We start from the raw sequence: 72,089 nt of genomic DNA on the forward strand, positions 1-72,089 counted from the left end.
TATAGCCTAGCTAATTTTTGTTCCTTCTTAGGCTCCCTGTCTGGCTCCTGACCTATTTAGATTGTTTATATGCTGTTTAATATGACCTGTAGCCTATTTGAAATGATCAGCGCTTCTTACATTCACCTTTTCATGTTTAATAAAATACTTTTCATTCAAATCATATGGTTTGGTTTCAGTTCTTCAAAACCAAATGGTAGGTCCAGGTAGTCACAAAAATAGATGGGTGTTGGTTAAATTGTGATTTCAATTATTGGAGCGAATTTGGAGCAACAGTTTTTTTTCCTGTGACTGTGGAGCGTTTTTTAGTGGAGCGCTTAGTCTGAACATTTGCCCAAGCACTGCTTGAGCGGGATTTCCAACCACTCAACTCTGCTCACATACTTCGCTATAAACACAGTCCAGTTCAAAGTGAATGGCACATATCCATATATGGCAATTGCTATTTGCATATAGGCCTACTGCAGCTCTGATTGGTTATGATGCACCGGTCTGTGTAGAGTACAGGCCTGAGTCCTGCCTGTCAATGCAAAAGAATCCTTCTCCAATGCACTCTGCCTACAAGAAAATCTCTCATACAGTTAGTTTTACATACTAAGCCTTGCATAGTTCATTTTGTTACGGTATGTTATATTGAAAGTGGCTAATATTGCGTTGATTCAAGCATAATTCCCACAGTAGAGCGAAACGCTGATAGTGTTAACTAAAGGGGAAACTCTAGAAAGTTGAGTGAAATTCTCGTGCTTCTCTGCACGGTCTGATATTTATTATGTGTGGCAGTCCGCAGCTTAGAGGAAACATTGCACGTCACTAATCATGGAGCTCAACCAATCAGCTGTCTCACTGTTGAAGTCTCCATGCCGACAGACAAACAAAAACAGCTCGGACATTATAACTGACTGTTTGGAGATCCTTGCTGCAAGTCAATCTCCGGGATTTCTAATTGGAGCCTCAGCCATTCTGAGGGTTAGGGAACTGAACTGCTGGCAAATCAGAAGGGAATGTATTATGGCTACAGCTGGGACAGGATCATGATGTAGAAAGGCCAAGAGTGGTTTCAGATATATTAAATGTCTTCAAAATTACTCAACAACTGGTGATTCATCTCGCTGCGCTGTTAATGTGTTTTGTAAAACAATAGTGTCTAATCAGTCCTCACATCAATAGCCCCATAAAACACTAAACAGCCAGTTACCATGGAGATAAGAGTCGAGCAGAAATAGCCCTACGCTAGCTGTGTCTAAATCTGTCTAAATCTGTCTAAACAAGCCTTCTCAGTTTGGGGTGAGGGACTGTGTGTGACTGTGTGTGTTCTGAGGGGGGTGGGGTACAGGCATGTGTTCAGGTCAGGAGGGTGGAGGATGGTGGAGGATGGGGGTTTGATTGAGTTGAAGTTTAACCAGAGGCCTGGTTAATGCTCCCCCTCAATGGGTCACTTAATCTCTAAAGATCAGCGTTTATATGGCAGGCATTCAGTGTAAAAAATAAAAAAAGATTTTAGTTTATAGCATGTGGTAAAAATAAACGGAGACATCTTTGAAGTAAACATGGGTCTTCTTAAAAAGGTTTGGCATTTGAGTGGCTGCTCTGAACCAGTGAAGGGTTCTGGTGGAATGCATACCAAGGATGGAGAACACTCATAACAGACTGAGCATTTAAGGGGCCTGATAACAGCTTGACACTGAAGATGGCGGTGCCCAAATAGAGAGATTGCTAAGAGCCTGTTGAGAGGTTTTCATGCATGTGAGGAGCACTGGAGCACAGAAGAAAGCAAGGCTCTGGGGAAGCTAGAGGTGGTGGGGGTGGGGGAGCTTAGACAAGAATCAGCCCCTGATTTAAACTGCAGTTAAAACAATCCAAATGTAGCTCTCCTGCTGTAGCGCTCTTTCTCAAAGGCAGGATAGAGGAGAAATAGAGGTTCGCTATTGTATTAGAGGATCAGCCTGCATGGGCCCTGCTTTAATAGATATCAGGATATATACCACAAAATTGTACCTGGCCCACAGATACAGCTGTGACTGACAAGCAGAGCCAGAACAACTCACAGACCCAGAGGGGGGTCCAGGTTTCCACAACTTGTTTTAATGAGCAGTTATGTAAAGCTGGCACAGCCTTTCTCTGCAGTGTGCACAAAACAAACCACCATCAGGAGTCTCCCTCCGCAGCAGGAAATCAAACATTTGTGGATGAGAGAATTTTGGACACTGGGCTGTAGGGAGAGACACATTTTTCCCTGAAACTATACTTCCAGGCTTTAACTTGAACCTTGCTCCTAGCAACCATTCTGCTTCAATAAACACAGAGGAAAACCCTGTCCCAAGAGTGATATTTAGCCTAGCAGCAAGACTGGCCTATTGAGAAGAAGCAGTGAACTAAAGCAGAATATGTTGTTTGTGAAAAACAAAGGTCTGGACTGCATATAGCCTAGGTGTCCATTTTCAAATACCTTGTTTAAAAGTACCTGTCCGGTCACAGTGCTGTAAACAACCTCATAACTTCATTATCACTTTCTTCACAGGAATGACATTTTGCTACATAATTTCCCAAGAACAGCTGCTCTCTACCAGGATGTGTATAATCACTGTTTCTAACAGAAGAAAGGGGCCCTCTGCTCTATCCACCATAACTATGACAGTAACACCATCACACCACACTGCAGCACAACAACCAGATATTCAGGAACCAATTAAAAACGACTAAATGTGCACAACGGGCCAACCCGGAGTGTGAGTGGTGAGGGTTTAGAGACAGGGCTTAGTGCACTATTGTCTGTAAACAAACCCAGTCTGATAACACAATGGCACTCCTCCCTGTCAGTCCCAGGCAGCTCCATAGGCGACACTCTGGCAGAGACACAGAGAGCTGCAACACACAGGCAGGCAGGCAGGCAGGCAGGCAGGCAGGCAGACAGACATGGAGGCAGGGGGCAGGATTGACAATCCCAAATCCCCATCCACCTCTCTACACTGACTGTCATCAGTCTGAGGTAAAAACAAAACATTGGTATCAGAATAAAAGCCTTATAGTAACTGATACAGGTGTCAGCCAGACATAACATGGTGCCCAAACAGAGTCCTGTCTACCTGTCTGTCTGTCTGTCTCGGTCTGTCTGCTTTCTTAATGTGGCTTAATGAGATGTGGGAAAGAGGCTAAAGAAAGAGAGATGTACAAAACCTCACCCTATTCTTACGCAATGTTCTATTACAGGTCCTGACTGAGACCATAATACCTGTAGGCTGGGGTAGAGGGCAGTCTTACAGCTTTAAAGAGAGGAGAGGATGTTTTATCACCTGCTGCTGGTTCGTCTTATCACACCAGCCTATCAGGCCCTGAAAATACCTATTGTACAAACCTGCCACTGGATTTACACTGGATTTTCATTACTAGTTAACAAAGGCTTAAACATCTATTTATAATCCACATCAGTAGTTAACTCCAATGTTGTTCACAGGATGTACAAAGGTCATTTGGATGAATGATTTGACTTCCCAGAAGGACATCACTAAACACTCCAAACTCCTGATATGAGATTATGATGTACAGTGGACCATGAAATAGTGCTCATTAAACGTCATTATCAACACATAGCCACTTCCTGTGAGGAGAGTCATCTGAAATCTCTTACCAAGCCCATGCCCACGCCCAAATGCTAAATATGGCCTCTGTTCTAAGAGACATACCAAAAAGACACAGAAATAAATAAAATATTTATACGGATTAAGTAACAAAGTGGGTGTACTGAACTCATAAAAGACCAAATGAAAAAGACAACAGAAAACTGCTCTCACTGACCTAACCTTTAAGAAAAGTAGAAACATGAGTGTTGTTACTGATAACACAACATAAATGGTCATGCCTACGGCTACAAATGGGATGCTGTTAACTAATAGCAACAATCCATTTCGACATTACTTTATTTTCTCTCAAACATATCATGACCCATGATTGCTATGATTACATTAGGACTAATTAGTAGCATATTAGCTACAGAGATCTACCACAGTGCATGACACAGGCAGATAGAGGCTGAGCAGATGGAAGTGAAGGCTACAGCAGTGTAGTGGATCTGCATAGGCCAGACCCAGCTAGCACACTGCTGCTCTGCTCACAGGAAGCTGTCTAGACGTAGGCACATCATCATTAAAAGTGCAGATGTGGGATCAACTCATACAAGGGATGACAAGTTGGAAAGGAGGATGAAGAGCCTTTCCTCTCGGGTGTTACTAAAGGTCACCAAAGTTCATGGCAAGGTTCTGCTTTGACGGTATCTTTGCACTTTAAAACTCTGGCCACTGGCAGGTCTGAGCGAGTGATTTTCATGACTTGTTTTCCATCCATTTACACAGAACCTCAACGGAAATACTGTATTTGAAATACACATATCGAATGCAGACTTTACTTCCCCATTCCCCATTAAACAAGCAAACAAAAAAAGGAAGCGAGGCAATGTTTGAAGCAGGCACTGACTCCAGAGGAGCCTGTGTGAGTGTTTGGCCGACCAGGCCAAACACTCTATTTACAGATGGGATAAATATGGCGATGGTGGTGAGTGGGAGATAAAAGCTGTGATGTCACAGGGGAGAGTGGGAGAGCAGGCCAGCCACAGGCAGGTGTGTCAACAGCACTGGAGTGTTTGGGACATGTGCTGTTGGTTGCTGATGGTTGCCTTCTCTGGAGCAGACTTGGCTTGGCTTGATTAACACCTGCTCCCTTCTGAACAGTTGAGGGCACTTCTGTAAACCCAGCTGTAGTTAGAACGCTAGAAATGAAAGATTGATACGGCGGATCTGGACAGAGTTATTCATGTTTATTATGATGATACTGCAGTAATCGAGCAGATCCTGGAAGAGCACAGTTTAATTCAATGCAGTAAAATATTCGAGATAGGCCTAGAGCTTCAATCTGTTTGCAATCAATGTCCTCCCCTAGAACACATTGTACAGTACAAGAGAGACAGTATGACTAAACAAAAAAAAAGACTAATTTGGTTAGCTAAATCCATACTTGACTCAGTGCTATGAATAGATCTGTTGCCATCATGTTTACAACATATTCTAACACAGCTTCTATCTGAAGTACTGTCCTTCTATTGTCCTGTCCTTTGATGGAGGAAATGAGCTCTGCAATTGAGGGTGCGACAACAGTTCTGTGTGCAACCTTTCATGAGGGGTAGTTAGCACTAAGACAGGCATGCTTCGTATCACACCGAGACAATTGGGCACTGAAAAACCACTTCTGAAGTCGGAGCTGCTTAAAACCGGAAAAGCAGGAATGATTGGAATTGTGACCATGCTTACAAATCTGCAAAACCACAGGTATATAAGGGGAGTGAAGAGAAAACAAATCACTGGGCAGGGAAGACAGCATAGCACACTGAGCTCTGCGCTCACACATTATTTCCCAGCGTCTGAAATAATTCACCCAGTCCATCTGTGAAACAGCCCAACAGCTACAGGAGCAGAGAACATTTTATAAAGATTGAAAAACTGAAATACAACTAACTATTCCCAGAGGTGTTGATGATTCAGAAGTGTGGTATGGTCTCGCTCTGTGTCACTGGTCCCCTCTCTACCAGGGTACCCAGCTGGTGTGTCATGGGTGTTTAGTCAGAAGGGCCTGTGGGGCCCACTATTATGTTCATAGACGGTCTTTAATGTTGCCATACCACATTGAAAAGGGAGGAAACTCAGGCAGTGAATGCATTCTCCAATCCTCCATTACATGCAAAGACCTCCCATGGATTTGAGTTGGAGGTCTAACCTCAATGTATATGTCCTCTAGACATCCTGAGGACCCCAGCCAGGCAGAGATGTTGGCTTGGCAGCATATCTACTATTCTACTGTGCAGAAAATTATACTGTGCAGAATGTGGCTGACAAGATGCCAGTATGCCATTCCCTTTAACACCTCCATCCTTAAAGTCACACTTTAATGAGAAAAATGTCATATTTTGATCAGTGAGTGATGAAATAGGCGAGAAAACAGACATATTGCTCAAACTGAAACTCAGACAGGATAATTACCTATACCCCAATGTTACCACAATGAAATAACTTTCAGGTCAATCTGTGCAGGCCCTGTGGTATGTGAAGAACCACTCTCATAAGGAGATGAAACTCAAACCCAGGCAGTAAGTGGCAGATGGACCCACTTGAGTTTCATTAAACAGAGTATTCCACTGTAAGGAATGTTAGCCACCACTTTCTCCTGTTTGACAGTTCTATTTCCAGAGCTGCAAAACACATGTAGACCTTTCCTGCAGTCAAATGACTAGTGGCCTCATGGGTGGAATGTTATTAATATCTTGCATAATTTCATAATTAATAACATTATTATTTTTTAAACAGCCAAAAATCTGGTGTTTCTATGTCAAATGGTTTTGTTATATTTCAGTCTTCTGTGATGTATATAAAGTGTAATATTGGGATGCAAACTCAAAATGGAATACATTTCAACTCTATATCTGACATGGTACATGTGTCTTCTTTTTTGTAAGCCCATAACCATGAGGTGTATACTCTGGTTTCAAAATCGATTTGTTTAAGACAACCAAGAAACACTCTGTGTGACCCTGATTTAGCCCACTGCGGTAAAAGGTTATATGCATGTGCCAGTTTTTCACAAGAGTGGCTGCTTTGCTTTGAGCTTCATACATAAGACACACTATTTACAGAATGCAGTACTATTTTCAAAGTGCAGTGTCAGTCTTTATGAACCACTATGACTAAGTCCTATACGAAAACAGGCATGATAGCATACAGACAATTGGCCAAACCCTTAGGACAAGACCTTAGCGTAAATGAGCCAGATATAAAACCTTGAGGGGGAAACACAAAACATGCATGTGTGCCAGACAGCTAGTCCAACTGTGTGTCATCTCTAATGCATGCTGGTGCTACAGTGGGGAACGGAGACCCAACACCCAGCATACGTTGGGAATTCCACTGCTCCTAGTCTTAACAACAACAAACTCAAGGCTACAGTATGTAATCAGAGGGGGGTTAAAAGCAAAGAAAAATCCAAAACAATAACTCACTCAAGACAGGAAATCCATGAGTCTCCATTAACATGTACTGGAGGCTAGCTCCCAGACCTTGGCATATTTTACCAATCACAAGCTCTCTTAGAGAAGTCACACAGAATTCGGTCACGCTGCGCACACCCATTTAGATGTTGCATGCAAAAAGCAGTATCTTGGCCAAGGTATGCATGTTAATAACTGCTGCTAAACTGCCCATTGCGTATAAACGTCTTCGTCTAAACAATCTGATGGCTTATAATGAACAATATGTTGTTAAAAAACATGTGTTATTATCGCAACACTAATGTAATGTACTAATAAATGTTACATCAACATCACATCTGATTCAATGTGGCTGTTTGTTTCAGAACACAATCTGAGCACCAATAGTTCTAACAATAACACCTACTGTACTTTGGTAATTTATAGCTATTGTACCAAAGTAATAATAACTACATGAAATAACATCACAATTACATGTAATTACATCATAGCAACTTTGCATGTTATTAATATGGCAGGGGTCTGGGGGTAACTTTTAGGAGGTCATTCTATTCAGTCTGGTCACATTTTAGTGGCACAATAGGTGCGTGCAATCCCCCATGTTTTTTGATGGCCACCAGGATTGGGACAGGGTGGCCCACTGTACGGAGGTGTGCCACATTATTTACCACGGAATAAGCTTTGATTCTTTGGATTCTAACCAGCAAGGCCACCTCGGTGTCACTACAACATTTGATACATTGTTACAATCATGAGGCCAGACCCGTAGATGCTCAATCAAAACGGCTATAATGTGCCATCGCTAATCTGAAACATTGAATTGTATCTCGTACAAAATAGACCAAAGAGAGTTGTTTCAAAACCACACTCCTTTTACTCAGTTCGTGCTATTGTCTACAATGTATCTTACCTCGAAATTTGGGGTGTTTAATGCGCGCTTTCCTCTTTCCGAAGCATTCCCCTCTTCGGTTTAACACAAGTTATCAGGACACAAACCGCATCTATCTATACTAATTGATCTGCAGAGAGAAATACAGAAGATCACTTGAGTATCTAATCTTCATTTAAAGTCCCCTTCTTCTCAGCGTAATGAATGGCCGCTAGTACTCAATACAGTAGGCCTACTAGATAGTTCGCAGAGCGCCCACTTGTTGCTCACGACAACAACTCTCTATTCTTCTAAACCAGTCCACGAAGCATGCATCAGAGGGCGGGCTATACCGTAACTTGGGAGACGAGGTTTAGTTCGAACTTTGTTCCATTGTCTTCTCTCACCGGTCCAACAAGCTGTCACTCAGCCATCCCTATAATATATCGTTATGTTTGTGTTGATGGTTTTCCCCCTGAGATAATGTGGTGGGCTTTGGCATTGTAACGGGTGTCTATCTATGCAAGCCATATTTTGACATGCAGAAATTACAGGTGATGAAACAACTGTATATAAAGTTGTCAACTTGGTCATTTTCATATAAATCATTTTGGCAGCATCAATGCATAAGACTGTAGTATAATATGCTTTGCAACTATAGAGCATTATGTGTTAAGGGAAAACACATTACATTTTATTAGGCAATAATGTAGGCTACTTCATGTGGGTAAGGTGGACCTCTAGTGGCTATGTGAAGGGACATGGTTTACTAATATCTCTAACCTATTTAATACATAGGCTCAGCAGCACTGTGATTGATGTGGCAATCATGCATTGCTCTGCATGACCAGTAGATCTAGCAGCAGGGCCTAGAATGAGATCTTTAACAGCCCACGTGCAAGCTACCCAATAGCACTTTGGTCCTTTTCCTGGAACCAGAGAGGAGGGCAAACAGAGGCTTAGTTGCTCCCAAGCTGAAACAACACCGTCCACATACACACACACACACACACACACACACAAACACACATGCACACACTACCATTCACTTATGTCCACTTGTGCACATTGACACATTTAATTCATCCCGGTGGCAGAGAGACGGTGTGAATGCTTTGTGGTCACGCTGAGAATACTCCACAGTTTTATGTCCTCAGGAAATGTGGCAGTCTGTCAGGAAACAGGCGATTGAGGCCCGGTTTCCAGGAACACTGGCCCCCTCTATTTGGTCACCTCTAGGAGATAACTGTTCATGTGAACCCTCCTCGGCTCCAGACAGCCGTATGGTCATTTCAAACACAGCCGGGGTGCTACAAGACATGGCCACAATAACCACATTATAATAATTAGTATATGTTTGGGTTTTGTGAGCTAGAATAATTATATTCAGCTGAGATCTGTTCATACCATCCAGGACAGTGGAGGCTCCTCAGAGGAAGGGGAGGACCATCCTCATCAGTGAAATTCATAAAAATAAAAATAGTGAAACATTTAAAACGTATCATTTTTAGATAAAACTATACTAAATATATTCATATGCCACCAAATCATTGATTAAAATACACTGTTTTGCAATGAAGGTCTACAGTAACTTCAACAGCACTGTCTGGGGTAGCACCAAGACAGCTAGCTTCCGTTCTCCACTGGCTACATTGACTTCAATACAAAACCTAGGAGGCTCGTAGGCCTCACCTCCTTCCATAGACATACATGGTAATTATGACCAATTCCGGAGGACGTCCTCCAACCAATCAAAGCTTTCCAGTATGAACTGACATGTTGTCCATCCAATCATAGAATTAAGATCAGAGAACGAACCTAGTGTGTTGTATTGGGATTGTGCCACAGAGCATTATGGGGGTTCTATGTGTTGAGAAGCTTTCTGAAATTTTTGGATAGAGATTAAGAGTGAAGAGTGATAGTTGATCATTTTTTGGATATTATTCCATTCAAATTAGAGGAGACAGAGGAGGTATATTATAAATTGTTTTCTTGGTTTTATAACTTTATTTTTTGTGTCCAGTTAGTGCAATTCATTTAAATTTGCCTTGCTAACTTCAGTAGCCAGCTAGCTACCAGCTCAAGTGTGCAGTTTTCTCTGCCAGAATGGCCAACGCTGCCGAAAATGCCGAATTTTTGTTGAAGAACCCCTTTCATTCTCTGAGGTACACGGAAAAGGTGCGAATTAAATGCAAGAGTCGACCTCTGCCTGGAGATCAGTTTCATGAAGAAGGGTGAAAAGGTGAGGGCGTTCAATACCAACTGGTATCAAAAGTATAGCTGGTTAACAGAGAGTCTTTCATCAATCCGCCTGTATTGCTGGCCTTGCCTGCTTTATGGAAAGTCTGAGCCTTGGTTGAAAGGTGGGTACAGTGACCTGAAGAATATCGATCGTTCAGCTAAACGGCAAAACAAAAGCAGGCAGCATATAAATGCCCACATCAGATTGAAGCTTCTGGGGAAAAAGCAGTATCGATCATGACGAAGGTCTGCGTATTCAAACTGCGCAACACAACGAGAAAGTATGAAGAAACAGGGATGTTCTCGGTTTATCAACACCACTGAGTTTTTGGGCATGCAAGAATGTGCTTTTAGAGGACAAGACAAGAAGGAACGTTCAGCCAACAAGGGCAACTACAAGGAGCTTGCAGAAGAAATTGCACGTTCTGATGCTTTACTTTCTGAACATCTCGAACTTTCGACTGTCTTTTCTGGGATGTCGAAAACAATTCCGAATGATTTGATAGCTTCCATCGCGTCATCCATTAAAACTTGGATTAAAGAGAGAGGTTGACGCAGCGCATTTTTTCGCGTGCGCTCAAGTAGGCTTTCCACTTTCCTCGGGAATTTATTTAGCAAGGATGATAACACATAATCACTCCGGACAGACAAAAGCAAAAACTCATGACATAAATGTTGCAGCAGCCTAGGCTACACCTAAACATTAGAAATCTGGCATTCTGTATGGGATGAAACGACACTATTTTTCAGTTTGATCAACTGTAGGCTACTAATAAGAGCAGCTGCAAATAGCCTATGCGCCCTGTCCATCTGGTCAGGTAAACTAATTGGTAACGTTATGTATTTATAGTCCATTTGTGTGTCAGGAGAAAATGTGAATGTGATCAAATTTAGTTTATATTCAAAGTTGGGCTGGCTAGGCTGCCAATACTTTTTCAATCCAACATTATTAACTGTAATTAATCAATCAACATAATAGTGATGACAGATGTGAGTACATTTTTTATAAGGCCTACAGTTGCATAGGCCTGCATGATGCAAACAGCTGGTAGAGCACGGCGCTTGTAACGTCAAGGTAGTGGGTTCGATCCCCGGGACCACCCATACACAAAAAATGTATGCACGCATGACTGTAAGTCGCTTTGGATAAAAGCGTCTGCTAAATGTCATATTACATTATATTACATAAAGTTATATTGTCTATCAGTTGTTGTCTATGTGTCTGGGTAGAGGAAATACCCCTCCTAATCTAGTCTAAATATAATTTATATGAACAAATATAAGGTAGCTGCAGTTTGACAGGGTTTTCATCCCCCCTAGGGCCAGGAGTTTTTTTAAACCATGTGACCTGATTAGGAACAACTGGTCCCATCATAGGCCATATAAAACCTTTTTACAACTGATTAATCACTGTCATACCTTTTATAAGGTCCAGAGTTTTCCTAGTTAGGTTAACATATAAGGAAAAACTCCAGGCCCCAGGGGGTAAAAATTGCTCCACCGCTCTGGGACCTACGGTGCAACCAGTCTGCTTGCAGTTATCAGTTATCGTCAGGTACATTGCCTTGCAAAAGTATTCACCCCCCTTTGCGTTTTTCCTATTTTTATGTATTACAACCTGTAATTTAAATTGATTTTTATTTGGATTTCATGTAATGGACATACACAAAATAGTCCAAATTGGTGAAGAGAAATGAAAAAAATAACTTGTTTCAAAAAATTTGAACAAATAAATAACAGAAAATTGGTGCGTGCATATGTATTCACCCCCTTTGCTATGAAGCCCCCAAATAAGATCTGGTGCAATCAATTACCTTCAGAAGTCACATAATTAGTTAAATAAAGTCCACCTGTGTGCAATCTAAGAGTCACATGATCTGTCACATGATCTCAGTATATATACACCTGTTCTGAAAGGCCCCAGAGTCTGCAACACCAATAAGCAAGGGGCACCACCAAGCAAGCGGCACCATGAAGAGCAAGGAGCTCTCCAAACAGGTCAGGGACAAAGTTGTGGAGAAGTACAGATCAGGGTTAGGTTATAAAAAAAAGATCAGAAACTTTTAACATCCCACGGAGCACCATTAAATCCATTATAAAAAAATTGAAAGAATATGACACCACAACAAACCTGCCAAGAGAGGGCCGCCCACCAAAACTCACGGACCAGGCAAGGAGGGCATTAATCTGAGAGGCAACAAAGAGACCAAAGATAACCCTGAAGGAGCTGCAAATCTCCACAGCGGAGATTGGAGCATCTGTACATAGGACGACTTTAAGCCGTACACTCCACAGAGCTGGGCTTTACGGAAGAGTGGCCAGAATAAAGCCATTGCTTAAAGATAAAAATAAGCAAACAGGTTTGGTGTACGCCAAAAGGCATGTGGGAGACTCCCCAAACATATGGAAGAAGGTGCTCTGGTCAGATGAGACTAAAATTGAGCTTTTTGGCCATCAAGGAAAACGCTATGTCTGGCGCAAACCCAACATCTCTCATCAACACCATTACATTTACGTCATTTAGCAGACGCTCTTATCCAGAGCGACTTACATGAGCAATTAGGGTTAAGTGCCTTGCTTAAGGGCACATCAACAGATTTTTCACCTAGTCGGCTCGGGGATTAGAACCAGCGACCTTTCGGTTACTGGCACAACGCTCTTACCCACTAAGCTACCTGCCGCCCTAACACTAAGCTACCTGCCGCCCTACCTGCCGACCTAACACCATCCCCACAGTGAAGCACGGTGGTGGCAGCATCATGCTGTGGGGATGTTTTTCATTGGCAGGAACTGGGAAACTGGTCAGAATTGAAGGAATAATGGATGGCGCTAATTACAGGGAAATTCTTGAGGGAAACCTGTTTCAGTCTTCCAGAGAATTGAGACTGGGACAGAGGTTCACCTTCCAGCAGGACAATGACACTAAGCATACTGCTAAAGCAACACTTGGGTGGTTTAAGGGGAAACATTGAAATGTTTTGGAATGGCCTAGTCAAAGCCCAGACCTCAATCCAATTGAGAATCTGTGGTATGACTTAAAGATTGCTTTACACCAGCGGAACCCATCCAACTTGAAGGAGCTGGAGAAGTTTTGCCTTGAAGAATGGGCAAAAATCCCAGTGGCTAGATGTGCCAAGCTTATAGAGACTTTGGGGGGGTGAATAGTTATGCACGCTCAAGTTTTCTTTTTGTTTGTCTTATTTCTTGTTTGTTTCACAATAAAACATATTTTGCATCTTCAAAGTGGTAGGCATGTTGTGTAAATCAAACGATACAAACTCCCCAAAAAATCTATTTTGATTCCAGGTTGTAAGGCAACAAAATAGGAAAAATGCCAAGGGGGTGAATACTTTCGCAAGCCACTGTTTGTGGATGATCAGGGCTTTATTCAGGAACATTTCTTGGGCTACTTTGATGTGTCAAGTGGGTGAGATGCGCAGTCTGTTTGACTTTATGAATTTTGAGATGTCTGAGTTTAACTTCATAGAGAAACTCGTTGTCCAAACTTACGATGGCGCAGCTGTAATGGAATGTATCTGCTATTTGTATTTACAGCTAAATCCCCTCCTGTTCCCTGATTAAGAGGTGATGACTACTCCACTCCACTACCATTGTCAACTTTCTCCTGACATGAACTGAAGCCACGTCTCATGTGCCCGCTCATCCACTGGCACATTGAATGTTTCCCCTCCAAGCACTGCGAGTACCCCTATCAATTTTCTCTCATTACTGTATGTAGAGTCAATCACATACACAAACACATTCACATTATTACACATCAATGATTTTACTCCTTGCTTGGACTAACTCGTTCTTAGCTCTTTTGTCTAACTGTGTAGTGTGTTGTGTTATTGTTTTTTGTCTTCCCAGTCAAATCCTTTCCTGCACTGGTCAAGCCTTTGAACACCTCAACTCATGCCTCATACCCTCATTCAATCACTGCTGTGATCCTTTTCCAACACTGTGTAAGTGTTGTCCTTTTCCAACACCCCATAATATTGTACTATAAATGTCTTTATTAAATGCTTTAGGTTAAAATAATTAGTCTTTGACGATGTTTGAAACATACTTTGTCGTCTCTATTTCGTGGGTCTCCCATCCTCCTACATTTTTCAAGTCACCAGCCTCCACTGATCCATGACCATGTAGGCTGGAACTGGATCATGCATCCTCAATGGTTTAGCAGATAATAAATATTGCTTTAAGTGAAAACATGTGTGGACCTGTGCTGTGTAGTCAGTGCATGTATGTGGGAGTGACGCTGTCAGTATAGGTAGGGTCCTGCTCCTTGTTCATGTTTGGGGTTTTCATAATGTAGAGACAGGGTTAGGTTTTATATGGAGTGATGAACTTTGAACACTAGTCTTGCGCACTGGGGATGAAGGAGAGAGTGTGAGATGAGGAGTGGGGTTAGATTAATAGACTTGGGGCCTCTGGGTAAAAAAAAAAAAGGTGCACTACAGTAACACAAGTGTACAGCATACCTCCTAGCCATTCTCTATTCATCCAGGCTGTCGCTTGAAAGCAGGTCTGTCTTTTGAAGACTGCAGCACTATGTTGGGTGCTACTGTTTAAAGGGTCATGAATTAAAGTATACACTCTTAGAAAAGGGGTTCCAAAAGGGTTCTTCGACTGTCCCTATAGGAGAACCCTTTTTGGTTCCAGGTAAAACCCCTTTTTGGTTCCAGGTAGAAATCTTTTGGGTTCTGTGTAGAACTCAATAGGGTTCTTCCAGGAACTCACAAGGGTTCTTCAAAGGTACGATAGCACCTTATTGTCTAAGAGTGTAGCGACTCGGGTTAGCGCGCTGTAGCATGATACAATATGTAGTATTGTTTTGGTGAATGAGTCTGCCTCTCGCTCCTCTTCCTGCCATTTTCTTCTCCCTTCCTCCTCCCCCTTTACCTGCTCCTCTGCCCTCTTCTCCCTCCCCCTTAACCTGATCCTCTGCCCTCTTCTCCCTCCCCCTTAACCTGCTCCTCTGCCCTCTTCCCCCTCCCCCTTTTCCTATTCCTCCGCCCTCTTCTCCCTCCCCCCTTTCCTACTCCTCCGCCCTCTTCTCCCTCCCCCTTTTCCTGCTCCTCCGCCCTCTTCTCCCTCTCCCTTTTGCCTGCTCCTCCGCCCTCTTCTCCCTCTCCCTTTTGCCTGCTCCTCCGCCCTCTTCTCCCTCTCCCTTTTGCCAGCTAATCTGCCCTCTTCTCCCTCCCCCTTACCTGCTCCTCTGCCCTCTTCTCCCTCTCCCTTTTGCCTACTCCTCCGCCCTCTTCTCCCTCTCCCTTTTGCCTACTCCTCCGCCCTCTTCTCCCTCCCCCTTTTCCTACTCCTCTGCCCTCTTCTCCCTCCCCCTTTACCTACTCCTCCGCCCTCTTCTCCCTCCCCCTTTTCCTGATCCTCTGCCGTCTTCTCCCTCCCCCTTTTTTCCTACTCCTCCGCCCTCTTCTCCCTCCCCCTTTTCCTACTCCTCCGCCCTCTTCTCCCTCCCCCTTAGCCTGCTCCTCCACCCTCTTCTCCCTCTCCCTTTTGCCTGCTCCTCTGCCCTCTTCTCCCTCCCCCTCTACCTGCTCCTCCGCCCTCTTCTCCCTCCCCCTTCTCCTGCTCCTCCGCCCTCTTCTCCCTCTCACTGCTCCTCCGCCCTCTTCTCCCTCCCCCTTTCGCCTACTCCTCCGCCCTCTTCTCCCTCCCCCTCTGCCTGCTCCTCCGCCCTCATCTCACTCCCCCTCTCCTGCTCTTCCGCCCTCTTCTCCCTCCCCCTCCCTCTGCTCCTCTGCCCTCATCTCCCTCCCCCTCTGCCTGCTCTTCCACCCTCTTCTCCCTCCCCCTCTTCCTGCTCCTCCGCCCTCTTCTCCTCCACCGTTCCCAAAAAATAAGAGCAGGGTCCCTAGAGTCCACTCTGGTTCCATGGCTACCACGTGTCAGTGTGCTTTGAAGAACTGTAATGTTTTTCTAGGCTGAGAAAGCGCTGCTGTCTCTTTTCCTCTCTCTCCTGGTTGTTCAGTGAGAAACCCAGAGGTTAGATAAATAGGAGGCTGGGCATGAGGTGGTGCAGCTCGGGTTTCTGTCACGCTGGGTTGCTTTGAAACACATTTGTCCAGGGCTGCATCCGGCGTGATGCTGGGGTTGGAGGAGCGTGGAGGGAATCACAACAGTGGTGCTGTGGGACGCTGCTACTGTAGGCTGGCTGGGAGGATGGATGGCTGGAGAGAGACACAGGGGACCACTGACCCATTAGGACACAAATAAGCAACAAGTAGATTCTGTGTTATTGCACCAGTGATTTTAGGTTAGATTTCATCTTGATATAGAATACATGTGTATAAAATTGCATTGTAGTTTTCAATCATCCATTTTATAGTATGGTACTTATACAAAGGCAATAATATGTATTTTCAACAGATAATTAAGAAAAATCTTACTGAAATCCATTGTATATCACCTTCAAAGACCCACCAGGCAGGAGACCTACAGAGAAGGAACACCCGTGATATGTGTTATAGAGATTCCTGCCAAGGGCAATAGGCAGTAATGACTGAGGTTGACAGAGGTAATAAAACATCTAAATTTAGTTTCTCTAATCCTGCAGGAGCTCTAATGTGGGTTAATTTACAATATGCTAACAACAAAGATTAATTCCCCTGGAAGCTTTTAGCTTCAGCATTACTTTGACCACACTTGATCGATTGCTATGACTTTGCTTGACCTGGAAGTGGTATTCCTTTCAAGGCAAAAGCATTAGAAATATGTCAAGTTTTGGACATTGCGAAATACAGTACCAGTCAAAAGTTTGGACACACCTACTCATTCAAGGGGTTTTCTTTATTTGTACTATTTTCTACATTGTAGAATAATAGTGAATACATCAAAACTATGAAATAACACATGGAATCATGTAGTAACCAAAAAAGTGTTAAACAAATCTAAATATATTTTAGATTCTTCAAAGTAGCCACCCTTTGCCTTGATGACAGCTTTGCACACTCTTTGCATTCTCTCAACTAGCTTCACCTCGAATGCTTTTCCAACAGTCTTGAAGGAAGTTCCCACATATGCTGAGCACTTGTTGGCTGCTTATCCTTCACTGCGGTCCAACTCCTCCCAAACCATCTCAATTGGGTTGAGGTCGGGTAATTGTGGAGGCCAGGTCATCTGATGCAGCACTCCATCACTCTCCTTCTTGGTCAAATAGCCCTTACACAGCCTGGAGATGTGTTGGGTCATTGTCCTGGTGAAAAACAAATGATAGTCCCACTAAGCGCAAACCAGATGTAATGGCGACTCGCTGCAGAATGCTGTGGTAGCCATGCTGGTTAAGTGTGCCTTGAATTCTAAATAAATCATAGACAGTGTCACCAGCAAAGCACCTACACACCTCCTCCATGCTTCACGGTGGAAACCACACATGCAGAGATAATCCGTTCACCTACTCTGCATCTCACAAAGACACGGCGGTTGGAACCAAAAATCTCACATTTGGACTCATCAGACCAAAGGACAGATTTCCACCGGTCGAATGTCCATTGCTCGTGTTTCATGGCCCAAGCAAGTCAATTCTTCTTATTGGTGTCCTTTAGTAGTGGTTTCTTTGCAGCAATTTGAACATGAAGGCCTGATTCACGCAGTCTCCTCTGAACAGTTGATGTTGAGATGTGTCTGTTACTTGAACTCTGTGAAGTATTTATTTGGGCTGCAATCTGAGGTGCAGTTAACTCTAATGAACTTATCCTCTGCAGCAGAAGTAACTCTGGGTCTTCCTTTCCTGTGGTGGTCCTCATGAGCGCCAGTTTCATCATAGCCCTTGATGGTTTTTGCGACTGCAATTGAAGAAACTTTAAAAGTTCTTGATATTTTCCGGATTTACTTACATTCATGTCTTAAGGTAATGATGGACTGTCATTTCTCTTTGCTTATTTGAGCTGTTCTTGCCATAATATGGACTTGGTCTTTTACAAAATAGGGCTATCTTCTGTATACCAGCCCTACCTTGTCACAACACAACTGATTGGCTCAAACGCATTAAGAAGGAAAGAAATTCCACAAATTGACATTTTAGTCATTTAGCAGACGCTCTTATCCAGAGCAACTTACAGTTATTGAGGGCATACATTATTTTTTTATTTTTCATACTGGCCCCCCGTGGGAATCGAACCCACAACCCTGGCGTTGCAAACGCCATGCTCTAACAACTGAGCCAGCCATTCCCTCCCCTACCCTGGACGAATTGTGCGCCGCCCCATGGGTCTCCCGGTCGCAGCCAGCTACGACAGAGCCTGGATTTGAACCAGGATCTCTAGTGGCACAGCTAGCACTGCGATGCAGTGCCTTAGACCACTGCGCCACTCGGGAGGTTATGCAATTGAAATGCATTCCAGGTGACTACCTCATGAAGCTGGTTGAGAGAATGCCAAGAGTGTGCAAAGCTGTCATCAAGGCAAAGGGTGGCTACTTTGAAGAATCTGAAATATGAAATATATTTTCATTTGTTTAACACTTTTCTTGTTACTACATGATTCCATATGTGTTATTTCATAGTTTTGATGTCTTCACTATTATTCTACAATGTAGAAAATAGTAAAAATAAGAAAAACCCTGGAAGTAGGTGTGTCCAAACTTTTGACTGGTACTGTGCATTTAAAGTTTGTTTATTCAGATGGTGGGGCCATTATCATGAAAGAATAGTGCTTCATTTGTCAAGTAGAGGGCACTGTTGTCATAGTGATTCAAACGCATTTACAATGGATGTTTATTTTTGGTTTCAATGGCTGAATGAACAAAGGACAATTTAAAAACCACTGTGTACATATTTTGGCTTGCCACATGACATTATATATTGCTTATATTCAAGTGATCAACCCTTGAACAATTAATCTAATATAGTTTGTTGCTGCAATACTGGGCCTACACAAGACTGCACACATTAAATGTTTTGTGTAGAAGGCACTGCTATTACACCTTAAGTTAATTAAGTGAATATGTTCTCAAACAACAGTCTCTTTCAGAGACTACACTATAGAACAGCAATCCTACCAGAACCTATTTTGATAACACTTTACATTACAGTAGAGGGGATATAACATGGTAACCAGTTGTAATTGGCCCAAGAATCAGAATACAAAATTACAAGATAAGGGGTGTGCCACAAACATTTCCAGATGTATACATTATTTAGCATGGTGGTGGTGTGTGGGGTGGAATGTCTGAACATGCTGCATAAAATATGAAAGATGACTGCTGCAAGCTGTATAATGTATGACAGATGCCAGCCTGGCCAGGCAGCAGCCAGTGTGTAATGTCACGTCGATATTGGTAGACTATTTAGCTGTGAACTGCATGCAGTCAGAGACCATGGGTTTCTGGAGGTGGTGATACAACAAAACATGACTTTGTGCTCTAGAACAACAGTTAGCTAATATAGATGTATTTATTTTTCAATCGCACAACACCATTTTCAGATTAGTTGAAAATATAAGTGTGCTGATCGAAGTGTGAATGGTCTTAGTTGGATCCTGTTGGTTCCTATACAGCAGGGTTTGCCCTGTAGGGGAAGGTTACCTGGCCACATGTCATATGGTACATACAACCCCTTCAGTCATGGCAGGCTGGCGGTGGGTCTATGGTCTGATCCAACTAGTGGTATAGTGCTGACTGTGCTGGTTGCTGGCTGTGAGTGGGTGTTGCAGGGAGGCTGACAAGATATATGGAGGGAGTCTGCTCTGCACTCCTCCACTCATGGGGAAAGGCCTCCACTATCTGATTAGCATTCAGCTAGTGCCCAGACTGCATCAAGAAACTCTGCTGCTCCACACACCACACTCCCTCCCGTACACCTCTCTCTCACTCACTCTCTCGCCCGCCCGCTCTATCTCTCTCTTGCTCCCTCTCTCTCTCATCTTTCTGCTGGACTGGGAGGACCCTCCAATACAAAGGGAATGCCGTGCAGGGGTCTTCCGGGTTCCAGGATGAAGGTAAACAAAATTCCATCTTCCTTGCTTTTATAACTTGGCTGAACTATTGTAGTTTTTTTTTAAAGCTAATCGATACTGGTTGGACTCACTGGGCGTACACTAAGTTCTGCATGATGATTTTACAGAGGATCCTCATTACATAACTGCTGTGGGAATATCAGTGTACTTATATGGAAAGCATACTACAGCATAATAGTGTTTTTGAAGAATTACCTCTTGTCCTGTTAGTCTATTAGCATTACTTAATGACTTAATGCTGACTCTCCAGAAAGCTAATTTGATACATTGATAGGTGAACAGGTGTTACATATGTAAAAAAGATGGTGCTGTTACAGTCGGCCATGAGATTAGCAATTCTCTGCTTACACCGTCCTAAGGTGGGGCTGCACCTGTAGCTTATTGCAACTTTTGATTTGTTAGATGTAGAATACAAATAGAGAATATTCCTTTTTTTCAGTCTATCAAAGCTCTCCGTCTAGTTGGGGTGTTTGTTGTGCTCTGATTCTGTAGGGTTGGGGTTGCAGTATTTCATGAATCTTTCTTTTTCTTTCGATTTTCACATAACATTAACATCCCATGATTGTGGAAATAGTTCGATTAATACAGCATGAAGTTTATTTGTCACTTTGTCTAAACATCATGAGGTGTCTGAAAATAATATTTATTGAAAGAAGTGTTATAGCCTTGAGAGTATAAGTATCGTGGTACTGTCCCCTGTAGCTCAGTTGGTAGAGCATGGTGCTTGCAACGCCAGGGTTGTGGGTTCGTTTCCCACGGGGGGCCAGTATGAAAATGTATGCATTCACTAACTGTACGTTGCTCTGGATATGCTAAATGACTAAAATGAGGTTTGTGATTAAAGCCTTAATTTCCTCAGTGCATCCACAATGTCCCATTTATTCAAAGGAAAATGAATGAAGCAAATCCAGTTTTCAGAAGGAAATATTCCATCCACAGCCCACTATTCTAACGAAGGCTGTGGATATGGATGATGGGTATCACTTGGATGTACAAAACTAATACAAATATAAAATGAATTTGTTCTCAAGCCGGTTGTTTTGATGGAGTTAATTGGGAGGTGACGTGTCCACGTAGCCCAAATGATTCATGAAAAACAAACACCATTTCAGTGATCTGACGTTTCATATTGCATCTCTCTCTCTTCTGTAATGTGAGGGGTTTGAAAACCGCCAATTCACCATTCTGCACTTTGTTTGCTAACTGTCTGTTGAGTTCTGTCCCTCCCTCCCTGTTCTCTGCAGACGTTGGCCCAGGTGTAGCTATGATGCCATTACCCATGGTCTAGGTCAGTCAGTACAAGGTAATTAATCAGAGTAATGAGGGCTGAAGGCTAAGACGGGACACAGAAGGCACTGACACTACAGGGGAGCTAACACGACTCACAGATATGCAGTCCATCATTATCATAGCTTTCATTACTCTCACATTCCCCATAACATCACAAGGGATATGGCCTTGTATAATTATAGGGATTGCCAATCAAGAACAGGGCAAGAGCCGCAGGCACTGGTGATTCATCCTTACATCCCATTAGTGATGAAGGGTTATGCTCTCAGGATACTTAGCGCAGTGAATATACTGAGTGTACAAAACATGCTCTTTCCATGACATAGACTGACCAGGTGAATCCAGGTAAAAGCTATGATCCCTTATTGATGTCACTTGTTAAATCCACTTCAATCAATGTAGATGAAGGGGAGGAAACAGGTTAAAGAAGGATTTTTAAGCCTTGAGACAATTGAGGCATGGATTGTGTATACAGTGGGGAAGAAAAGTATTTAGTCAGCCACCAATTGTGCAAGTTCTCCCACTTAAAAAGATGAGAGAGGCCTGTAATTTTCATCATAGGTACACGTCAACTATGACAGACAAAATGAGAGAAAAAAATCCAGAAGATCACATTGTAGGATTTTTAATGAATTTATTTGCAAATTATGGTGGAAAATAAGTATTTGGTCACCTACAAACAAGCAAGATTTATGGCTCTCACAGACCTGTAACTTCTTCTTTAAGAGGCTCCTCTGTCCTCCACTCGTTACCTGTATTAATGGCACCTGTTTGAACTTTTTATCAGTATAAAAGACACCTGTCCACAATCTCAAACAGTCACACTCCAAACTCCACTATGGCCAAGACCAAAGAGCTGTCAAAGGACACCAGAAACCAAATTGTAGACCTGCACCAGCCTGGGAAGACTGAATCTACAATAGGTAAGCAGCTTGGTTTGAAGAAATCAACTGTGGGAGCAATTATTAGGAAATGGAAGACATACAAGACCACTGATAATCTCCCTCGATCTGGGGCTCCACGCAAGATCTCACCCCGTGGGGTCAAAATTATCACAAGAACGGTGAGCAAAAATCCCAGAACCACACGGGGGGACCTAGTGAATGACCTGCAGAGAGCTGGGACCAAAGTAACAAAGCCTACCATCAGTAACACACTACGCCGCCAGGGACTCAAATCCTGCAGTGCCAGACGTGTCCCCCTGCTTAAGCCAGTACATGTCCAGGCCCGTCTGAAGTTTGCTAGAGTGCATTTGGATGATCCAGAAGAGGATTGGGAGAATGTCATATGGTCAGATGAAACCAAAATAGAACGTTTTGGTAAAAACTCAACTCGTCGTGTTTGGAGGACAAAGAATGCTGAGTTGCATCCAAAGAACACCATACCTACTGTGAAGCATGGGGGTGGAAACATCATGCTTTGGGGCTGTTTTTCTGCAAAGGGACCAGGACGACTGATCCATTCAAAATAGGTATAAATGCAGTGGGTGGTCATTAATTTGCCTGCCATAGTGCCTTTCAACTGTGTAAAGCAGGAGAATACACACTCCGCCCCCACACCTCAACACCTGGTTTCTCTCATGGTTGCCAGACAGGTAGCTGGGTCGTTCCACCAATTCGGTGCCTTTTGAGATGTGTAACTTGGTGGGGGAAAAAACATTTGATTTCACCTAACTTTAACATTCTGTCATAAAGAGTACATGCTTAACATAATAAAAAAACATGTTTTCCCATCTCAAGAAGTTAAATAAACAAACGAGTGAAGTAAGCGGCTATTAAGTGCCAAATATAGTAACAAGGTTAACCGGAATAACCGGTAAAAAAAAAAAAAAGGAATATTTTCACCATATTAAAATGAGAGTTCAGTTAACGTAACAGGGTTGACCTTAAAATTAGGAACAGTTTTTTTTTAAACCTTAAACTGAATCACTAATCACATGAAATAATTAATACTTTTCTTTGTCAAAGCTACAAAAATAACTAGGGCTTTACGATGATGGTGAAAACTTGGTTACATTTTCCTGGAAGTCACAGCAGGTGCACGGAGGGACATGTCCAAATGCTGAATTTTGGCTCTTTACCAAGTCTTTATTCATATAAAACATCAGATTGATTTAATTCTCTATGTGATTTATATTAAAGGGCACTTAATTGAATATAACAGGCTTTTAAAATGCAATATTGGTGCACAATTTCTACATAAAAAGAACGCAAAAAGGCACTCATTTCGTGGAACGACCCAGCTCTCTGTTATCCTTTGTTCTCCTTTTAGGCTTTTGAAGCATCTCCCTCTATTCCCTGGGCTAGATAAAGGGGAGGCAGACACAAGCCCTGATAATTATTTTTGTGGTGTGCAGAGAGGGTTGTGAACCAGGGAAATTATTCAAAGTTAGAACACAATTAATTACCTTACCTAACAGAGAAACACTATTAGCGTAGTGTAGGATTATGTCATTTAAATCATCTGTACTGCGTTTGGTGGTTATCGTTTATTTGTGGATATTAATGAACTTGTGTTATTTAATGATAAATACTGTGGTGGGTGTTAATTATCCTGTGTTCAGGGGTTGATGCCAAATTAGCCTGTGTTGTCTGGTAACTGCCATCTGTTTGTAGGAAATTATCATATGTTGGGAAGGAGGTTTAGTGGCACTGTGTGAGTGTGTTCTACAGCCCACGGTAGTAAAGCATACATTATCCCTGTTTAGCGGTGGTTGATCCAGGAGAGATGACAGGCTCCGCAGAAGAAATGGAGAGAGACACTCCTCTGGGTCCAGGCTGATTTATGAGAGAGAAAGGGAGGGAGCTAGAGGGCCCATCCATCTCATTCTTCCAGGACCCTCCCCTACAGTGCACAACCTGTCACTGATCGAGGGAGCTGAGAGGTACCATCACTCAAGCAATGCAGCATTTTCTCATCTGCATATAAACGCATGGGAAATTCACTCCCTGTACTATGGCAGAAAATCTTGAGGTGGCGAGCAGAGCAATCCCTATAAGGTTTAAAGATCGGCTGAACTCACCGATTCCACTTGTTTTTTTTTGCAGCTCATTAAGAAAAACTATATTTGCTTCATTTGTTGATGTGGGTGTGTTATGTTCGCAAAATCTTACACAGGCAGTTATGGTTGTTTGTCCCCCTTGAGTCACGGTAGCAACATCTCACCCTCAAAATAGTCAGAATTAATCAAGTTAATTAATGAAGATGCATCAAGAAATCTCAACAAAAAAAAACTTGATGTTTTTTGCAGAGGGGGTCTTAGTTGCGCAATTTTCGATTTAGTTAAGGTGTTTTTTGCATTATTTCTCAAGTTAAAAAAATTGCATAAACTAGTAGTTCACTGCAGACAGTATCGTGTCAGCTGCTGCGCAGGACTGATTTCTGAGAACATGTCTACAACTTCATCAGCAAGCTGTCAAAATATTCTAAATAAAGCAGAGGCTGCACGCTGTTTATCAGTAACAAAACTAGCTAGCTAGCAGGCACATTGAGCAGGCAGGCCATGTTAGCTAAATCAGCATTTTAAGTCACTGGCAAGTGCTAAAGTGCTTTTTTTGTTTTTACAACGTTCTCTCTATCTATTACACGTGTGTGTCTGTCTGGCAGTGTTTCATAGTTAATCATGTTACAAAGCAGGTTGCGGTGGAACACAAGATGCTCGCCAATGGGTTTAGAATTATGGAATATTGACAGTTGGGATGCAAGTGTGCATTGTCCCAAAAATGATTTTGCCCAAAACAGTGGCAGACTGGAGTGATCACTATCAAACACATCAGCAAGTGGCCACTCCATAAAGGGCTTAGGGGCCAAGTGTTATTTCAACATAACATTGGCAACGTGTTGTCTTACGTTAACAAGTCCGAGGCGCTGCGGAATGTGGGCTGGTCTGTCTCACTGTCTGTAGGTTCTGCCGTACAATTGGATAGAGTACGATCAGTGCAGCTGTTTCTCTGTGCATGACACTTCTCCCTAGGTGTTAACATTCAATGTTAGTGGGCATGATCGTAATCAAAACCCAAACCTCAAATATCCAATAGCTCTTGGAATGTAACAGCTTCCACAAATCCCGCAAATATCAATTTTGGAAGATACTGACTTTATCGCCAAAATTATGCTATTTACACATTGTAGTCAATTTTTTACACTAAAATCAATGTTTCTATCGATGCAACATATGCCGTTTTCAACCAGAGAAGTCGCTTTTTTTGCTCATCTGCCCTTTAATGAAACGCAGCCGCATTGATATAATCAAAGTGGTTATGCATACAAAGGCGATTGGATGGCCACTGGAGAAATATAAACCAGCCAGGGCTTATGAATTGAACTCAACAAAATCACACCAGAGACAATAATTAAACGCTGCTTCATTCCACGAGCCTAGTGTAACCCCTAGCTCTATCTGCTTCAGAGAGCCTCCTCCCTGACACACTGGGTCAGTTGGAATCAAAGCTTATCGATCCTGTGTTGGTGGTTACAACAACTGAATGCGTCGGCTATGCATACTGATGTCACGAACCTTCGCAGTGCAAGGATTCTAAGGGTGTGTGTAGTTAATTTAAGTCTTAAACAGACAGGTATGAATGGGATTGGTGAGTGGTACCATAGTAATGGTCAGTGATGATGAAGACAGAGTCTATGACCTATATTTAGTTGATGATGGTTCTTCTGCTTGACTGACTATTTGTGGAAGTAATCCTCTTTTGAGCAGAATTATATGGCATGGGGATTAGGGATCTTTCCCCCTGCTCTGTGTGGGCCATCTACTCTCCATAATGATGTTCTAGCAGACAGCAGCAGGACAGACCAACTGGCCCTCTCCAGGGGTGGGCCCTCCTGCCTGCCTGCAGGGAGGGGCTTAGGGGGAATCACCCACGTCACAGCTGTGCAGTTAGGGCAGAACTCAATTTTAGGACTATAGCGGAAATCCTACTACACAATTTGAGAAGCATTTACGTATATAATCATAGACCGTTATTATACAAGGGATGTATGCTGAATGAAAAAGAGTGCCACCTACTGGTGGTTGACTCCGATAGAAGTGCCGGTTTAGATATAGGTGCACTTGTCCCAGTGTCCCGATAAGAGGACAGAAATGACCAGTAAGACAGGTGTACAGAACACACGTTTATTGCCATACTCAAGACAGGCTCACACACACAGCAAACAGGAAGAGGACTGATGGTAGTGAATAGTGGTTTTCTGTAGGACAGAAGATATATATTACAACAGTGTGATAGCAGTGTTGGCTATACAGTAGTAATACATTTACATTTTAGTCATTTAGCAGACGCTCTTATCCAGAGCAATTAGGGTTAAGTGCCTTGCTTAAGGGCACATCGACAGATTTTCACCTAGTCGGCTCGGGGATTAGAACCAGCGACCTTTCCGTTACTGGCACAACGCTCTTACCCACTAAGCTACCTGCCACCCAATAGCAGTGATGCAGTATATACAAAGCAGCAATGGCATAGCAATGGGCTAGCACACAACAGTAATGGCTATAGTAGCATTAGTGGTGCTATCATGGTAATATTATTGGCTGGTAATAAATATACAGTAACACACAGGGCCTACTAGGCTAAACTGCTATAGAGCAGTAATGCAGGCGAACAAGCTACATAGCACAAATGATAGCAGGATGCAATTAGTGACTAGCACAGTATACAATACATACAGGCTAGCAGGACAAGGGCTAGTAGGCCTAAGGCTATAAGTTAGCATCAGGGCAAGTTAAGATCAGTGTTGACGGCTATAAAGTCTAGGATGCTAACGTGCTAACAAGTGGCCATGTTGGATGTGGCTATGACCATATCAGGAAGTGACCAGGCTGTGATGATGTCACTGGTCGGCCATTTTAGGTGAGGATATACAATGACATGACTGGCAGCCATCTTGGTCCATAGAAAGCAATGGGCTGAGATTTTCCCTCATGGCTGAACATAAAGGTACACAGAACTATGCTAAAGGACAAACTGTGTGAAGTATGTAACATGGGATTACAGGAGGCAATCCTGTCATATACATATCTTAAGGAAGCATACTAACAAAGCAATAGCAGCATATAACATGTATACAGATCAAATACACACAAACCCCTAACAAAGTCCACTTACATGTTCAGTGATGCACTAACACACAGTTGGGGAAGTCCAAGGAAGGCTTGTCCATTCAGGAAAGGTCCAGTGATGAGTTGTAATGAAGGACAGGAGTCTACAGAGACCTTCTCAACCTGCCCTCCTGGAAACAAACTAAAGCACAAGCAGGAATGGGGGTTTGTTACCCCCAAGCAGGTAGAGCCTGTGATTGGCTGGCCCTGGTCAGCTGACTGAGTTCCCTGGCAAACTGGTCCCTAACACATAGGTGTGAAGTGCCCTATGCGACTGGCCAATAGGGTCAGGCTGAGGCGGGGGATGGTAGCCTACCTCAGCAGTGTCTCTTCCAGGGCCAGAGAGAGGGTTTTTAACACTGAGGATAGGAAGTGCCAGAAGTTTTATCCTAATGATGTGCTTTTCATGGCTCATCTGGGATGGAGAATGTCATTCTATCCATTTGATCATTTCTGCAAATGTTCAGTTGAATGTCACTGGAAATAGGAAATAGAAAGTGGGCACCGAGTGCTGTTTTAGACCGACGGGCCATTTCACCTCACAGATGAAGGCCACTACAGCCATTTCTTCCTCAAATTATTTCTATTGAACAAAGTACATCATGTAATCTACATTTGTTGGACAACTTGGTGGCATTCTGATTGACCATTTTATGAAAAAACATATTATTAAGACAACTTTTTAAATCTTGGAAGACAACCACCTTCATTTTCAGTATAGTACCTCTGGCAGAGTAAACAACAGCCACAGCATCTGTCTGTGAAAGTCAGAGACCAGGGTCCCCCTGTGCCCAGCCTTTTAATGAGGACAATAGGTGGTGCTCCATATGGACTGCCCTTGGTGCTTTATCCACACACACACACACACACACACAAACAGACACTCAGGAAGACAGACAGCAGAGAATAGAGGGCCATTGAATCTTCACTGCTGATTTGGGAAAGGTGAACCTCTCTGGACAGAAATCTGTGGGCGAGCGAGGCTGTTTAATCTAATCCCGACTGTGAACTTTTATCCCATTATAATAGCAAGTTATTTATCACTGAACAATTCTACCCAAGGAACTCTCATCAGTTAAGATAAATGAGGATTATGACAGGTTTGCTTCAATTACCTGTCATTTTATCATACAAACAGCAAAAAAGATTACAGTGTTATTAAGTGCTATTGTAAAACATTAAAGTGTGGAAGCTTACAGTTGTATTTGACAGTACGCTGCCTGCATCCTCCTGTGTGTAACTCCATCTTTGAGAGGAGCCAGAGCAGCATAGACATTCTGCAATAACTCACCTGTCCTGTGTGACATTGCAGAGCCCCTGCTCCTGAAAACCCATCTCAAAGTGTCAGAAGACCAGCAGCACCTCTGAGCTGCCTCTCCTCCCGCTGTCTATTGTAGAAGTACAGCAGCAACATCCACTTCCACTTTAACCTAAATCATGGAGGCGGGTTACCCAACACCCACCCTTCCTCCCCACTAGTCACCCATCTGCCAGCCTCAATCCTTCCTGCTCTCTGCTCTCCTCTCATTTTCACTCTCACTCCATCACGCACACACATACAAACGCAGATCAGCGCAGCAGTGTGTCTCTCCCTGCTGCCGGGGAGGTGGTGCGAGCTTGTTGTTGCAGAGAGGCTGGGTGGACTCTACCATTGTGTGTGTGATGGGGTGGGCGTGATCAGGGATAGGGAGCTCCTCCTTTGATGAGTGGGGCGGATAACAGGCGGGGACCCTATTCTGTTCCTGAGCTGTAGACTGGAGCTAGAGGAGGGTATCCTCTGTGTTACTTTACTACCGTAGGCCCCGGTCCTGGATTTGACCCCTTTCATGGGATGCTTTGGTCTTTATCAAAAGGAGGAATAACTGTTTTGATGCCAACTCTGGTAAGAGAACTGATTACTGCATTCTAATCTCTTGATTTTAAAATAGATTCTGACAGAATAATTAATGGTGTTTTTATCCTTTAAAAAACAGAGGAAAAGGCTGAAGATGCTGTCTCAAAGAGCCCTGCGCTTTTCAGCAAACTTTTTATATCTCAAAATAGAAATCATCTCAGGGTACTTTTGAGAATCCTTAAAGATAAGCAAATGCGATAAACAGTGTATATAAATGTAAAACATGTCTTTGAAATGAATGAGGAGGACCACTCATTTTTAACATGCGAGCATGAAACTCCAATTTCATCAAGATAGATTACGGGTGATATTACACAATCAATAGATATATTTCAGATACACTTTGCCCTGAAATGTATTGATGCATTAATGTAGCATTGCCGATGAAAATGTATTTGATACCACTGTTAGGGTATGAAATCATGACCAGAATAGCTAGGATGTGAAAACAAAGTCTAAAGGGAGATACATCTATTGACCTTTTTTTACATTTCCCATGTACTGTAATTTCACAAACATACTCATGAAAGATGGATTGCCATAGGTTCCAGCATGATTAATTTTCACGGTAGTGTGCATTAAAAGTAGCTATGGATGAGAGCATTTCGATCTTAGTCAAATAATGTACCAGGAGTTTGTTGCTGTGTTCTATGCTACATAGATCACAGAAGTGATTTGATGCTGCATCTAAATGAGTGTAGGTTCCGCTGCTCTACTTAGCTGGGCTGTACTTAGAGAGTGTGTGTGAGGGGGCAGGGTGCTTGCTGCACTGGAAAGGAAAGTGTATTACTTATCCATAATAAATGTCTTGCCTACGCAAGCCAAAAGCGAAGCATGGCGGTGCCTTACTGTCTTTAGATCACATAGCCAGAACTGGCCTGTCAGCACGTCATCCTCCTCCTAACGAGACAACAGCCAGAGATCCCACTTCCATTCTCTCTTATCCTGCTGTCATGAGGATAGTGTTGACAGATGGGAGGGGTAGGAGTGTAATGGGACGCCCATCATAAGGGCTGTCCATGCCAGGTCACAGAGGTCAGTGGGCCCAGAGTGGTCCTTAGGTAATTCAGTCATGTTTTGTCTCTATTCCACATTAATCTTGATCACGATCAGACAGAAGATGGTATGTGGGTAACAGCTACATGAAATCCTCCAGAGCAATAGCTCCAACTTTTAGATGTTGACAGGGTCTCTTAGATGATTATATCTCTAGATTGGTTAGTGTGCTTTGATAGGGCTAATATGGTTTGTACCAATACAGTCTGGCTGGGGAAATGTGTGTTTGATCAAAATAGACAGGTTAATGAGACTCGATATTGAGCAATAGGACGAACCATCAATGCTTTGTTGCCACAGGTTCTGTAGTTAACTTCGATGCCCAAGGGAAATCACACAATCCAAGGTCTACTTTTGCTCGGTGACGATTTATCCACCATTGTTGATCTATACAGGGACAATATGTAGATTCTAAAAAGTGAAAACACCAGGACTATGGTCAAATCAGGTACGAATACGTCAGGCATAAAGTAAAAACCCCAAACAAATAGAACTAAATAGATTAATACGAAATAATTATAGAGGTAATTTCATCTGTTTGAACATGAAGGTCAATATATTTTGAGAAATGTTGATTGTTCTTAAACAAATAGCTGAATCAAAAGCCAAATACTTACTCAATGTGCTTTTTGAATGTACCAGGGGCATTATGTGGTTAGTTCAATTTACTGGGGGTTGAGAGCCAGGACCAGTAGTTTGTTTTCATAGTGGGCCCTCCCACAGTAAGTGCCTGATAGAGTGAGTACATTTACTGATATATTATGCTAATGCTTGTACACATGCAAAACCACTTCCTGCAATCTACACAGAAGATTGCATGTGTAACAAGAAAATAAGTGCAAGTCTGTCCATATCCATTTTCAATGAAAAGCGGACAACTAAAGAAAATATACACTAAAGATGCTGTACATTAGAGCTCGGTCCACTAAATCATAAAAATTCTTCAAAATGGTTGAAACTGTATTCCAACGCTAATTGCTTAAGAGTCTATTGATGCTATTTAGTTGTACAGCTGAGGGGTTTGGCGGCTGAAAATACGCTGGTACAGACTGTCCCTAAGTATGAATCTTTAATATGCTGCACTTTAAAGCATCTCTCTCCCCTGTTCTGGCTCGCTCCCTCGTTCTCTCTTCCTTTTCATGACCCTCTCTCTCTCTGTAGCCTCTTTGAACACCTCAAGGTGTGTTTTGAAGCTTTGTTGTTGCATTTTAGCTGCTGACACGATTCATAATGTTTCTCCTAATTTAAGTACATTTTCCTGCTACAGTGTGTCCCTGGACAGACCATAACACAGGCTACATGTGATAAAAAAAAACACAACAAATGTCCCTTGACAAACAAGCCCGTTATTATTGCTAAGTAGGCAGCGAAAGTGCGCAACTAATTACATAATTACAACAAAATGTTCTTCCAGAACAATACCAGTAATAAAAATAACATAGCAATGTGCTTCCTGAGACCAATCTCAGAGTAAGTGTCTCTTGCTTTTGGATGGACGGTTATGGGAGGCAGTAAATAGAATGTGAAGTCAGATACCATGGGTGCTTTAATATTTAACCATGAGTTACAGAAGCACAGCGGCACGTCTCCTAACGACACAGCAGATCCTCCACTTAATCGTAAACCCACGGCTCGGCTGGCATCACTGAACCTTTTCGGCAGACCCTCTGCTCTCCCTCCCCAGGTCACAAAATCTGTTCAGACCCATGCCATCATATTTCTCATAAGACATGTCTCGCAGCTCAGGCTTCCCAACTGATTTGTTGGATTTTTATTGTGACAATTAGAATTTTAGCTGCCAAGGCATATTGGTCATAGGAGACCAACATGCACACAGTGATTAGTCTCTCCCTACAGCCGCTGCTGTGAGACAACATATTAATAGTCATGGGGAGTTTGTTAATAACATTATGATGACTTACAGTTATAGGCTATTATCTCAGATCGTAATAATACGATAGTAATAATAATATACAGTGCCTTCAGAAAGTACTCCTACCATTTGACTTATTCCACATTATGGGTTATTGTGTGTAGATGGGTGAGGGGAAAAAAATCAATTTAATCCATTTTGAATTGAAGCTGTAACAACAAAATGTGGAATGAAAAATACAAGTTAGAATAAAAACCACACAAACTATGATGTGACTTAAAGAAACACGAGAATGCTAGTATATACAGGTCAGTGCCAGTACCTTGTTCAATGTGGTTGAGGTGGGTTTATACATACAAATTGACTGGTAGTATACAGTGCATTCGGAAAGTATTCATACCCCTTCCCTTTTTCCACATTTTGTTACGTTACAGCCTTTTCTAAAATTGATTAAATAAATAAAAATCCTCATCAATCTACACACAATACCCCATAATGACAAAGCGAAAACAGGTTTTTAGAAATGTTTGCACATATATTAAAAATAAAAAAACAGATACCTTCAGACCCTTTGCTGTGTGACTCAAAATTGAGCTCAGGTGCATCCTGTTTCCATTGATCATCCTCGAGATGTTTCTGCAACTTTATTGGAGTCCACCTGTGTTAAATTCAATTGATTGGACATGATTTGGAAAGGCACACACCTGTCTATATAAGGTCCCACAGTTGTCAGAGCAAAAACCAAAGCATGAGGTCAAAGGAATATTCCATAGAGCGCCGAGACAGGATTGTGTCAAGGCATTGACAGTCCCCAAGAACACAGTGGCCTCCATCATTCTTAAATGGAAGAAGTTTGGAACCACCAAGACTCTTCATAGAGCTGGCCGTCCGGCCTAACTGAGCGATCGGGGGAGAAGGGCCTTGGTCAGGGAGGTGACCAAGAGCCCGATGGTCACTTTAACAGAGCTCCAGAGTTCCTCTGTGGAGATGGGAGAACCTTCCAGAAAGACAACCATCTCTGCAGCACTCCACCAATCAAGCCTTTATGGTAGAGTGGCCAGACGGAAGCCTCTCCTTAGTAAAAGGCACATGACAGCCCGCTTGGAGTTTGCCAAAAGGCACCTAAAGGATTCTGACAATGAGAAACAACATTCTCTGGTCTGATGAAACCAAGATTGAACTCTTTGACCTGAATGCCAAGCGTCACGTCTGGAGGAAACCTGGCACCATCCCTACGGTGAAGTATGGTAGTGGCAGAATCATGCTGTGGGGATGTTTTTCAGCGGCAGGGACTGGGAGACTAGTCAGGATCGAGGGAAAGATGAACGGAGCAAAGTACAGAGAGATCCTTGATGAAAACATGCTACAGAGCGCTCAGGACCTCAGAATGGGGCGAAGGTTTACCTTCCAACAGGACAACGACCCTACGCACACAGCCAAGACAACGCAGGAGTGGCTTCGGGACAAGTCTCTGAATGTCCTTGAGTGGCCCAGCCAGAGCCCAGACTTGAACCAAATCGAACATCTCTGGAGAGACCTGATAATAGCTGTGCAGCGACGCTCCCCATCCAACCTGACCGTGCTTGAGAGGCTCTGCAGAGAAGAATGGGAGAAACTCACCAAATACAGGTGTGCCAAGCTTGTAGCGTCATACCCAAGAAGACTCAAGGCTGTAATCGCTGCCAAAGGTGCTTCAACAAAGTACTGAGTAAAGGGTCTGAATACTTACGTAAATTTAATATTTCCGTTTTTTTTTAAATATATAAATTAGCCAAAAATTCAAAAAAATACTATTTTTGCTTTGTCATTATCTGGTATTGTGTGTAGATTGATGAGGGGGGGGGGGGGGGGGGGTGAAACGATTTAATTAATTTTAGAATAAGGCTGTAATGTAACAAAATGTGGAAAAAGTCAAGGGGCCTGAATACTTTCCAAATGCACTGTACATGGAAACAATGTAGCCAATCTCCTGTGCTGAAGCATTGGTCACGCAGCAATATCATTGGGAGACTTGTTGAATGAGACTGATGAGACTGCCCGGAAATGAACAGTGGTTTCAATTAGCAACAGGCTATGAGATCCATCCAGTAAATTCCAGTTCATCCGTAAAACGGTGCTCATAGCAATCTCTCTTCCTATTGGTACTGTCTTTTTATGTTTCTTTAATTCAACTAGGGGCCAGAGAGGGAATCGATAACAAAACATTCTTGAAACGAATGTGTGATCTGCTTTATGTGCCTTGAAGCAAAGCTGTACACACTGCAGGGCGAAGTGCTAGATGTTTAATGGACCTCTCATTTCTATTTATCACCATCCCTCAGTCCCCTGACTGGCACGACAGGCCTTAAAAGAGATGATATATTCCCCCACCTACAGATGTAGGCTCTTATTTTGAGCCAGTTTGCTACAGCAGGAAAATAATCCTGCAGCAAGAGGAAATTTGAATTATGTGGACTATAGTTAATGGACTTTTTTATAGGGGTTGATACATTTTACATCAGGGCAAATCAAGTCTGACATTTTTTCCTGCTATGCAGGAAAATTCACATCAACAAATTAACTAAACAAATTAAGAACCTAAATCTGTAGGGTCAGACACACTATATATACAAAAGTATGTGGACACCCCTTCTAATTAGTGGATTCGGCTATTCAAGCCACACCCGTTGCTGACAGGTGTATAAAATCGAGCACACAGTCATGCAATCTCCATAGACAAACATTGCCATTAGAATGGCCCGTACTGGAAAGCTCAGTGACTTTCAACGTGGCACCATCATAGGATGCCACCTTTCGAACAAGTCCGTTCATCAAATTTCTTCCCTGCTAGAGCTGCCCCGGTCAACCGTAAGTGCTGTTATTGTGAAGTGGAAAAATCTAGGCGCAACCACGGCTCAGCCACTAAGTGGTAGGCCACACAAGCGCAAAGAATTGGACCGCTAAGTGCTGAAGCACGTAGCGTGTAAAGATCGTCTGTCCTCAGTTGCACGCTTCACCATCTGGCTGTCCGACGGACAAATCTGGGTTTGGCGGATGCCAGGAGAACGCTACCTGCCCGAATGCATAGTGCCAATTGTAAAGTTTGGTGGAGGAGGAATAATGGTCTGGGTCTGTTTTTCATGGTTTGGTCTAGGCCCCTTAGTTCCAGTGAAGGGAAATCTAAACCCTACAGCATACAATGACATTCTAGACGATTCTGTGTTTCCAACTTTGTGGCAACAGTTTGAGGAAGGCCCTTTCCGGTTTCAGCATGACAATGCATCCCGTGCACAAAGTGAGGTCCATACAGAAATGGTCTGTCGAGATCAGTGTGGAAGAACTTGACTGGCCTGCACAGAGCCCTGACCTCAACCCCATCGAACAGCTTTGGGATGAATTGGAACGCATACTGCGAGCCAGGCCTAATCGCCCAACATCAGTGCCCGACCTCACAAATGCTCTTGTGGCTGAATGGAATCAAGTCCCCGCAGCAATGTTCCAACATCTAGAAGCGTGGAGGCTGTTAATATGGACCAATTCCATATTAATGCCCATGAATTTGGAATGAGATGTTCGACGAGCACTTTTGGTCATGTAGTGTATCTCTGATATTTACTGTACCACCTAAACAGTGACATCTTCAAGGGATATATCAGAATGTGTCTATCTTATTTGTATGTGAGATGTTGGTGAAATACAAGTAACTACCAATATAAAGGAAACACCAACATAAAGGGTCTTAAAGTGCCACCATGAGCCAGAACTGCTTCAATGCACCTTGGCATAGTGTCTGCAACTCTATTGGAGGGATGCGACACCATTCTTCCATGAGAAATTCCTTCATTTGGTGTTTTGTTGATGGTGGTAGAAAATGCAGTCTCAGGCTCCGCTCCAGAATCTCCCATAAGTGTTCACTTGGGTTGAGATCTAGGGACTGACACACACACAGACACACTTTAAACCCCCTATGCTCCTTTGAGATCCCTCTTTCAAAGTCACTTAGACCTCTTCTTGTAGCCATGGGAGCCAAAATAATGGGCAACTGGGCATTTTTATACATGACCAAAAACATGATGGGATGTTAATTGTTTAATCAACTCAGGAACCACATCTGTGTGGAAGCACCTGCTATACTTTGTATCCCTCATTTACTCAAGTGTTTCCTTTATTTTGGCAGTTACCTGTACATTGCAATGGAGAGGTAGTGATAGTTGGAAACAATATTGACAAAGCAGTACACGTGTGGGCCATTTTCATTTGCTGAGACTACAATGTACTGTTCGGTTTCTTGAACAGATGTTAAATGACTGGGTTTTGGTTTGGGTTCTGTTTTTAACTAGAGTATTAGTCATTGCCTTTATTCGCACAAAGCGCATAATGATGTAACAACACTGAACACCCGGTAATCTTCCCTTTTACAACAAGAATTACTCAAGCATCAGATCTCAATCTGATACACCAGATGTTTGAAACAAACCTCTTTCGATGTTGCAGTAATTAAGATCGAAATACAGAGATGTGTAGCTCTAATAATATACTTACATTTTAGCAGACGCTCTTATCCAGAGCGACTTACAGTTAGTGAGTGCATACATTTTTCATACTGGCCCCCCGTGGGAAACGAACCCACAACCCTGGCGTTGCAAGCGCCATGTTCTACAAACTGAGCTACAGAGTCCTCACATCTCACTCCAGAGCACAGTGAGACACCAATTAGTGAGAAGAGGGGGTGAAGGGAAAAGACAGTCAGTTACACACTCTGACGTGAAGAGAACTCTTTCAACTAAACACATGTGCAAAATAACAAGACGTCATTAACAGTTGAGCGAGACGTTTCATATGAACAGAAGCATTAAAGTACTGCATTTTTCGAATCAAACAAACTTCATAATCATAATAGTAGAGTATGTGTAGTGTCCTCAGTATTTTTCTATGGTCTTGAATATATATACAGTGATGAATAGTAGATGATGGGGAAATAGATAGTCAGAGCCATATATATATATATATATATATATATATATATATATATATATATATATATATATAGACAGTTGAAGTCGGAAGTTTACATACACCTTAGCCAAATAAATGTAAACTCTGTTTTTCACAATTCCTGACATTTAATCCTAGTAATAATTCCCTGTTTTAGGTCAGTTTGGATCACCACTTTATTTTAAGAATGTGAAATGTCAGAATAATAGTAGAGAGAATGATTTATTTCAGCTTTTATTTCTTTCATCACATTCCCAGTTGGTCAGAAGTTTACATACACTCAATTAGTATTTGGTAGCATTGCCTTTAAATTGTTTAACTTGGGTCAAACATTTCAGGTAGCCTTTCACAAGGTTTCCACAATAAGTTGGGTGAATTTTGACCCATTCCTCCTGATAGAGCTGGTGTAACTGAGTCAGGTTTGTAGGCCTCCTTGCTCGCACACGCTTTTTCAGTTCTGCCCACAAATTTTCTATAGGATTGAGGTCAGGGCTTTGTGATGGCCACTCCAATACCTTGACTTTGTTGTCCTTAAGCCAGTTTGCCACAACTTTGGAAGTATGCTTGGGGTCATTGTTCATTTGGAAGACCCATTTGCGACCAAGCTTTAACTTCTTGACTGATGTCTTGATCTTGCTTCAATATATCCATATAATTTTCCATCTATTTTGTGAAGTGCACCAGTTCCTCCTTCAGCAAAGCACCCCCACAGCATGATGCTGCCACCCCCGTGCTTCACGGTTGGGATGGTGTTCTTCGGCTTGCAAGCCGACCCCTTTTTCCTCCAAACATAACGATGGTCATTATGGCTAAACAGTTCAATTTTTGTTTCATCAGACCAGAGGACATTTCTCCAAAAAGTACGATCTTTGTCCCCATGTGCAGTTGCAAACCGTAGTCTGGCTTTTTTTATGGTGGTTTTGGAGCAGTGGCTTCTTCCTTGCTGAACGGCCTTTCAGGTTATGTCGATATAGGACTCGTTTTACTGTGGATATAGATACTTTTGTACCTGTTTCCTCCAGCATCTTCACAAGGTCCTTTGCTGTTGTTCTGGGATTGATTTGCACTTTTCGCACCAAAGTACGTTCATCTCTAGGAGACAGAACGCGTCTCCTTCCTGAGCGGTATGATGGCTGCATGGTCCCATGGTGTTTATACTTGCGTACTATTGTTTGTACAGATGAACGTGGTACCTTCAGGCATTTGGAAATTGCTCCCAGGGATGAACCAGACTTGTGGAGATCCCACATTCTTTTTTTAATGTCTTAAGAAGCTTCTAAAGCCATGACATAATTTTCTGGAATTTTCCAAACTGTTTAAAGGCACAGTCAACTTAGTGTATGTAAACTTCTGACCCACTGGAATTGTGATACAGTGAATTATAAGTGAAATAATCTGTCTGTAAACAATTGTTGGAAAAATTACTTGTGTCATGCACAAAGTAGATGTCCTAACCGACTTGCCAAAACTATAGTTTGTTAACAAGAAATTTGTGGAGTGGTTGAAAAAGGAGTTTTAATAACTCCAACCTAAGTGTATGTAAACTTCCGACTTCAACTGTGTGTGTGTGTGTGTGTGTGTGTGTGTGTGTATATATATATATATATATATATATATATATATAATCTCTGGAAAGTGTGCCTACCCAATGTGAGAGGTACAGGCTAGCGTTATGTAACTCCCAGCTGGGCATGACATCAGCAGAGAGAGAGATAACCATGGGTGGGGCAGTGACCCAAAACCCTCAGGATCATGGGAGAAGTGCTGCCCTCTGACTAGAGCGAGGGGGATGCTCATATGAGACATGGTTTCTATTGTATGTTTTCAGAGATGGACAATTAAACATTTAAAAGTTGACAACCTGGTTAGAGATAAGTTATGGCCTCCTATGTCACCTTTCATGGAAAGCTTTCACATTTCCCAGGTTACATTTATACTGCGTTATCCTCCTTTCCAGACAAATAATGCCAAGATTAGATCCAGTCAAGAAGCAGAGATGTCAATATTGTCTCATAAAACCAGCCTCCTCACTCACACAGAGAAAGGCAAACCAACGAAAGGAAGGGAGGGTTTCTTCATTCAGCCAGACATTCATTTCCTTCTCATTCACATCAATAAAAGGCAGGTCTCCTCCTGCTATCCTTCAATCCTGACTTTATCAGTGCTGAGTCCTGCGTGCCACAGTGAGAGTCATACTATAACAGGACATGGGAATATGGAGTACTGAATTATTTTATATTTGGCCCTCTTTGTCTGCCGCTGAAAAAGTAATCTAAAGCTTTTGGAACAGCTCTGGACAGAATGCAATTTCTGCGGTCTTAAGGAGGATTAAATTGCGGCTGGCATCTGTCATGACAACAGTCGATCTCAAAGGCTGATTTCTCGCTCTCTCTTTCACACACACTCACTCTACATCTCCCTCTCTGCATTAGTGTAAGGGTGTGGCCCTTCCCCGTGGAGAGGGAGAGAGAAAGAGAGAGAGAGAGATGGAGAGGTGCTGTTGACCAGTCTGAACACAGATCAGATCAGCCGAGGTGGTGGGGGGGGGGGTGCTGGCGGCTGAGGTTTAATCTCAGTGCAAGGGGATTACAGATTGTTCAATGTGTTTGAACACTGCACAGCACGTACTGTATGTCATTTAGTTCCGGCCAACCGCCAATCTCATTGCTCAACATGTATTCCATCCAGCAATGCCAATAATCACCATGACACACAGCCTCTCATGTCTTCTTGGTTTGATTGAATAGGGGGCTGTTGGGCCGGTATTGCATGCCTGTCAATTAGCGACTAACCTCTCAAATTAACTTTTTGAAGCTCGTTATAATTACAAACTGAGAATTCCATCATGAAATGTGACTCCTTTCACCCTGTTCATGAACATGTCATGTATGACATTAGGCTTTCCAGGGTTCATGTTAGCTGCCTAACCTTTTCCTCGAATTTCAGCGTGGCATGATAAGGTCAGACAGAAGGGTTGTTAGAGAGGTTGCAATTATTATGGGTTCAGCAATTATGTAAGTGGAGGCTGCTGAAGGGAGGACGGCTCATAATAATGGCTGGAATGGAGTATAATGGAATAGTATCAACCACGTGAAAACCACATGTTTGATACCATTCCATTCCAGCCATTATTATGAGCCATCCTCCCCTTAGCAACCGCCACTTGTGTAGGCCTAATGCATCACCCAGGTGCTCTTTGCGGTACTCTAGCTCTCTGATGCTTCTTCTGTGTTTCTACTTGATTACCTGCATTATGCCAGTCTCTGTTCCTTTAATCACTGAGCTAGTCATGATGTACTACCATCTAAGAAATAACCACCTCATCACCATACACTCCTTAGAAACACAACACCAGTGATATAAGTGATACAATAAGAAACAAGGCACTGAAAATGAACCACTGGCCGGATGTGCAGATCAGCGAAACCAGGAGAAACCTGACTATGGAAACAAAGACCGCTACTACCAGGTTGACCAAGATTTATGCCTGCAAACCCACCTGCAGTCTCCCTCAGATGTAGCCTACGTGTGCGGATACCAAGGGAGTGACCGTCCATAGCCTAGATATGTTTGTTTGAAGAAGCCAGCCCCCTACACATGCAGAGAAAAGTAAAACCTAATGGTTACAAATGCATCTGATGCAGGCTGAAATCATTACGTCATCTCATTACGTGATTGATTCATGAGAGGGCAGAACACATTTTTCATTGCCAAGACGCCAGCGGATCAAAACCACTGCCCTGGCATAACCTGGTGAGTCATCTAGTATAGCTGATAACATTAGTGTTACAATGTTATAGAGCCCAAACAAAATGTAGCTCTTGCCCGCAGAGACTATTGGTATCGGCGTTGTTTCTCAGAGATCTGAAGATCAGGTCGTGACTCATGCCCAGAATGCCATCCTCAGGATATCTCTACCTGGTGTTGTCATGGTACTCCACGCCCTGTGCCAAGAAACAGAGGTTGTGCTCACTGATGAGGATACGCAGGGGGGCTGGGATACACCCAGCTCACAGACAACAGACAGAAAAATGGTGTTGCAAGGCAAGCATCAATGTAGTGCTAATCGGGTCCAGTTCAGTTCCATCTAACTGCCTTCACAACACTGGTGGAGAAATACTGTAGGAGGCTGTATGAGTCTACCCTATCTGTTTGTTTACACCAGCTTTGTCAAATGTAGTAAATCTATGCCTATATGTGTTAAATATTGAGATTTGACTGAGAAGGAAAAGTAATACATATTTAGTCTGTACACTTGAGTGTCTGCCTCCCTCACTCTGTTAAATAACTCAGTCAGAAGACACCATAACAATATATAATAAACCTCATATTTCACTCAAATTCTGCAGCTGGAAAATATGATTTCATATGGATGAGCATAGAACTCATGAAGCTGAAATGAAAATGCATATAGCTGGATATTCCCCTATGATTTAAGGGAGCTCCTTATTGCCCTCTACTGTCTACACAAGCACACACAGCCACACACACACACCTTTCCTGAGTTGTTGTTAATGAAGCAGAACCAGACATCCAATCCCACAGTACACAGTAATCATCATGGAGGTCATCAGTAATGGCTCTTTATTTACCACACCAGAAGCCCACCATGCTATCTTTCACTACAGAATGGTATTTTCCTTCTGTTTCTGGAAGGAGGCCTAATGTGCGTGAAATGATGTCTGTGAAGAGACTGTTGCTTCCTGTGTCATGCTCTCCTGAAAATAATGAGCTTTGGATGTTTTGAAAACAAATGGTAAAGAGATCAGTTTGATATATATCACTTCAACTAAATACCACGGGACTGGGTGTGCTCACTGCTCCTCATCACATAATCTGAATTGCAATGTATTGCTGCGGACTGAGGAAGACTATGAAAGATTCAAAAGGCTATATATTGTTACCATCCACTCTGCGACAACAAGGAGATGACAAGGAGAGAAGACACATAGGGTAGAGTAGGAATCATTTCAGAGGAAAGGAACAACACATTGTTATGCTGTCACTAACACAATTGCCACTGTGGAAGCCTGAATCCTGATATCTGCAGGTGACCTGGCAGGAGAAACTGCAGACCATGCAACTGAAATGTTCAGGGAACTATAACTCAAAGTACCATGATGTACATTTTTAAACATGCCCCTCTAGTAACCTCAGCTTTGTAATAAGTCACGATTTTTTTTACAGTTTCTATATGCCTAAAAGCAATCTCCATTCAGGGTCAATTACTGGACAGTAATTAATAATACACCACTCTGTGATTTTGATCATCAGTGTGGTTACTAGTCTGCCTTCTGTAGATGTATACAATGTTGCTGCTTCCCACATAAAGTCAAAAATGGTTGTATCATTAGTGAAAAGGAATCACTGTTTGAGTAGCACATCTCTATGCTACCTGTAAAGTGTTCTACCTCGTTGGAGGAACGATTCGATTCCCTGGACAGCCTCCTGTGTCAAGCTTCCTGTGCCACATTATGACACTGTTGTTATTGACAGTCTATTGCTTATTCAATGAGTTGTCCAAACCTTTGATTCCCTGCTGCTAATGGTACCCCTCCAGGGCTATGTCCTCTCCTGGTGTTTCAGAGTGCCTTCCTCTTTTTTTTTATTTTTTTTTATTTCACCTTTATTTAACCAGGTAGGCCAGTTAAGAACAAGTTCTCATTTACAACTGCGACATGGCCAAGATAAAGCAAAGCAGTGCGATAAAAACAACAACAACACAGTTACATATGGAATAAAAAAAAAGAAAACGTACAGTCAATAACACAATAGAAAATATATATACAGTGTGTGCAAATGTAGTAAGTTATTGAGGTAAGGCAATAAATAGGCCATAGTGCAAAATAATTACAATTTAGTATTAACACTGGAATGATAGATGTGCAGACGATTATGTGCAAATAGAGATACTGGGGTGCAAATGAGCAAAATAAATAACAATGTAAATAACAATATGGGGATGAGGTAGTTGGGTGGGCTAATTACAGATGGGCTGTGTACAGGTGCAGTGATCGGTAAGCTGATCTAACAATTTATGCTTAAAGTTAGTGAGGGAGATAAGTGTCTCCAGCTTCAGAGATTTTTGCAGTTCGTTCCAGTCATTTGCAGCAGAGAACTGGAAGGAATTGCAGCCAAAGGAGGTGTTGGCTTTGGGGATGACCAGTGAGATATACCTGCTGGAACGCATACGGGTGGGTGTTGCTATGGTGACCAATGATCTAATATAAGGCGGGGGTTTGCCTAGAAGTGATTTATAGATAACCTGGAGCCAGTGGGTTTGGCGACGGATATGTAGTGAGGGCCAGCCAACGAGAGCGTACAGGTCACAATGGTGGGTAGTGTATGGGGCTTTGGTGACAAAACGGATGGCACTGTGATAGACTACATCCAATTTGCTGAGTAGAGTGTTTTGGTAGCTATTTTGTAAATGACATCGCCGAAGTCAAGGATCGGTAGGATAGTCAGTTTTACAAGGGCATGTTTAGCAGCATGAGTGAAGGAGGCTTTGTTGCAAAATAGGAAGCCGATTCTAGATTTAACTTTGGATTGGAGATGCTTAATGTGAGTCTGGAAGGAGAGTTTACGGTCTAACCAGACACCTAGGTATTTGATTTCATCACGGCATCCCTGTAATATTAGAACAGAGAATAATTCATTAAGATTGAATGTAGTTATGTGGTAAGATTCTTGCAAGCCTGAAATGTAAGCTTTCTTTGCATGGTGCTCCCTGCAGAATCTAAATGAAATGGAGAAAAAACTAAAAACATCCCAACAAAAACAAGAAAGGGCCAGTACCTAGAGTGCTGGACCCTCCACAAGTTTCTCACATGGTGAAAAGCCTGATCAAATTCCTTAGATTACTTTTGTATGTTAAACATGCCGTGCATTTGTGTTTATTTCAAGTTTTGACTGTACTATGCTGCAAAACACAGTTAGCCTACGGTCTTTGCACAGTAGGGAATTCCACCATTTACACATCCATTGTACTGGTTAGCAGTGAATTGGAAAACAGAGCATAGGTTAGTACTACTCCCTGATGTCCTTCTCTCTCTCTCTCTGTCCCACACTGTCTCAGAAAGGAGCCCATTGTCTCTCTGGGCTCTCAGAGTACAGGGTATCAGGTGGAGTTGGCAAACATGCTGAAAGTGATTCCCTCCCTGAGCCAAGTCCATATGGACGTTATTTGTGACCTTCACTTGTCTTAGTCAACATACAAAGTGGCACTGGAGCAGATTCAGCAGTTTTCAGGCATGGTCACGGCTTTCAGGATGGGACAAATGTGCTGCATTTCACATTTTATGAAGGGAAATAGATGATCATTATTCAAATGCAGGTCTTAAGGTCTGCAGAGCTGCTGGTTTTCAGTTCTACCTGATAGAGAATTGATAGATATACTGTACTCTACAGTATCATCAAATTGTAAGATATATTCCATTTAGCGGACGCTTTTATCCAAAGCGACTTAGTCATGCGTGCATACATTTTACATTTGGGTGGCCCCAGGAATCGTATATCCACAACCCTGTGCAAGCACCATGCTCTACCAACTTAGCCATACAGGGCCGCTGGATCTGTCCCTTAAGAGCCTAGTGGGACAGGAGGAAAACCAGCAATGCTGCAGAACTTCAAGGCCCATATCCCATGCTTTTCATAGTCTTGTGAATCCATCTCAACAACTCTAGCTGATTGTGTTGCATTCTTTAATCTAAACATAGATGGATGAACAATATCATTCCGAGAGCTATGGAATTAGGCAGGGGGAACAGCTGCTTTGAAATGTATTACAAATAGATTTTACTCAGACAACCATCTTCAAACTGGATTGCAGTGGGAGCAATGCCTTGGGGAGCCGTGCATTACTAATGATACTATACCTCGTGGCATATGCACAGTCTTCTTCCCCTCACGCCCTATTCTATTCACTCAGGATGATTGTGTTACACAAGACATCCATCCAGTCTGTCACAGGTATTGCTTTGCTCCTCTGGAATGAAGCCTGTTCTCATCCAAATTGCCACGAATTTCCTCTTTGTAGTGAAGAGGGCCTTGGTAAGAACTGTGTGTAGAACAGAAGTAGAGTACTTGGCGAGGGAAGGCTGCGGTATGCTGTGGAGGAGTCTTGGGAAGAGGTATGGCTGAAGGCAGGCAGGCTGGGTGTGAATGAGGTTGGGAGGCGTTAATGAGATGCCAGAGAGGAAGACAGAGATCCTGGGAACCATCAGCACTGGAGAGTTACGCACACACACGCACCCACATAGCACCTGGCTTGGTTGCACACCTCCTGGGTTTCCTTATTGGTTTAATTAATCCAAGAACATGCTAATGTACCTCAGTGTCTCTCATTATACCATGATTTAAAATTAGAATGTTAATTAAAGTTTAGTTCCTCGTATACAGATGTAGGATCTTAATTTGATCACTCTTTTGTTGCTGAGAATTCCTGCACAGCAGGAAATGCAAACTTGTAGTGTATTCAAGGTTTAAAAAGGCTTCTAAAGTTTGTAATTTCCACTTTTTAAAATGTCAGGTTTGACATGTCTAACACAAAATGTATCTATTTTTTTCTCCATTAATTATAATCCACATAATAGTTCACATTGCCTGTTGCTGCAAGATTATTTTCCTGCTGTAGAAAACTGGCTCAAATTAAGATCCTACATCAGTATGATCATGACCCTACAAAGGAATACCAAATGTATACTACTGCACTACAGAATGTAGGCTATTAAATCCTGAAAGGTTGGCTAACATAGAATATTAAGGGGAATAAGGAATAACTAAACATTTGGATTATTCTCAGTGAGACACGTTTGCCTAATTTCTAATGGATTAATTATTAAACTATGATACCCATGTAGCTCCACTTCCTCAGCAGCAGCCATAGTGTCATCTCAGTGTACTAATGACACAATGTCAGTAAGTGATAGAGAGGACGGGGGTGATGCGGTGTAGTTGAGGCATCCATATAGCCAGTAGAGACTAGTGAAAGCCAGCCAGCATCACCCCGGGCGAGACAAATCTCATTTGCAGCATTACCAGGCTCTTTGGTATGCGAGAGGGCTGAAGAAAAGCCTTACTTGTGACTGTAACAGCGTGGCTTCCCTCCCTCGCTGCTCTCAGGCTGTAGAGATGTAAAGAAAACTGTTATGGGGTGGATTAGTGGGGGAGATTCGTTACCGTTCTGCTGATGTCATTATCAGAGTTCATCTGAAATGGAACAATAGAAAAAAGAAGACAAAATAAAATAATGACCGTTCAAATTGTATTGTATGCTCGTCAAAGAGTTGATACAGAATTACCAAGATGTGGTCTACAGGTTTTAGAGGTTTAAACTAGAATCTAGATTTCAATCTGCACCATGTGAAACGAATTAACTACGAGTAGTGCATAATTCTTTGCAAGTGATACATTTCCAAGAAATAAGAAACATGTTTTTATAAGCTGACTAATTACACAGTTATACACAATAATAAGGCTAATTGGGTATGGTGTGTGTTCATATTGTTGTCATCTCTATTATTTTCCAGTTGTGTGAGCTGAATGGTCTGAGAGGTTATTACATTATACATCAAGGCTATGGCCTAAGGTAGCTTATTAGTACATCCATGTTTAAGTAGCAGTAGGAATTCTCTAAGGAACCTATTAAAATGGATCATTCCAAGGAATTATTTGATCATGCCAGTGAACCCCCGGTGACATTTTCATGCATTTTGAAACTGCACCCAGAAGAAATACTTCAGCTGTTTCAGTATTGAGTGCATTAGAACTGGAAAACTTTTGTGTGGTAACAAATTATGTTGAAAACTAAAGTGCAAGATAATTGTTTTATTTGTTATGTTCTAAGAGAAAAGAGCAGTCAGATATCAGGCCTTTAACACAGACCCTACAGTAGATAGATGCAGTAGATCCCAATGATCTACAATTTGCCTAATGTCAACTTCCAGTCAAATCTATACAAAATGTATGAAACATTCCCAAGTGTTCTGAGTAAATCAACAGAGTATTGATTATGTTATCAATCATAAGAAATATGAATGGTATAACTGACTAAACTTTCTCTTTCAGGTTCAGCATGAGGCCTTGTGAAGAACTGAACAGGCAAAGGTAGCTACTCGACGAAAAATAGTAATTGAACAACAACCTCCTCAGAACAGGAACAACAAACAGCTACAGTATAGCACCTGGAATACAAGAACACGTACGGAGCAGAGAACTGGACCAAGGTGTCCAGGATTATGCCAATCTAGTCAGAATCATCTGAAGGATTTTTCTGCAACAGTGCTGATTTGGCTGTAGCGTCTCAGCTGTATCATGGCTGACCCTTACCAGAACAATGTGTACCACCATGGAGGAGGTGACCCCTACGGCACCTACGGAGAGGGAGGAGGCCAGGAGGGCTACGGTTACCAGGGCGAGTCCTACCCTCAGGAGGAGGATGCAGCCAGCGATGCCACGGAGGGCCATGATGACGAGGACCAGATGTATGAGGGGGAGTACCAGGGGATCCCGCACCCTGACGAGGTGAAAGCGGCCCAGAGGGCAGCGAGGGCCAAGGCCAGGCAGGCTCAGGAAGGGGCCACGGAGCTCGAGGAGCTGGCTGAGCAGTATGAGGACATCATGGAGGACTGTGGGCATGGACGGTTCCAGTGGACCCTGTTTATAGTGCTGGGCCTGGCTCTCATGGCTGACGGGGTGGAGTGCTTTGTGGTGGGGTTCGTGCTGCCCAGCGCAGAGAAGGACATGTGCTTATCCAATGGAGAGAAAGGCATGCTAGGTGAGTCATGGCTAAATGCCAATACTTGTTGGAAGACATACAGCCCATACTAGCCCTTTTACAATGTCTGGGTCAACTGATTCCAGCCAACAGCAGCCTGGCAGTCAATACTAGCCAGCAGATACTCCGTAAATTAGAAATGTTCTCAAATTAGCTAATGGCACAGTCGATTTCAAGATTAATCTGTTGGCTTTTCATGCTCTACTGGACGTCAATATATTCCTGCTTAGTGAAGCAGGTGGGAAATGTATGATCCGTTTCCCCACAGCAAATAACACATTATTTTTGGCAACCAGAACGGGTCTGCGGTATGCCACCAATCACACTGATTGAGACTATGCAGCATTTTGTTGGCCCATGTCTGAGGGAAATGGGGTCCTCTTTCCAGCCACCTTAATAACAGCAGCTAGCTCTATATGCATGTCAGATGAGTTCACAAAAGTTCTGAACGGTTCCTCTCAGAGACTGACAGAGATTTTCAGTTCTTTTAGATAGGCAAACATTTATCAAGCCTTTGAGTAGAAAACTTTGAACATTTGAATGTGTTGTAATAAAGATAAATCAAACTAGACATGAGAAAATGAGGTTGAGAATAGGACGTCTTTGAAGAGTGGGACACATTGTTCTAGTGCAGTGGTGAATTACTAATTCAGAGTTAACACCGCGAGACAAGTCCTTCACTTTGAAGCGTGTGGTTGGAAGCTGTCCAAGGAGACAAATATCTGGGATGAGAGGGCAGTTTTTTCACCCACTCCCCAGCCAGCAGCCTCCTCCCAGCAGCCACAGGCAGGCTGTACTGACAGTACTGAGTCAGCAGGTGGCTGAGGAGAGGAGATCGATAGCCACTCTACTGACCTTGCGTCTAGGATACGTACTATTCGCCTGCTGCTTCACTTCCCTTGGCTAACTATGCTGCAGCAATCACAATCACAAGCAACTTTTATTCACTACACTGTACATTCTGCAGCCCTCACATCTCAGATTGTCTGACATGCCCAAAGTAATGGCACTTCGAGGATAAATAATGTTTTGAATTGAATTAAATTGAATAGGTATGGTGGTGTCAGGGTACTTTTAGGTACTCGGAAGAAACAGGATATGCTGATCACAGTTGAACATCTCCTGTAGCATCTCCTTTTAAAATGATTAAGTTAGCAGCTTTTCTGTTTTTGTGTGGCATGATTGGAAATTCATAGTCAGACAGCCTATTAGTTATTCACTATCTCATCTTGCCCTAAATGCTGCTCTTTACAGTCATTTCATCTACATATTTTAGTCCAAATTTACAGAATATACTCTGGTTTATCTCAAGGGTTTCTATGTTGACTTCCTAACTATAATCAATCAGTTTCAATGGGACTGAAATATGAAATGCCTCTAATTCACACTTTCACTGTGATCACCACTGCATACATTCTGAATCAATGGATGTAAGCTGTCCAATCAGAAGGCAGAGTGGCAGCAGTGTCACTGTCCTTCGGGGAGAGGAGGGTGGGGGATTGGTCCTCTTCTCCATATGCTTATCCGGTGATGGCAGGCCCGTGCCTTCGCTCTCACACCAGTCATCACCCACACCCCCCATGGCAGTGCCATCTGCAGTGACCTCGTGGCCCAGAGCGTGATGCCAGGCTTTGGCGTTAGGCACATTGATAAATGTAGTGATTTTTGGAAGATTCTTCCCCAGTGATACATGGGTATGGTTGATAGGCTATATGTAAGCTGAGGAAAGCTTTAGGTCTACATGTACAGTGCATAGAAAAGTGACACAGAAAAGTACTGGAATGGTACTTATCTGGGGCTTAAATGAATAGACTTTATCTGAAATGACTGTACTTGCTTATATCGAATTTCAGCATTTACATGAACTAAAAGAAAAGTATACTTGACACAGGCTTTCATTATATGCTAAAAATACTTGTTCCAGCCAAGCTTTGCTAGATGGACAAAGGTACACATTAAATAGTATGTTCCACAAGAGACACCCCACTGAGAAGTAAGTCGCTCTGGATAAGAGCGTCTGCTAAATGACTAAAATGTAAATGTAAGTAAAAACACCTAAATCATTATGACATCTAAATAGCATCCCTGTTACCATTGTTAAGGCTTCACAAAAGACCACTCAAGGCTGTTACATTTGACCAAAAACACACTTTCTGTCATTACCTTAGAAACACGATTTTACCTCTCTGACCTAGCCCTTGAGAGACATTTACATTACAGTCATTTAGCAAACGCTCTTATCCAGAGCGACTTACAGTTAGTGAGTGCATACATAATTTTTTTATACTGGTCCCCCGTGGGAATCAAACCCACAACCCTGGCGTTGCAAACGCCATGCTCTACCAACTGAGCTACACCCCTGCCGGCCATTCCCTCCCCTACCCTGGGCCAATTGTGCGCCACCCCATGGGTCTCCCGGTCGGTTACGACAGAGCCTGGATTCGAACCAGGATCTCTAGTGGCACAGCTAGCACAGCGCTGCAGTGCCTTAGACCACTGCGCCACTCGGGGACTCAATGCAGAGTATGAATGCAGAGTACAAAAAATGGGTATAAACATGTACAACTATTCCACTAAGTGTTTGTCTTTGAGTGTGTCCAATTAAACATATTTTTTATTACACTAATTATTACACTGAGAGATTTCTCAATACTGTCCATAGGACATTGCCCCTCTCAGGAGAGATGGACAAGCCTGCCCCCTGGTGGACAACACCAAAAGTGTCACCAATGTCCAGCTATCCCGATCTACTGGGGGTCTTTTAGTAGTTGAGCAATTCAAGAACAACACAGTATATTGTATGTTCCCTGAAATACAATGCTGTGATCCATAAAAACACAACCAGAATGTATGGTCATCTCAACAGTGTGTTGAGTGGAATCTGCCTTCCACTTTATTCACTGAGATCAAATCACTAGATAAAGGTCTGCTAGTGAACTGTAGCTGTGCAGGTCTCTGACTGTGTCTGGCCTCTCTCTCTCCTGCAGGTTTGATAGTGTTCCTGGGCATGATGGTTGGGGCGTTCATCTGGGGCGGCATGGCAGACAAACTGGGCCGCCGGAGGTGTCTGATCTGGGCCCTCACCATCAACTGTATCTTCGCCTTCCTCTCCTCCTTCGCCCAGGGATACGGCTTCTTCCTCTTCTTTAGGCTCTTCTCTGGCATCGGGTAAGAAAGACCGCCGTCTATGGAGAAAGTGGAAACAAGGGATGAGTTGCTTCTTGAAGGAATTTGGGTTGTAACTGGGATTGGGACCTAATGTGAACATGATCCTCTCCACCTGATACAATGTGTACTGTACAATGTTAAGTATGTGTTGCACAATGTGATGCTTACACAGCTTCTAAAGAACTACAACAAAGAAGAAATAGTTAGTGCAGGACAGCAGGTCAGCACATTCAGAGCTTTCCTCCTCCTACAACAATGCAGCACTGTGCTGTCCCAGATATCATTGTTCCACAGGGATGTAAGCCTATGCATACTGACTCCAGAATCAGGTCAAAGCTACATTATGCAAAAACATTGTGTTGTGTAAAAAGAAAAGCTCAGCTGCAGGAGCATGGTGTATTTGGCTAATGTTTATCCATGTTTGGATATTTGTGGAAGCTCAAACTACTGACAAAAATCTGATTTAAAAAATACTATTCTCCTGCATGTCTCCTGCTCCAAAAATATATTACAGTACCAGTCATTTGCTCTCTAGATTTGTATTGAAATACATCTGTGTTGGGACTCTTTTGCTGAAACATATTTAAAGGCCCAATGCAGTCCAAAACGTGATTTTCCTGTCTTTTATAAACGTATATATTTTCACACTATGAGGTTGCAATAATACTGTACAATTGTGAAAATGATAATGCCCTTTGAGTGTAAGAGAAATTCTTTGAGATTGAGAAAAAAACATCTGCATTGGACATTTTTAAATAAAGATAATAGTTGCAAGATTACACACCTCTTGTGTAGTCTACAATCTCAGTGAGTTCCTATAGTAATCCTGTGTTTCTCCCTTCAGCATCGGAGGCTCTGTCCCCATCGTCTACTCCTACTTCTCAGAGTTCCTGCAGATGGATAAGAGAGGGGAGCACCTGAGCTGGCTGTGTATGTTCTGGATGGTGGGAGGCATCTATGCCTCCTTCACTGCCTGGGGCATCATCCCTCGCTACGGTATAGTACACACTAAGCACTCAACAGGAAACTCTTACTAAACTATAGAGTTCATGACCTGGGATCAATATTATCTTACTTGCTAACATAAGCAAGTTCACCCAAGTACAGCTACAGTAGTCCCTGTATTGGATGTTATGTAAATGTGACCAAATTATAGCATATGTGTTGGGTTCATTAACTGGCTGATTGATTTTTAATAATATTAGTCTGTAAACGCACCAATAGACACATTGAGAGATGTTGGTTGTGTTATATTCCAAGCTCTTGAGTCTAGACACAGAGAATGAATAAGGATTGTGTTGTGGCTGTATTGTGTTCCAGGCTGGGGCTTCAGCATGGGAACAGAGTTCCAGTTCCACAGCTGGAGGGTGTTTGTGCTGGTCTGTGCCCTGCCTGCCATCACCTCTCTTGTGGGACTCATGTTCATGCCTGAGAGCCCCAGGTTCCTCCTGGAGGTAAGATCTGTTTTCTCCAAATAAAGATTGTTCGAAGATGAACAGTTCAGGAACGTTATACTCTGGGTTTAACATATTGTGTCAATCTTTTTTTTCTCTCCATAAATCAAAACTGATTTTGTTGAATAAAACAAAACAGATAAATACGTTTGTGGATTACTATCCTAAGGTTTTACTTAGAGTGTGTGGCTGTCTTTGTCAGAATGCCAAACATGACGAGGCCTGGATGATCTTGAAGAATGTCCATGACACCAACTGGAGGGCAAAGGGCCAGCCTGAGAAGGTCTTCCAGGTGAGTGGAGACACGACAAATGTTTGACACTAAATAACACGCTTTTGAAGGGCTGTTTGCCGTTTTCAGCGTCACAGAATATAATGAAACCTAACTAGAGAAGTGATCATAATTTCATTCCCCTCAGGTGACCCACATCAAGGCTCCTAAGACCAATGAGGATGAGTTCATTGAGATCCAGAGTGCCACAGGGACAGCTATACAGCGATGGGCCGTTCGAACCCTCACTCTGTGCAAACTGGTAGGCCCCAAAATGTTCTGAAAACAAACATATTACCTAATGAGACCAACATTAACACTAACAGGCTATTAGTATGTGACGTGTCACTGTGCTGTGTTTTCATTGCAGGTGCTGAAGAACGTTGCTTCTCTTTTGGGACCTGAGCTGAGACTGAGTACGCTGTTCATGGCCATCATCTGGTTCACCATGGCCTTCAGGTAAATATATGTACAATATATGTGATGCCAAAGAGGTAAGAATGTATAGTGTGTGCAGCTGATTGTAAATACACTATATATACAAAAGTATAAGGACAACCCTTCAAATTAGTGGATTCGGCTATTTCAGTCACACCCGTTGCTGACAGGTAAATATATGTACAATATATGTGATGCCAAACAGGTAAGAGTGTATATATAGTGTGTGCAGCTGATTGTAAATATATAAAGTCTGCATCCCAAATGGCACCCTGTTCCCCTTATAGACCCTGGTCAAAAGTAGCACACTATAGAGAATAGGGTGCCATTTGGGACGCAAACATACTGTATGTGTATTCTAACGTTGGTTGTCAATGTTCTCTTTACAATGGTCCAATAACTCTATTACCATTGTATTTCAGTTACTATGGACTGGGTGTGTGGTTCCCTGACATGATCAAATACCTGCAGCAAGAGGAGTACGAGTCCAAAGTCAAGGTGTTCCACAGAGAGAGAGTAGAACACTTCCACTTCAACTTCTCCCTGGAGAATCAGATCCACCGAGAGGGAGAATACATCAATGACAAGTATGTCACCTCTATCGCCCCCTTCTGGCCCTTCTGACTACTGCACCACAGGACCATGTGTAGTAGTATTACAGTCTGTTGATAATATCACAATGTAACATATCATTCTATGTAAGTATGGCACATATTATTTCATTCAAAATGCTACAGACAATTTTGAAGAGGGATAGTGCTGTCCGTCATTCTAGCATGTAATCATTAGTTAGCTGTGTGACACTTTGTCAAAAAGTCAGGAGTCATGCTTTTGTGTTCCATCCCTTTAGGTTCATCAACATAGAGATGAAGTCTGTAAAGTTTGAGGATTCACTGTTTGAAGATTGTTACTTTGAGGACATCAAGTCCACTGAAACAATCTTTGAGAGCTGCACCATCAGATCCACCGTCTTCTATAACACAGGTGGGAGCCGCTGGAGGTGTTACAGTAGGCCAACCAATGCATCACATTGTTAACAAGTTTAACCCTTTGGAAAGTTTCCAAAAGAAAAAAAGGTTAAACGGAGATTGAACTTTTGCAATAATCAAGTCCTGCTCAATATGAATGAAACATTGTGACCATACAGTATGTAATGCATATCAACATCATCAATTACTATTGCTATGTTTCACTGTAAAAATACAGTACATATTGACCAATGGACTAAGAATTGCAAAGCCATGAATATTATTTATGTGTTATCAATGCCATTGTCACGTTTCCTCCAGACCTGTACGAGGAGAAGTTCATAGACTGTAAGCTGGAGAACACCACGTTCCTCCACAATAAGAAGGGCTGTCACCTGGACATTGACGAGGAGAACGACGTGCTCATCTACCTGGTCAGCTTCCTGGGGTCCCTGGCTGTTCTGCCCGGCAACATCATATCAGCTCTGTTCATGGAGAAGATAGGCAGGGTCAAAATGATAGGTGAGTAGGTCTGTATTGGACAATGTAAAATGGTACAAGGTTTCTTTCATTTTAGCTGTATTGGTTCTTCCAGTGCAGATACTGTGTAGAGCAGCTGCTCAGCTATTGCTCTGGGATTCTGCTCTGCAATTGTCAGATGAGAAAGGTGTTATGGAGTTATATCTATGGGTGTGAGCCTTGAAATATGATCAAGGAACATTGAAGTGTGAATTAATCGTACCGCACACATCACTGCTCCATCTCCCTCTGCATACGATGTGCCACTGAGCTGAGCGACATCCTACCGTGAGCCCAATCTGCTCCACTCTTTGCAGGCCTCTCCATGCTGACCTCAGCTGGGTGCACCTTCTTCCTGTTCCTAAGCTTCAGTCAGGCGGCCATCATAGCCTGGCAGTGTCTGTTCTGTGGGGTCAGCGTGGCAGCATGGAACGGCATCGAGGTCATCACAGTGGAACTCTACCCAGCCTCCAAAAGGTACAGTACAGCAATTTCTTAGATTAGGCCTATTGGAAATAGCTAGCTTGTACTATATTGTATGATAGATTTTATACTCTTAGACTATGTCAACCCATGATCATAAAGTTAAAGACTAAGACAAGAATGTTTCCTGTGGTTATTTAACCTGTGTCCCTAACCTCCTCCCACAGAGCCACAGCATTTGGGGTGTTGAATGCCCTCTGTAAACTGGCTGCTATCCTGGGTAGCTCCATCTTTGCCTCCTTTGTGGGGGTCACCAAAATCGTCCCCATTCTCCTCTCCTGCGCTGCTCTGGTGTGCGGAGGCCTGGTGGCCCTCAAGCTGCCCGAGACCCGGGAGAAGATCCTCCAGTGAGGTGGTCATACTGGCCAAAGGTCAAAGGTGCCAGGAAGCAACCTTTACAGGCGGAGTTACTCTGAGAGACACACAGGCATTAAGCAAGATTGGCTGTAACCAACAGGAATTGATGGGAGTTTGTTCCAGCAAGATATAGAGAACCTTTAATAACATGCTAACTAACAGTGTGCTTCATTGTCTGTTCTGTCTCAACAGTTATGATGTGTTTGGAGTGAAATGCTTTAAAATCTACTCTGTATCTAAATTATTCTTGGGACCAAATGGACATTTTCTCTAATTCAATCGCTTATCTATCAGTCTATGAATCATAATTTGCCCCACTAATTTATGATACTGTACATCTGAGACAAGATGAGAAATCTGAAAATATGTAAACCTCTTGATGGAGGTAACCAGAAACAGATATCTGGTCATGGAAATCTTTCTCCAGTGCCATTTTGAATTCACATACTGTTGTTGTTTTGTTTTGCTAGAATTATGTTTTTTTTATCTTAGCCCTGCCTCAATGAATAGTTCTCAACTCACACCCTCTACTTTCTCACCAAAATGTAAACTCTATAGACTGTAGCACTCCCTCCTTTTCTTGTCTTGTGTTACAATCAACCTACAGTATGAAGTGGGAGAACAGCAAATATCCTTCACATCTGAACTCTATTTTTGAATCCCTACCTTTAGTTGAGTGTTGAGGTTATAGTCCATCAACCAGAACTATACTCAGTAGGTCGCCGCAAAAAGAACAACATAGAACTGCAATTTACTGCAGTATTTGCCCGTTCCATTCTAATATTATTTTCCTGCTGAATATGCACCTGGAAACCACAATAAATTGATTTCGTTGTTGATTTTTGCGTTCCAACTTCACAATTGAATCTAACTAGCAACTTCATTTAGCAAACTGGTTGGTCCTACAGTGTGTTTGTGTGCTTGCTTGTAAATGTTATCAGTTCAGCCTCCATGTTACTGCACATGAAGCTCTTGGATGTGCTTTATTTGTGTTGTCTATGCGACGACATCTTTCGTTTTTCTGTTTAAGGGATACCACATAGAAATACGAAAACAAATGTGTTTTACAATATGTGGGGGAAATGCTCTTATTGCATTGGGGATGGGGGATTCACTAAAGCACACAGTGCTGTTACTGATAACTGTCGACTGAGTTGCATGTGTGTTATCTACCTACCAGGTAATGTTTCTGTGTTCAAAAAGCAAGTAGTCTGAATTATGTTTACTGTCTGTGTGTCAATGTAAATAACTGACTGGATTGTAGCCTGTACCGGCTTGAATTAACAATCACTTTGGTTAGTTTAGGCATTCATAAGCTGTTTCTTGTCAAGTATTGAGGAGCCAATTGCATTTCTTTCCAATACAAAACAAGACTTTTGCCAATTATTTCTGTCATACTAACAATCGAACAGTTACACAAACTGAGGCTTTGCTGTTGAAACACCATTTTGCATTTGACTATCCTTATTGTATCTACACTATATTTGCAAAATAACACCTCTTTTTAAATAGAGAAAGTTACAAAGCAAGAATGATGTTGAATTATCCTTCTTCAAAGTGTAGCTTTGGTTTCCTTTAGCTAGTCTATAGTGCACCCTTACCATTATATGGAGGTAGACACAATCACATTATTGCCAATACATTGTGTAGTTATACCTCTCTTGAAAACATACACTTATCTGTTATCAATTGAGCTGCAGGAAGTTATCAGCCTTACCTGAACGCAACGATTCTGTCGAGCCATAAGGTACATGGTGTTTTCAATAAAACCTTGTTTCTTTCTCAAGCATGCGTTTGAACTGTACTGCCACCATTATCAAGGGATTGGCTTATGAATACAGTTCTTGGGTGTTTTATTTTTCTGAGTTAGTTTGTGTCTCTGTCATTGTAAAACAGAAAGCCATACTTCGTTCTTTGATTTTTATATTTTTATCTCAAAATATTGTCTGTCATGGTAAAAAGACATTCATTTCACGTACATGTTCTGTTTTTTGTTTTGTAACTGTGAAAAAATGAAAGGAATAAAATAAATCTATCAGTGTACTGTGAGCGATGTCTGGGTTCTACTTGGCATCAGGGCTGTAGTAGGCCACTCGGTGGTAGACAGACCTGGTTGGTTCAGGTTTCTCCAGTGATATGAAAGGTGTAAAACAGAAGTGTGAGGAACTACACACCTCTCATAACTCATTCATTCTGAGTTGGAAACATGCTCTCTTTACGCTTGGTTGAGATGTTTTGAGTCAGACATAGAACCCATTCAGGGCTTCCCGTCATTTCACCTGTTTTGAGTGGGGGGACATTGGGGGCGTGGGGGATGGTCCTCAACAGAGAGCATTGGAGGGGGGGGGGGGGGGGGGGGGGGGGTAGATTTGTGGGTGGTGATGTTTACTCTACCAGAGGTGTGAAACAACTCACTTCCCCAGGGATAACATCAGGACACCAGGTCCAATACAAGAGTAAAAATGGGAGCTGTGGATATTTATAGGTAGGGTAGGACAGAATGCTAACAGTGAATCAATCTTATTCCTTGGTTTGCATATTGTGTGAGGAATTGTAAACAATTATACAGGACATAATAGAGGTCAACTGCTATACAAATATGAATCTGGCGAAAATCCATCACAGCTCTTCTCTAAAACCACAAACTGGGTTTTAAGGAGAAAACTACACTCACTGCTTTAAACAACTGGAGTGCTGAGTGTGCGTCCCTGGGAAGGCTCGGGCCATGTCAGGCAGGCTGAGGGTTCTGGTTGCGTGGGGAGCGGACAGGACAGGTGCCAGCTCTCTCTAGCTGTCACTCTGAGGTGCCAAAGGCCACCACAGGCCCACTGGCCCCTCTCACCCCCACCAGGGTGAGCCTAGGGTCACTCAGGTCCAGGGCAGCTGGAGATGGGGATGGATGCCAACCATTGCATTGTACAATGTATACAATAATGGAACACTGTAATACAGATATGCTACTGGCTCCACTTAGAAATGTGACTGATAATGATTCAACTGTGGCAAACATTTTCAAGTATTTGGTAGCTCAACTCTCAAATTAATACATTTTATTTTGTGGTTTAAATGTTTAGTCACATAAGGAAATGCAAAGTTGCGTGTACATCACAGTGCTGTAGGTCAATTTTTTCACAATGTCCAGATCTAGATATTCTATTCACAGCTATTTACTTGATCTATCTAGAGAGGGAAATTCAGTGATCTTGACCTGTTCACCAAGGGTCAAGATGGGTAATGTAATTCCCAATCCTGCACTGTTTCCCATGGAGATGTTCACGAGTTAACAGGACCAGGCTTCAGTATAAACATAAATGTGTGAGGAAAACCCCCACGGACCTCCCCCAGTCTCAGTCCCAGTGCATCAGGTGGGCAACTCATCCATTGCTTATGGTGCAACTAGTGGTTGTGTATGTATGTGTGTTGGGGGGTGGGGAGTACAGATTTGTCATTCAGGATAAATGTACATATCTACTATGGCAGCCTAAAACCACAACATGACAGGTCAACTGGTCACAGAGTACACCAGTGGTCAGTTTAGTGGTTCAGAGAAGAGTCAGGAGCGACTCTCTCACAGCAAAGGTGTCACTTGGCACCTCTAATGAGCTCAGCTAAAGACACAACCACTGTTCTCTAGACTGTGTGAACCAGTAATGGAAAGTCACGCCACACGTGTAACTAGGACTAAAGAGATAATCAAACATAATTAAGACCTTTCATAGTGGGCTGTGATGACCAAAATGTACATATAATGCCATCACCAGGAGATGGTTTACTGTAACTGACTTATATTATTATAACTTATATTATGCAGCAGTCTTTCAATTTTCCCCATGTTATAGCAATGATTAATGATCAATTGATGGATTGATTGACAATTATTATAAATATTAAATAATATTTAATTGAATGTGTAATAATGGCTCTATATGCATAAGAATGTGTTTCAGTCATTGTGTTTGGAGCAAATATTTCCCACCTCATGAAAAATGAAGGCAGTCAATTAATCTGAATATTCAGCCTCTGAACCACTATGGTCTAAATTAATACATTATGAACAGTGGCCTTATTCAAATCAGTGGCTGATGTAACTCATGAGGGAAATTATTACAAAAACAGATGACTTTGGAGGCCACAATGGCAAAAACATTATGAGAGCGAAAATGTTTATTGTTTTGTTCAGGGGTCAAATTTGACACGTCTCTCTCTGAGCAGCAGTAGATGTATTATTTCCCAGCAGAGGACTGCATGGTGGTGCCTCTCTCTGTCCAGTAGGGCTGAGCTCTGAGAAGCTCTGGGAAGCCATGTTGATGGCCTGAGAGGGCCTGCAGAGGTGTCACTTCACACCTCCGACTCCTGCATAAAACCAGGGCTCTCCTCTTCACCAGCCCACAGGCCAAGCTATTCAGTTCAGAACTACCGCTCAACACACAGGACAGGACACAGACAGACAGCATGGATATGTCTGCCCCTCTACTGAGCGACTATGGAGTTGGTGTTCAGTACCACTGGAGTTATCCCAGTTCGGACTCTGAGTTCTATAACATCTCTTCTCCAGAGACCTGTATCCTCTCCCCTTCCGCCTGTATGGACTTCTCATCCTCCTGCCTGCCTCGAGGGACTGCCACAGAACCTCACAGGTCCACACACACTGGAGGAGCCAAGGCATCCGCTTCCCCATCCTCCAGTGACGAGGGAGGACTCTCTGGAGGGAGGATTCGAAAGAACCGCTCCAAGAACCCCAGCAAGCAGAGACAGAGCGCCAGCGAGAAGGAGAAGCTGAGAATGAGAGACCTGACCAAAGCCCTCAACCACCTCAGGACCTACCTGCCCCCCTCTGTGGCTCCGGCTGGACAGACTCTGACCAAGATCGAGACCCTGCGCCTCACCATCGGCTACATCTCCCACCTGTCGGCCCAGCTAGAGCTCAGCGAGGATGCTGTGTGTCAGAGGAAGGAGCTGAACCTCAACGTGTCGGGACACCATGTATCACCTCAACAAGACTCTGTGGGGCTGTGCCAGTTCAACACCTCCTCCTCAGGGTACTGCTGGGGAGAGGAGGCAGAGGTGGGGAGACGTGCAGGGCAGGAACAGATCCTCCACACAGCTACGTCCACGTACCCACTCCACAACACTGGGATGGAGAGGCACCCACTCAGCAGTGAGATGGACATGTGTGCTTACGACAACAGCTTCAACTCCAGTGTGGATTCGCTGTTGGAATCGCCAGAGTACGCAGAGACTGTACAGCCATGTCAGGTATGTACAGATTCAATGTACAGTATTTAGATGTTCAAATAATTGTTCATTTATATGGTCAATGACACGTTTTAATACTGTTAATTTTGTTTACTCACAATAATTGGTATCACTCACTGCAGTTTTTCAGTTTGATGGTTTTAAGGAAATTAGAAAATCTGTTTGAACCAGTAAACAAAATCTTGCTTTTTTTCTCCTTCAGATATACAGAAAAGATGTCCACTATCAGAACATTCCTCAAGACTTCTGGATGTAACAGAAGTCCTCATCAAGATAATCTACTGTCCAGTCATAGATGTTTACTTTGATCTACAGAGTATTTATATGTTAATATAACTAGTTTCTTTTACTTTCAAATTCTAGATTTAATACAACGATTATTGTAAATACAAAACTATTCTTATATGTATAATAACATATTAACTAATAACTAACTAATGTGTCTTTGGCTATTCCTGTATTTAAAAATAAGGGTTTTGTAAGTAAAGTAGTAAGTTTGTAAGCAAAGAAGCATTTTAAGTTGTAAGTAACAGTTTTGAAATTTTAATGGAATATTCTGTACTTTTACTTTCAAGAGAATCTACTGTCCAGTCATAGACATTTCAATCTACAGAGTATTTATATGTTAATATAACTAGTTTATTTTACTTTCAAATTCTAGATTTTATACAACAATCATTGTAAATACAAAACGTATTCTAATAAGAATAATAAAATATTAACTAATAACTGTGTCTTTGGCTATTCCTGTATTTGAAAGTAAGGGTTTTGTAAGTAAAGTAGTACGTTTGTAAGTAAAGAAGCATTTTAAATTGTAAGTAACAGTATTTAAATATGAATGGAATATTCTGTACTTTTTCTGTCTAGACAGTTTTACTTCCTCCATTTAATTCAGCCCACACCACCAGACATTTACAGAGGCATATGACACGGAGTGACACGGAGTGCATTTTGTGATTATGGAACACAGCATGGCAGACTTGGCAGTGTTATAACTGCTTTGATAGAAATAAACTCGAACAGTCCGGCTGCCAGCTAACATTACCACAGCACCAATTGAAAGAAAGAGAGCCCTCTGTTGGTCAAAAACGTCATCTTTTTATTTTCAAAACAATATTTAAAATGCATTAGTAGCCTATATCTTCCACATCAGTACACACACTGAGGAAAGAATAACATATCCAAGAATGACTATGAAACACAGGCCATCAATCAGTCAACTAAACTTTTGACCCATTAAATAGTTATCATGCAGATGTAGGATCTTAATTTGAGCTACAGCAGGAAAATAATCCTGCAGCAACAGGAAATGTGAATTATAGATTTACATTTTAGTCATTTAGCAGACGCTCTTATCCAGAGTGACTTACAGTTAGTGAGTAAATACATTTTCATACTGGCCCCCCGTGGGAAACGAACCCACAACCCTGGCGTTGCAAGCGCCATGCTCTACCAACTGAGCTACACGGGGCCCCAATTATTATGTGGATTATAATTAATGGACATATTTGTAGGGGTTGATACATTTTTCATTAGGGCAAATCACGTCTGAAATTTCAAAGTGGAAATTACAAACTTTAGAATACTTTTTAAAACTCAAATACACTACAAGTTTGCATTTCCTGCTCAGCAGAAAAATGATCTGCAACAAAAGAGTGATCAAATTAAGATCCTACATCTTTACATACCAAAGCTTCAATAGTTGGTCTATTGTATGCTTCCACACAATCTCCTTAACTTCAGAACACTGTTTATCTTTCACAGAGAAGCTATAAGTCAGGACCCACACTCCTCTCTGACATTAGCATTCTAATGACCCCTCTTATCCTAGTCCAGATAAAGAGCTTAGCACTCCCATGCTAATACAAGGATGAGAGAGTGTTGGTTAGAGCCCTGGTGGGCAACAGTAAACAACAAGCTATTATTTTCCCTGGATCATTTTTTTTATTTTTTATCAGATGCATGGAGAATAATTGATTAACTCCTTCACTTATCTAGAGTGAAACCATGGTTGCTGGTAACCTGTTGGTAGAACTGACTATATTATAGCGAAATACAGGTAGATCAAGATGGATCAAGTGCCATGTCGAGGTCAGTGTGCCATCTTGTGGCAGAGACTGAAAGTTCTGCCATTCCACACACATGTCACAATATCAGCTATGTATCAGTTTTGTATCAGTATCAACTATGTATCAGCTATGTAACATGGGGCGGCGCATAATTGGCCCAGCGTCGTCCAGGGTAGGGGAGGGAATGGCCGGCAGGGATGTAGCTCAGTTGGTAGAGCATGGCGTTTGCAACGCCAGGGTTGTGGGTTCGATTCCCACGGGGGGCCAGTATTAAAAAATAATAATGTATGCACTCACTAACTGTAAGTCGCTCTGGATAAGAGCGTCTGCTAAATGACTAAAATGTAACAGTATCAACTATGTATCAGCTATGTAACAGTATAAACTATGTATCAACTATGTAACAGTATCAACTTTGTAACAGCTAGGTATCAACAGCTATGTCTCTGCCATGCATTAGCTATAATCTATCATCTATGCATAATCTATGTATCAGCTGCCAGTATGTATCAGCTATGTCTCAAGCTGCAGAGAGACAAACCGATCCAGGTCATTACTGATCCTCAGGTCAATAGAGACACTGCTTTGGCACCTCTCAGTCTGGAGAGAGAGTATGATCCCTTATCTTAACAATCCCCTAATGTGAGAGAGGATGAGCTAGGATATGCATATCACTGGAGAGGTGAGGTGTTGGATATCTGAGGAATAAAAATTAAGCGCCTATTTCATCAGCTTGCCAAGGGCATTTGATGTGTTAATAGAAAGCTTAATAAACCAGCCAAACACACCGGCAAAGGAAAAGATTTAGACTTATGTTGTTTACCTGAAATAAACAATTCACCATGCAGGCTGGGAATAAAACTAGTTCATGTTGATTTGCTAATCAACCTAAGATCATAAAGATGGAAAGATTTTATTATGCTTATCCCTTATTCTGTTTAAAGGGACCATCATCACATATGTTAGAAATCTCCTTTAGAGTTGAGAAGTACACTGCTCAAAAAAATAAAGGGAACACTTAAACAACACATCTTAGATCTGAATGAATGAAATAATCTTATTAAATACTTTTTTCTTTACATAGTTGAATGTGCTGACAACAAAATCACACAAAAATTATCAATGGAAATCAAATGTATCAACCCATGGAGGTCTGGATTTGGAGTCACCCTCAAAATTAAAGTGGAAAACCACACTACAGGCTGATCCAACTTTGATGTAATGTCCTTAAAACAAGTCAAAATGAGGCTCAGTAGTGTGTGTGGCCTCCACGTGCCTGTATGACCTCCCTACAACGCCTGGGCATGCTCCTGATGAGGTGGCGGATGGTCTCCTGAGGGATCTCCTCCCAGACCTGGACTAAAGCATCCGCCAACTCCTGGACAGTCTGTGGTGCAACGTGGCGTTGGTGGATGGAGCGAGACATGATGTCCCAGATGTGCTCAATTGGATTCATGTCTGGGGAACGGGCGGGCCAGTCCATAGCATCAATGCCTTCCTCTTGCAGGAACTGCTGACACACTCCAGCCACATGAGGTCTAGCATTGTCTTGCATTAGGAGGAACCCAGGGCCAACCGCACCAGCATATGGTCTCACAAGGGGTCTGAGGATCTCATCTCGGTACCTAATGGCAGTCAGGCTACTTCTGGCGAGCACATGGAGAGCTGTGCGGCCCCCCAAAGAAATGCCACCCCACACCATGACTGACCCACCGCCAAACCGGTCATGCTGGAGGATGTTGCAGACAGCAGAACGTTCTCCACGGCGTCTCCAGACTCTGTCACGTCTGTCACATGTGCTCAGTGTGGCACAGGGCGCCAGTGGCGAATTTGCCAATCTTGGTGTTCTCTGGCAAATGCCAAACGTCCAAACGTCCTGTGAACGTCGGGCCCTCATACCACCCTCATTGAGTCTGTTTCTGACCGTTTGAGCAGACACATGCACATTTGTGGCCTGCTGGAGGTCATTTTGCAGGGCTCTGGTAGTGCTCCTCCTGCTCCTCCTTGCACAAAGGCGGAGGTAGCGGTCCTGCTGCTGGGTTGTTGCCCTCCTACGGCCTCCTCCACGTCTCCTGATGTACTGGCCTGTCTCCTGGTAGCGCCTCCATGCTCTGGACACTACACTGACAGACACAGCAAACCTTCTTGCCACAGCTCGCATTGATGTGCCATCCTGGATGAGCTGCACTACCTGAGCCACTTGTGTGGGTTGTAGACTCCGTCTCATGCTACCACTAGAGTGAAAGCACCTCCAGCATTCAAAAGTGACCAAAACATCAGCCAGGAAGCATAGGAACTGAGAAGTGGTCTGTGGTCACCACCTGCAAAACCAGTCCTTTATTGGGGGTGTCTTGCTAATTGCCTATAATTTCCACCTGTTGTCTATTCCATTTGCACAACAGCATGTGACATTTATTGTCAATCAGTGTTGCTTCCTAAGTGGACAGTTTGATTTCACAGAAGTGTGATTGACTTGGAGTTACATTGTGTTGTTTAAGTGTTCCCTTTATTTTTTTGAGCAGTGTATATACAAGAAAATAAAAATATACACTACCATTCCAAAGTTTGGGATCACTTAGAAATGTCCTTGTTTTCGAAAGAAAAGCTATTTGTTGTCCATTAAAATGACATCAAATTGATCAGAAATACAGTGTAGACATTGTTCATGTTGTAAATGGCTATTGTAGCTGGAAACGGCTGATTTTTAATGGAATATCTACATAGGCGTACAGAGGCCCATTATCAGCAACCATCAGTCCTGTGTTCCTTTCTTCTGAAACTCGTCAGTCTATTCTGTGCAAACATAATTGCAAAAGGGTTTTCTAATGATCAATTAGCCTTCTAAAATGATAAACTTGGATTAGCAAACACAACGTGCCATTGGAACACAGGACTGATGGTTGCTGATAATGGGCCTCTGTACAGTTGAAGTCTATGTACAGTAGAAGTCGGAAGTTTACACACACTTTGGTTGGAGTCATTAAAACTTGTTTTTCAACCACTCCACAAATGTATTGTTAACAAACTATAGTATTGGCAAGTCGGTTAGGACATCTACTTTGTGCATGACACAAGTAGTTTTTCCAACAATTGTTTACAGACAGATTATTTCACTTATAATTCACTGTATCTCAATTCCAGTGGGTCAGAAGTTTACATACACTAAGTTGACTGTGCCTTTAAACAGCTTGGAAAATTCCAGAAAATGATGTCATGGCTTTAGAAGCTTCTGATAGGCTAATTGACATCATTTGAGTCAATTGGAGGTGTACCTGTGGATGTATTTCAAGGCCTACCTTCAATCTCAGTGCCTCTTTGCTTGACATCATGGGAAAATCAAAAGACCTCAGGATAAAAAATGGTAGACCTCCACAAGTCTGGTTCATCCTTGGGAACAATTTCCAAACGCCTGAAGGTACCACGTTCATCTGTACAAACAATATCTATATCCACAGTAAAACGTGTCCTATATCGACATAACCCGAAAGGCCGCTCAGCAAGGAAGAAGCCACTGCTCCAAAACTGCCATAAAAACCGCCAGACTACGGTTTGCAACTGCACATGGGGACAAAGATCGTACTTTTTGGAGAAATGTCCTCTGGTCTGATGAAACAAAAATAGAACTGTTTGGCCATAATGACCATCGTTATGTTTGGAGGAAAAAGGGGGGCCTTTCAAGCCCAAGACCACCATCCCAACCGTGAAGCACGGGCATGGCAGCATCATGCTGTGGGGGTGCTTTGCTGCAGGAGGGACTGGTGCCCTTCACAAAATAGATGGCATCATGAGGAAGGAAAATTATGTGGATATATTGAAGCAACTTCTCAAAACATCAGTCAGGAAGTTAAAGCTTTGTCGCAAATGGGTCTTCCAAATGGACAATGACCCCAAGCATACTTCCAAAGTTGTGGCAAAATGGCTTAAGGACAACAAAGTCAAGGTATTGGAGTGGCCATCACAAAGCCCTAACCTCAATCCTATAGAAAATGTGTGGGCAGAACTGAAAAAGCGTGTGCGAGCAAGGAGGCCTACAAACCTGACTCAGTTACACCAGTTCTGTCAGGAGGAATGGGCCAAAATTCACCCAACTTATTGTGGGAAGCTTGTGGAAGGCTACCCGAAACGTTTGACCCAAGTTAAACAATTTAAAGGCAATGCTACCAAATACTTATTGAGTGTATGTAAACTTCTGACCCACTGGGAATGTGATGAAATAAATAAAAGCTGAAATAAATCACTCTCTACTATTATTCTGATATTTCACATTCTTAAAATAGAGTGGTGATCCTAATTGACCTTAGACAGTGATTTTTTACTAGGATTAAATGTCAGGAATTGTGAAAAACTCAGTTTAAATGTATTTGGCTCAGGTGTATGTAAACTTCCGACTTCAACTGTAGATATTCCATAAAAAATCAGCCGTTTCCAGCTACATTAGCCATTTACAACGTCTACACTGTATTTCTGATCAATTTGATGTTATTTTAATGGACAAAAAAATTGCTTTTCTTTCAAAAACAAGGACATTTCTAAGTGACCCAAACATGTTGAACAGTAGTGTACATTACCAGTCAAAAGTTTCCAGGGTTTTCCTTTATTTTTACTATTTTCTACATTGTAGAATAATAGTGAAGACATCAAGCCTATGAAATAATAATATACAGTGGGGAAAAAAATTATTTAGTCAGCCACCAATTGTGGAAAGATGAGAGAGGCCTGTAATTTTCATCATAGGTACACGTCAACTATGAAAAAAATCCAGAAAATCACATTGTAGGATTTTTAATGAATTTATTTGCAAATTATGGTGGAAAATAAGTATTTGGTCACCTACAAACAAGCAAGATTTCTGGCTCTCACAGACCTGTAACTTCTTCTTTAAGAGGCTCCTCTGTCCTCCACTCGTTACCTGTATTAATGGCACCTGTTTGAACTTGTTATCAGTATAAAAGACACCTGTCCACAACCTCAAACAGTCACACTCCAAACTCCACTATGGCCAAGACCAAAGAGCTGTCAAAGGACACCAGAAACAAAATTGTAGACCTGCACCAGGCTGGGAAGACTGAATCTGCAATAGGTAAGCAGCTTGGTTTGAAGAAATCAACTGTGGGAGCAATTATTAACATCATGCTTTGGGGCTGTTTTTCTGCAAAGGGACCAGGACGACTGATCTGTGTAAAGTAAAGAATGAATGGGGCCATGTATCGTGAGATTTTGAGTGAAAACCTCCTTCCATCAGCAAGGGCATTGAAGATGAAACGTGGCTGGGTCTTTCAGCATGACAATGATCCCAAACACACCGCCCAGGCAACGAAGGAGTGGCTTCGTAAGAAGCATTTCAAGGTCCTGGAGTGGCCTAGCCAGTCTCCAGATCTCAACCCCATAGAAAATCTTTGGAGGGAGTTTAAAGTCTGTGTTGCCCAGCGACAGCCCCAAAACATCACTGCTCTAGAGGAGATCTGCATGGAGGAATGGGCCACACACCAGCAACAGTGTGTGAAAACCTTGTGAAGACTTACAGAAAACGTTTGACCTGTGTCATTGCCAACAAAGGGTATATAACAAAATATTGAGAAACTTTTGTTATTGACCAAATACTTATTTTCCACCATAATTTGCAAATAAATTCATAAAAAATCCTACAATGTGATTTTCTGGAATTTTTTTTCTCATTTTGTCTGTCATAGTAGACGTGTACCTATGATGAAAATTACAGGCCTCTCTCATCTTTTTAAGTGGGAGAACTTGCACAATTGGTGGCTGACTAAATACTTTTTTTCCCCACTGTAATATATAATATGCCATTTAGCAGACGCTTTTATCCAAAGCGACTTACAGTCATGAAATAACACATATGGAATCATGTAGTAACCAATCAATTGTTTTAAAAATTGTGATGAGGTGATGTTGAAGGAGTCAGGCGCAGGAGGGTAAATCACAGAATAACGTAATAATGCGTCAAAAACACTCCAATGCGCAAAACAGGCGCACTGGAAAATACAACGCACACAGGGAAATATCCTGGCGATACAAAATACACGGCGCTTCACTAACCTCCACAATAAACAATCACACACAAAGACAAGGGGGCAGAGGGAACACTTATACAGGTACTGATGAGGGGATATGAACCAGGTGTGTGCAATAAACAAGACAAAACCAATGGAATGATGAGATGAGGAGCGACAGTGGCTAGAAGGCCGGTGACGATGACCGCCGAAGCCTGCCCGAACAAGGAGAGGAGGCAGCTTCGGAGGAAGTCGTAACACAAATGAAAATATATTTTATATTTGAGATTCTTCCATCAGCCACCCTTTGCCTTGATGACAGCTTTGCACACTCTTGGCATTCTCTCAACCAGCTTCATGAGGTAGTCACCTGGAATGCATTTCAATTAACAGGTGTGCCTTGTTAAAAGTTAATTTGTGGAATTTATTTCCTTCTTAATGCGTTTGAGCCAATCAGTTGTGTTGTGACAAGGTAGGGGGTCCATATTATGGCAAGAACAGCTCAAATAAGCAAAGAGAAACAACAGTCCATCATTACTTTAAGACATGAAGGTCAGTCAATATGGAACATTTCAAGAACTTTTAAAGTTTCTTCAAGTGCAGTCGCAAAAACCATCAAGCGCTATGCTGAAACTGGCTCTCATGAGGACCACCACAGATATTGAAGACCCAGAGTTACCTCTGCTGCAGAGGATAAGTTCATTAGAGTTACCAGCCTCAGAAATTGCAGCCCAAATAAATGCTTCACAGAGTTCAAGTAACAGACGCATCTCAACATCAATTGTTCAGAGGAGACTGTGTGAATCAGGCCTTCATGGTCGAATTGCTGCAAAGAAACCACCAATAAAGGACACCAGTAAGAAGAAGAGACTTGCTTGGGCCAAGAAACACGATCAACGGACATTAGACCAGTGGAAATGTGTCCTTTGGTCTGGTGTCCAAATTTGAGATTTTTGGTTCCAACCGCCGTGGCTTTGTGAGACACGGTGTGGGTGAACGGATGATCTCCGCATATGTATTTCCCACCGTAAAGCATGGAGGAGGAGGTGTTATGGTGTGGGGGTGATTTGCTGGTGACAGTCTGTGATTGAATTCAAGGCACACTTAACCAGCATGGCTACCACAGCATTCTGCAGTGATACGCCATCGCATCTGATTTGGGCTTAGTGGGACTATCATTTGTTTTTCAACAGGACAATGACCCAACACACCTCCAGGCTGTGTAAAGGCTATTTTACCAAGAAGGAGAGTGATGGAGTGCTGCATCAGATGACCTGGCCTTCACAATCCCCCGACCTCAACCCAATTGAGATGGTTTGGGATGAGTCGGACCACAAAGTGAAGGAAAAGCAGCCAACAAGTGCTCAGCATATGTGGGAACTCCTTCAAGACTGTTGGAAAAGCTTTCCAGGTGAAGCTGGTTGAGAGAATGCCAAGAGTGTGCAAAGCTGTCATCAAGGCAAAGGGTGGCTATTGGAAGAATCTCAAATATAAAATATATTTTGATTTGTTTAACACTTTTTTGGTTACTACATCTTTTTTGGTTACTACATGATTCCATATGTGTTATTTCAAAGTTTTGATGTCTTCACTATTATTCTACAATGTAGAAAATAGTAACAATAAAGAAAAACCCTAGAATGAGGTGTGTCCAAATCTTTGACTGGTACTGTTTATACAATAATATACAAAGCAGAGATATTATTATTATGTGTCACTCCTTAATATTTAGTCATCCAAAATTGATAATACAAAACGTTATGAGTGTTAGAAAATGTAACACAGACAAAATACTACTTTGATACAAAGTCATGGCAAAGGATTATGTCTCATATTTTGGCTTCACTAACCTCAATGGACTAGCCAGTAGCTAAACACTCATAATATTACATTTGTAATACATTCAGAAGGTTCGGATTTAGAGGTTAGGCTGAGGTTAGGAGATGAGACGGGAATGTTACCTTCTGACCTATTCTTCAGTGCATCTGTCAGTTCTGTCACTGGCACAGAGGTGTCTCCTCACATACCATGCTTCCTTATAAAACAGAATGAAATCAGTCAGTAGAGAGTCAACTACTCTTGTTTAATTCTACCCATTCTCCTTTTTTATTACCAAATGTGGCTCTACTGTGGAGTGCGGGCATTATATTTGTATTCACTGGAGAAATTAATAAGAACCACTGGTTGTATTGCTGTGAGACATGCTATGTGTGTGTGTGTGTGTGTGTGTGTGTGTATTCTGGCCATGTTTTAGGTCTCATCATCACAGCTCTACACCTATGAGGGAAGGGGATAAATGTGACACTCTCTTCTGTGGGAACATTCTCTTATGACCAGTTCCACAACCACTGCAATCCACACGCCCGGGGTGGGAAAGGTAGAGGTGCCAAATAGCACCTCAGGCCCAGAAAAACAGCTAAGACCACAAAAACACAATGTGATTTCTGTTCACAGGGTTTATGAATATGGAAAAGAAGTTCGAGATTGTTTATGATAAGATTACTCTTTCCAAAAGTTATTATTAGAGCCTAGTTTCAGGTTTTGTATACAAAAAATTACTACCGACTAGTTTTCACCCACATGTGTGATATCACATTGAGATATCCCAGACAATTATTTCACCACAAGTGTCTCTTTTTGCATCCAGTGACTAATTCAATTGCTGCATAGAAGGTTATCCAGCACCTTGATCTTGACAGAGCCAATCTCTTCAGATTAACAATGACTCACCATAATTTGTGAGAAAAAAAAGAACAATATGGATGGTAAATAAAACAGCTCTATTCCCTCTATTTTCCAAGGCAGTGTAGGAGTTGTCTGCTTGTCTAAACAGAGGAGAGGTGTGAACTTCACACATTACAGCTGGCACACTTCTTTTACCAGTGAGAGCTGCTGAGAGCCATGGGACTATTGGTCATTGAGAATTATAAGATTCTGCTGAAGGCCGGCATTGTGTTGAGTTATGTAGAAATAGAATAGGATAGTATTTGGGTGTTTATAGTTATTTGCATAATG

General features: G+C 42.4%; 2 protein-coding genes across 11 annotated transcripts in view; one reads left to right on the top strand and one right to left on the bottom strand.

The window, feature by feature from the left end:
* Positions 1 to 8,252, bottom strand: part of LOC311134489 (A-kinase anchor protein 13-like) — a 111,177-nt gene extending 102,925 nt beyond the window's left edge. For 6 of the 9 annotated variants that reach the window (XM_084168187.1, XM_084168186.1, XM_084168185.1 and 3 more), the window contains exon 1: positions 7,935 to 8,251. The gene's annotated coding sequence lies outside the window, so the exon portion shown is untranslated. Of the gene's footprint in view, positions 1 to 7,934 lie in introns of all 9 variants that reach the window. The other 3 variants (XM_084168189.1, XM_084168188.1, XM_084168183.1) reach the window with 2 other exon arrangements.
* A 2,112-nt stretch (positions 8,253 to 10,364) lies between these two features.
* Positions 10,365 to 57,787, top strand: LOC311135222 (synaptic vesicle glycoprotein 2B-like). 2 transcript variants are annotated; one of them, XM_084169157.1, is made up of 14 exons: positions 10,365 to 13,864; positions 14,004 to 14,098; positions 47,372 to 48,080; positions 51,068 to 51,248; positions 52,093 to 52,244; positions 52,569 to 52,702; positions 52,905 to 52,994; positions 53,122 to 53,235; positions 53,344 to 53,432; positions 53,834 to 53,998; positions 54,262 to 54,395; positions 54,701 to 54,901; positions 55,216 to 55,375; positions 55,549 to 57,787. In XM_084169157.1, exons 3-14 carry the CDS (start codon positions 47,618 to 47,620, stop codon positions 55,730 to 55,732), a joined length of 2,067 nt encoding a protein of 688 aa, XP_084025283.1. In that variant the 5' UTR covers positions 10,365 to 13,864; positions 14,004 to 14,098; positions 47,372 to 47,617; the 3' UTR covers positions 55,733 to 57,787. The 2 variants fall into 2 exon arrangements, with proteins under 2 accessions (XP_084025283.1, XP_084025284.1); XM_084169158.1 differs by having other exon boundaries at positions 10,700 to 10,714; positions 13,689 to 14,098.
* Positions 57,788 to 72,089: the final 14,302 nt, after the last annotated feature.

This window comes from Coregonus lavaretus (genome assembly GCF_964263955.1).
Source record: "Coregonus lavaretus genome assembly, chromosome: 9".
In the NCBI taxonomy this organism is placed as follows: Eukaryota; Metazoa; Chordata; class Actinopteri; order Salmoniformes; family Salmonidae; genus Coregonus; species Coregonus lavaretus.

What these genes read in the sequence shown, in the direction of transcription:
- LOC311135222 (XM_084169157.1), top strand. Translation starts at nt 47,618, where the DNA reads ATGGCTGACCCTTACCAGAACAATGTGTACCACCATGGAGGAGGTGAC. An exon ending in CCCTCACTCTGTGCAAACTG is followed by an intron (nt 53,236 to 53,343) that starts GTAGGCCCCAAA and finishes TTTTCATTGCAG; the next exon opens with GTGCTGAAGAACGTTGCTTC. An exon ending in AGGCAGGGTCAAAATGATAG is followed by an intron (nt 54,902 to 55,215) that starts GTGAGTAGGTCT and finishes CACTCTTTGCAG; the next exon opens with GCCTCTCCATGCTGACCTCA.